Here is a 72,089-nt window from a genome sequence, read left to right as displayed (position 1 = left end):
TAATTGCCCATCCCTTATTGCCTTTGAGAAGGTGGTGACCTGCTCTTTTGAATTACTGCAGTCCTTCCAAGGAAAGCGCTCCCACATAATCCAGCCCAGAGGGCGGCACAGTGGCACTGTGGTAGAGTTGCTGCCTTACATAGAAACATAGAAAATAGGTGCAGGAGTAGGCCATTCGGCCCTTCAAGCCTGCACCGCCATTCAATATGTTCATGGCTGATCATCCAGCTCAGTAACCTGTACCTGCCTTCTCTCCATACCCCCTGATCCCTTTAGCTACAAGGGCCACATCTAACTCCCTCTTAAATATAGCCAATGAACTGGCCTCAACTCCCTTCTGTGGCAGAGAATTCCACAGACTCACCACTCTCTGTGTGAAGAAATGTTTTCTCATCTCGGTCCTAAAAGACTTCCCCCTTATCCTTAAGCTGTGACCCCTGGTTCTGGACTTCCCCAACATCGGGAACAATCTTCCCGCATCTAGCCTCTCCAACCCCTTAAGAGTTTTATATGTTTCAATAAGATCCCCCCTCAGTCTTCTAAATTCCAGCGAGTATAAGCCTAGTCTATCCAGTCTTTCTTCATATGAAAGTCCTGCCATCCCAGGGATCAATCTGGTGAACCTTCTCTGTACTCCCTCTAAGGCTAGAACAGTGCCAAAAACACGGTTCGATCCTGACTCTGGGTGCTGTCTACGGGGTTTATACTTTCTCCCTGAGACCGTGTGGGTTTTCTGTGGGTGCTCCGATTTCCTCCCACCCTCCAAAGACATGCAGGTTTGTAGATTAATTGGCTTTTGTTAGTTGGCCCTAGTGTGTAAGATAGAACTAGTGTACGGGTCATCGTTGGTCTGTGCGAACTAGATGGGCCGAAGGGTCTGTTTCCATGCTGTATCTCTAAACTAAACTAAACTAAACTAAACTAAACTAAACTAAAGCATCATTGATATATTTCCAAGTCAAAGTGGTGTGTAGCTTTCACGGAAACCCCAAGGCCGTGGACTTGCCTTGTACCTGCTGTCCTTGCCTCTTGGTGGAAGAGGCCATGGATTTCATATTTACTTGGGAGGCAAGAAACTGCACTGCATTTTGCAGATGGCACACACTGTGTGTGATGTGGGAGGCATGTGAATGTTTAGGATACTCCTGACTCCTGCCTGTGGCCTTGTGGAAAGGCTTTGGAGTGTCAGGAGTTGAGTCACTTCTGCATGTTACTCAGTCTTTTATTGTGCCTGGAACACTTGAGTTTCTGGTCAATGTTGACAGTGGGAAGTTGTCAATGGCAAGACCATCAAATGACAACCCCTTCTAATTACTCAGCCCCTCGAACATCTTTGTAAATCTTGGTAACGTCTTTGCAAATCTTTTCTGCATTCTTTCCAGCTCAATGACATCTTTCCTATAGTAGGGTGACCAAAACAGAACCTAATACTCCAAGTGTGGCCTCAGAAAATGCTGGAGAAAGTCTTCAGGTCAGGCAGTATTAGTGCAGGGAATGAACTGTAGGCTTTTGGGGTCAGAACCCTTCTTTAGACTGATCATGACACTTCATGACACTGACTGATGTAAAAGCCAAGAGAAGCAAATAAGTCAGTGCGGCTTGGTGGTGCAGCTGGTAGAGTTGCTGCCTTACTGCCTTACAGTGCTTACAGCCCCAGAGACCCGGGTTTGATCCTGACTATGGGTGCCGTCTGTACGGAGTTTATACGTTCTCCCCTTGACCACGTGGGTTTTCTCCGAGATCTTTGGTTTCCTCCCACACTCCAAAGGCGTACACGTTTGTAGGTTAATTGGCTTGATATAAATGTAAATTGTCCCTAGTGTGTGTAAGATAGTGCCGGGTTGCTGGTCGGTGCAGACTCAGTGGGCCGAAGGACCTGTTTCCGCGCTGTATCTCTAATCACTAAGATGCCCATAAGTAAAGTGAAGTGCGACATTCGGTAACTGCTGCAGGCTTGAGGAAACAAAAATGACTTTGGACCTATCATTCCCAAAGCTTTCCAAACTGGGCTTTCCTCAGCCATGTTAGGTCTGGTGTAAGTTATTTAAATTAGTCAACAACATTTTCATTACAACACGTGATGGATAGAATGTTACAATGACAGTTCAAAATCACATTTTTTTTTGCATATCAAATCCAAACCTGATACTTTACCTGGAATACACAACGTAGAAACCAATAATTCATCCTATCAGTCCGCTGAGATTTATGCTCCATTCATCAGCTTTTATGCTCAGCATGAGCTTTTATTTGCTTCATTCCCTCACCAATGAATCATTCCCATTTGCCTCAAACTTTCTGTGCGTTTCAAGTTCCATGGTCTTCCCACTGTATGTGTGGTGAAGTTTCTTTGGATGTCCTATTTCTCTTCTTAGCGATTGTTTGGTTGATTTAATGGTAGTCAGCCTTGGGTTTTGTGGTTCCCTGTTTGCCATCAACATTCTCAGAATTTGAAAGACAAACATTGGAACATTTCTCAGATTTCTTATTTCAGAGCCACTAAGAACCAATCTATTCATCCATTCTGGGTTGTTACAACATTGCATTTCTGGTACATTTCCTCTTTCTCATTTTTGCATCCTCCCTTTTGCGGTTGCAGCTCCGAGACTGTGGAACAGCATCCCTCTCCCCATCACAACTGCCCCCTCCATCGGCTCCTTTGTCCAGGCTCAAAACCTATTTCTACTCCCTAGCGTTTGAAGCCCTCTGAGGGGGCGCTGTGAATTGTTTATGTATGTGCTGTTATGTTTGTGTGCCATTGTATGTTCGTTTCTTAGTACCTGAACTGATGTACAGCACTTTGGTCAACGTGGGTTGTTTTTAAATGTGCTATACAAATAAAATTGACTTGACTTGACTTCATATAAAATGGTGACCAGAACCATAAACACTGCTCCAAATGTGGTCTAATAAATTTGATGTAGATTTAACATAATTTTTTTTACCTTGATATTCTGTCTCTCTCGAAATAAACCCAGCTCTTGGTTTGCTTTCTTCTGGTGACATTTTGGTGATTTGTGAACCATCATAGACTCCTTGCTCTCTGGTGACTCCTTGCTCCTTTACTCCATTTAAACTACTATTTTCCAAATGAGACGAGACCCAATAAAAAGTAATACCTCAGACTCACCTGTGCTAAGTCATTGTAGGAAAATAACTGCAGATGCTGGTACAAATCGAAGGTATTTATTCACAAAATGCTGGAGTAACTCAGCAGGTCAGGCAGCATCTCAGGAGAGAAGGAATGGGTGACGTTTCGGGTCTAGACCCTTCTTCAGATTGATGTCAGTGGGCGGGACAATGGAAGCATATAGGTGGAGACAGGAAGATAGAGGGAGAACTGGGAAGGGGAGGGGAAGAGAGGGACAGAGGAACTATCTAAAGTTGGAGAAGTCGATGTTCATACCACTGGGCTGTAAGTTGCCCAGGCGAAATATGAGGTGCTGTTCCTCCAATTTCCGGTGGGCCTCACTATGGCACTGGAGGAGGCCCATGACAGAAAGTCAGACTGGGAGTGGGAGGGGGAGTTGAAGTGCTCAGCCACCGGGAGATCAGGTTGGTTAAGGCGGGCAGAGCGAAGGTGTTGAGCGAAACGATCGCAGAGTCTACATTTGGTTTCGCCGATGTAAAGAAGTTGACATCTAGAGCAGCGGATACAATAGATGAGGTTGGAGGAGGTGCAGGTGAACCTCTGTCTCACCTGGAAAGACTGTTTGGGTCCTTGGATGGATTTGAGGGGGGAGGTAAAGGGACAGGTGTTGCATCTCCTGTGGTTACAGGGGAAAGTGCCCGGGGATGGGGTGGTTTGGGTAGGAAGGGACGAGTGGACCAGGGAGTTCGAAGGGAACGCAGAAAGGGGAGGGGATGGGAAGATGTGGCCAGTAGTGGAGTCCCGTTGGAGGTGACGGAAATGTTGGAGGATGATTTGCTGGCTGATGGGGTGGAAGGTGAGAACGAGGGGGATTCTGTCCTTGTTACGAATGGGGGGAGGGGGAGCAAGAGCGGAGCTGCGGGATGTAGAAGAGGCCCTAGTGAGAGTCTCATCTATAATGGAAGAGGGGAAGCCCCGTTTCCTGAAGAATGAGGACATCTCTGATGCCCTAGTGTGAAACACCTCATCCCGGGCGCAGATGCGGCGTAGACGGAGGAATTGGGAGTAGGGGATAGACTTTTTGCAGGAGACAGGGTGGGAAGAAGTGTGGTCCAAATAGCTATGCGAGTCAGTGGGTTTATAGTGGATGTCAGTCACTAGTCTGTCTCCTGTGATGGAGGTGGTGAGGTCCAGAAATGGTAGGGAGATGTCGGAGATAGTCCAAGTATATTTAAGAGCAGGATGGAAATTGGTAGTGAAGTGTATGAAGTCAGTGAGTTCTGCATGGGTACAAGAGGTAGCACCAATGCAGTCGTCGATGTAGCGGAGGTAGAGTTCGGGGATGGGGCCAGTGTACGTCCGGAACAGGGATTGTTCGACGTACCCGACAAAGAGGCAGGCATAGCTAGGGCCCATGCGAGTGTCCATAGCTACGCCTCTGGTTTGGAGGAAGTGGGAGGAGTCAAAGGAGAAGTTGTTAAGGGTAAGAACCAGCTCTGCTAGGCGGAGGAGAGTGTTAGTAGATGGGGATTGGCTGGTTCTACGGTCGAGGAAGTGTAGAGTGACTGGACATCCATGGTAAAGATGAGGGAGTGGGGGCCTGGAAACCGGAAGTTGTCGAGGAGACGGAGAGCATGTGAGGTGTCTTGGACGTAGGTGGGGAGGGATTTGACCAGGGGGAATTGGATGGAGTCGAGATAGGTGGAAATAAGTTCGGTGGGACATGAACAGGCAGAAACAATGGGTCTGCCGGGACAGTTCTGTTTATGGATTTTAGGTAGGAGGTAAAATCGGGCCGTGTGGGGCTGGGGAACGATAAGTTTGGAGGCATTAGAGGGCAGAGCCCCGGAATTGGTGAGGGCAGTGATGGTGTTGATGATTAAGGTCTGTGCTAAGTCATTAGCCAGTTCTTTATCTCTGCTTGGAGCTCTTTAGTATCTTCATGTAATTTGTTGTTGTCCTTCTCACTGCTGGCCCTGCACTTGGTGTAAACTCCAAACAATTTGGTGCCATCGTAAATTAAAAAATTATGCTTAGTCATATTTACTCAACTCCATGTTGAGTCATGTTGAATCATAAGTCATTAAAACTGATTGTTAACAATAGAACAACAGCTCTGATCCTCAAGAGACACCATTTTACATCTCCTATCTACAAAATAGTTATTCTTTATCCCTGCCCTCTGTCACTTGAAGGCAGCTGACCATCCACTCTGTTACTTGATTCCACACACATTGATCTTAATGATCTTTATCGGAGCGCCTTCAGGATGACACGTGATCAACATTTTTTAAATTCATTTTTAGGATCTTTGCACTTATTCCCCACACTTCATTGCTCTCAAAAATAGGAAGGCAGATTATTATTTGAATGGTGTCAAGTTAGGAAATGGGGAAGTACAAAGAGATCTGGGTGTCCTTGTTCATCAGTCACTTAAAGTTAGCATGCAGGTACAGCAGGCAGTGAAGAAAGCTAATGGCATGTTGGCCTTTATGACAAGAGAAGTCGAGTATAGGAGCAAAGAAGTCCTTCTGCAGTTATACAGGGCCCTAGTGAGACCGCACCTGGAGTACTGTGTGCAGTTTTGGTCTCCAAATTTGAGGAAAGACATTCTTGCGATTGAGGGCGTGCAGCGTAGGTTTACTAGGTTAATTCCCGGAATGGCGGGACTGTCGTATGTTGAAAGACTGGAGCGACTAGGCTTGTATGCACTGGAATTTAGAAGGATGAGAGGGGATCTTATTGAAACATGTAAGATTATTAAGGGATTGGACATGTTAGAGGCAGGAAACATGTTCCCAATGTTGGGGAGTCCAGAACCACGGGCCACAGTTTAAGAATAAGGGGTAGGCCATTTAGAATGGAGATGAGCATAACTTTCAGTCAGAGAGTTGTGAATCTGTGGAATTCTCTGCCTCAGAAGGCAGTGGAGGCCAATTCTCTGGATGCTTTCAAGAGATAGCTAGATAGAGCTCTTAATGATAGCGGAGTCAGGGGGTATGGGGAGAAGGCAGGAACGGGGTACTGATTGTGAATGATCAGCCATTGAATGGCGGTGCTGGCTCAAAGGGCCGAATGGCCTACTCCTGCACCTATTGTCTATTGTCTATTGAATGAATGTTTAGTGTGGTTGATGAGGTGTCAATGAAATGGGCTGTTTGGTCCTGGATGGTGTTGAGCTTCTTGAGAATTGTTGGTGCTGTGGTCATCCAAACAAATAGAAAAACCTCCATCAAACTCTTACCTTATAATAATAATAATAATAATAATGCATTTTATTTATATAGCGCTTTTCATATACTCAAAGACGCTTTACAGAGATTTTGAGAACATAGGCAAATGAATAAATAGATAAATAAGTAAATAAATAAATGATCAGAGAAAGGAGACAGAAGGTGAGGTGACCTTCAGTGGTTGAAGGCAGTACTGAACAGGTGAGACTTCAGCGATGTTTTGAATGTGGTGAGTGTGGGGGAGTCTCTAACGGTTTGGGGTAGTGAGTTCCATAGGGTGGGAGCAGCGATGGAGAAAGCCCTGTCCCCCCAGGATCTGAGTTTAGTCCGGATGTGGGGGGATAGGAGATTGGCAGCGGCAGAGCGGAGGGTGCAGGTGGGAGTGTGCCTGTGGAGGAGGTCGGTCAGGTAGGATGGGGCCAGGTTATGGAGGGCTTTGTAGGTTATGAGGAGGATTTTGTACTGGATTCTCTGGGGGATGGGGAGCCAGTGGAGTTTATAAAGGACGGGGGTGATATGGTCACGGATCGAGGTGTGTGTGAGTAGACGGGCAGCGGAGTTTTGAATGTATTGAAGTTTATTGATGATTTTTGAGGGTGCGCCATAGAGGAGGCTGTTGCAGTAGTCCAGACGGGAGGTGATGAAGGCGTGGATGAGGGTTTCTGCAGCTGTGGAGGAGAGGGATGGACCTTGTGCCTCTCTAGCTCCAGGCAAGGCCCAGGAGGACAAGGGAGTAGCCAATCTCGTGCCTTTGTTTAACAAGGGAGGCAGAGATAATCCAAGAGATTTAAGCCAACAAGCCTTATATCAGTTGTTGTGAAGATATTGAAGAGGATATTCGGGGATAGGATTTACTTTGCATTTGGAAGGGAATGGGCTATTTAGGGTCTGTCAACCTGCCTTTCTCCGTGGATTACCCACATACTGCTGGTATTTATAGTGGCCAATTATCCTAGCAATCCTTCTATATTGTAAGAAACAAAAGTGGCAAGACAAACGGCTTCTGCCATTTAAGGTTCAGGCAAATGAGAATATATTATGAAGATTACCACTAAATGTCTTCATTCTCCGTAATCCTCCATAGTCCCCACATCCCATTTAACTCAATCTTGATGGCCTCCTCCCCAAACAACAACCCCCAGCCGAGCCTCCAACCAGTACCAAACCTTTACTAAATTCAGAGCTTTTGAGTGTGCCAGACACATAAATTAGAATTGAACTACTGCTGCATTAAACTCCGTGGATATGAAGCAAGAAAACCCATTTGTCGGAGATGTCTTTCTGTGATTACCACTGCAAAATATCCTTGTTAGTCCAGTGATAATAACTTCCCTATGACCCATGCATGAGTGGTTTATATAATAACAAGCTTTATTACTTTGACTACTAAAAGTGCTCCATTTATAATAAATTACCAAATGACATCCGAATCATGCAACCTAGTTTTCACATTGTTTAGCAGCCTCTATTCCAAGAGATGCTGAAATACTTATTTATATGATCCAACTCTGCCTCCCTCCCCCCCCCCCCCCCCCAAAATCTGTCAGTGAGTGAGGGAGGGAGGCTGTTGTACCGCTTTTCACGCCTACTACCTTCAGACCGCTGACAGGTAGCGGCATTGCCTACACAGCTATCGGAGCCTATTTAACCTCCGGACCTCACAGTTTCCTTGGGATGCGGGCAGTGGGAGGATGTAGGGTGGAGCCGTGATTCCAGTTTAGAGACACGGCTCAAAAACAGGCCCTTCGGCCCACTGAGACCGCACCTGACCAGCGATCCCCTTACACTAACACTATCCTACACACTGGAGACAATTTACAATTTACAGAAGCCAAATTGATCTACAAACCTGCACGTCTTTGGAGAGTGGGAGGAAACCGGAGCACCCAGGGAAAACCCACGTGGTCACGGGAGAACATACAAACTTCATATAGACAGCACCTGTGGTCAGGATCAAACCCGGGTCTCTGGCGTTGTAAGGCAGCAACTTTACCTCTGCGCCACCGTGCATGTTGTTGGGACTGTAGGCAGTGGAGCACCTTCAGGAAAATGGAAAACACTTTCTGCCTCTGTCTGTACACAACCTTGTTGCCCCTAGAACTTGCTCCAGATCTGAAACTCAAATACCATAGAGAGAGACGGTCGGACAATGAAATACATTTAGACTGCAATGCTAACATCCAGTTAAAAACATCCTCTATTCCGTCATACAGTGGATCCGATCATCATATCTGGACAAGGGTGACATTCATTTAGTTATCACTGCCTTGTCCACTCCCATAGAACTCCTTGAGGAAGGGGCAGAGTTGCTGCTTAACTGACCGACATACAACCTGTTCCATTACACTTCCAGTGAACGGAGTTGTTGTTGTATTGCCATGGCAACTTCAATTTTCACAGCTGAGAGAATGATCTGTCAAAGAAAATAGGAAAGACACCAAAGATACGAGGAAGTAAGTTAGGAAGAGGTTGCAAAAACTCCCTGTAGGTTGGAGGGGAGAGAGGGGAGGATTTGGCAGATGGGATGTTATGGTGGAGGTTATCCTCCTTGGTCAGAAGAGTGGAAAAGCAGAGTGGTATTACAAAGATGTGGGATGTTGGGACACAGAGAGATTATGGGTGGCCTCATGCAAGAACCCCAGAAAAGTAACATGTGGGCACAGCAGGTGATCAGGTTGGCTTTTATAATAAGAGAGATGGAGTGCAAAATTAGAGAAACATTTGATGGATCCTGGTGTCCCAAGTCCAGAGCTCCTTGAAAGTGGCAACACAAGTAGACAGAGTGGTAAAGAAGGTGTATGATATTCTTCCCTTCACCAGTCAGGCATTGAGTGTAAGAATCAGAAAGTTGTGTTGAGGCTTTTTAGGAGTTTAGACCTTTTTAGATTTAGGCCACATATTCTAGTACTATGTACAGTTCTAGTCACTCCATTACAGAAAGGATGTGGAGGATTTGGAAAGGGTGCAGAAGAGGTTTATCACAATGATGCCTGGATTAGAGGGTGTCAGCTAGACGGTATATGTACAGGTTGGACAAAATTAGTTTGCTTTCTCCAGAGATTGAGGGGAGACCTGATAGAAGTGTGTACAATTATGAGAGGCACGATAGGGTAGATAGAATCTTTTTTCCAGGGTGCATATATCAAAGACCAGAGGGCATAGCTTGAAGGTGAGAGGAGCATAGTTTAAAGGAGATGTACACTACTGGGTGCCTGGAAGGCATCGCCATGGGTAGTGGTGGAGGCATATATGATATTGGCATTTCAAAGGCTGTTAGATAGGCACATGGATATGCAGGTAACGGAGGGATATGGATCACGTGCAGGCAGAGAAATGAGTGTAACTTGGCATTATATTTGGCACGGACATTGAGGTCTGAAGGACCTGTTCCTGTGCTGTTCTATGTTCTATGTTCATTTCAATAACCCTACTGGGCGCTTTCCTGACTATAGTAACTCTGGTGGACTGTAGACCCTGTCCTAACTGCAGTCATTCTGACTGACTGAGGACCATGTCCAAACTGCAGTACCTCTGACTGACTTTAGTCCATGTCCTTACTATAAAGCAACCCTCTGACTGACTGTAGTAAGCCCACTGCCACAACTGACAGAAACTGTCCTTCCTCTCCCTGGTGAACCTGAGCAACAGTGTTTCAGCTCACTTTTGTCTAATATCTGTGTCAGCGTGAAAAGTTACTAGGAGAGCATGTTTAAAGTGAGCAGACGAAAGCTTTAAAACTTCCCAACCCCTGCCTTCTGGAAAAAAATACAAAGTGCTGGAGGAACTCAGCAAGTGGAAGGAAAGGACCATCGGTGGGACCGTGACCCGCTGAGTCCCTCCAGCTAGACACAAATTGCTGGGGTAACTCAGCAGGACAGGCAGAATCATCGGAGAGAAGGAATGGGGGATGTTTTGGGTCGAGACCCTTCTTCAGACTTGCTAGAATAGCTCAACGGGACAGACAGCATCTCTGGAGAGAAGGAATGGGTGATATTTTGGACCCTTCGTGTTCCTCCAGCTGTTTGTTTTTTGCTCAAGATTCCAGCTTCTGCAGTCTGTTGTGTTTCCTGCCTTCTTCCTGCCTCCAAAGACGTACAGGTATGTAGGTTAATTGGCTGGGTAAATGTAAAAATTGTCCCTAGTGGGTGTAGGATAGTGTTAATGTACAGGGATCGCTGGGCGGCACGGACTTGGAGGGCCGAAAAGGCCTGTTTCCGGCTGTATATGATATGATATGATGATAGTATGTTGAACTAAGACACGCCCATGCTTAGAAAAACAAACAACTTCTGCATGTCAGTGATTTTATAATTTTCTCAGGGGAAATTCAGACAAAAGAAGACTATTTTGCCACAGTATTCTGAAGAACAGCTCTTTGGTCAGGTGAATTTACAGAACAGGAACAGGCCCTTCAGCCCACTGCCTCTTTGCTGACCATCATGTCTATCCATACTGACACCATTTACCTGCATTAATTCCCTATCCTTCCATGTATTGCTTATTTAAGCACCTGTCCAGATGCCTCTTAAATGTTGTTACTGTTCCTGCCTCTACTATCTCCTCTGGCAGCTCATTCCAGATTATTTTATTTTCTTTTACAGGAAAAAATTTACCTCTCACATCTCCTTTAAACTTCCTCCCTTTCACATTAAGCGTATACCCTCTAGTTTTAGACACTTCTACTATGGGAAACAGACACTGGCTAATTACCTCTAATAACTTTACATGCCTCCATCATGTCATCTCTCCAGTCTCTCCTTCACTCCAGAGTGAAGAGACCAGGTCTATCCAATTCCCCTGGTGGGAAGATTGTCAACTCGCCACTGCCACAGAGCTGTCTAATTGCCACTGCACATCACCTCCATTCACAGCCTTCTGAAAGCTCGTCTCAGTCAAAGCATAATGTACCGGGGGACTACAATCTCTCAGCCAAGCTCTGGAATATGTTGGAAACTCATCACTAACGCCTTGGCCTTCCAGCCCATTAACGTGGGCACAACCGCCTTTCCTACGAGTATTGCTGCAGGAATCCAATCCAACCCAATCATGCCTTGACTGCTCAAGATCTCAGCGCAGTTTAATTGAGCCACAAGGGACCGCAGTTGCTGGGGTCTGAAGTAATGATCCAAAATCCTCACCTATCCGTGTTCTCCAGAGATGCTGCCTGACCCACCAAGTCACTCCGGCACTTTGTGTCTTTTTTTTTGTAAACCAGCATCTGCAATTCCTTGCTTCTACACCTTATCCTCAAACTCTGCTACATGTGCTTTAATCTCTGTTTGCCTCCACATTCACCTGTGCATAGAAATATATCTCCAGTGACCTGGGTTCAGTCCTGACCCCTGGCACTGGAGTTTGCACTTTCTCCCTGTCACCACGTGCATCACCCTTGGGTGCTCTGGTTTCTCCCCACGTCCCGACGATGTGCTGATTGGTAGGTTAACTGGCTGCTTGAAATTACCCATTTTGGTCAGAGCTCTTTAAGTCTGGCATTGCCAAAACCAATATTTATTCACAAAGTGCTGGAGTAACTCAGCAGGTCGGGCAGCATCTCGGGAGAGAAGGAATGGGTGACGTTTCGGGTCGAAACCCTTCTTCAGAAGAAACGTCACCCATTCCTTCTCTCCCGAGATGCTGCCTGACCTGCTGAGTTACTCCAGCACTTTGTGAATAAATACCTTCGATTTGTACCAGCATTTGCAGTTATTTTCTTATATTGCCAAAACCACAATCTGCATGAACTACCTGCAAACTTGACAACAGGTGCCCCAGATCTAAATAAACTGAATGAGTTTCTGATTCCTCAGGGAAGTAGGACAGAAAATCACATCTTAGAAATATTAGTCTCCTTACACACCCAGAAACTCAGCACGTCTTAGAGGTGGCTAATGAATGGTAGCTTTTGTAGTTGCAGCAGCAGGAGCCAGTGGCTTGATCAGACGAAGGGTCAGCTCAATGTAATATTTCCAGCGTGAACTTACAAAAATTCATAAAGTCAGACAGGTTTTGACGTATGCTGCCAAGTGCATCTTTTCTCTGACAAGGTTGTCATTTAATCCTCTACGTCTGGGCTGCCAGTTTGTCCATGGACCCGTTCAGTCCTGTTCAGTATGAAGCAGCAGGGCCACCTGTCAGGTGCTGGCTGGTTCTGTCAGCTCTCTCCATGTCCTTGAAATGCTGCATGTACTCCGTGCCTGGACTACCACCTGGTGGCCAGGAGGAGAAGTGCCAAAGTTGATGCTAGATGTCTCACTATTGTCCCACTCAATGTGTCTGTCGAGCTGATCAGTGCATGCTTCAGACTGTTTGTTGCAGGTGGATTTGAAGGTCAGGCTTGTCAAACTGCAATAAAAGTTAAGACTGTGCAGTTTGTTTTGTGGCATTTTGTTACGTATGTCACTGCAATCCCCAGCAACATGGCAATAAACCACCTAGCAATGGCACCTTCTTATTACTGCGGGTATTGTTTGTATTTGCTGTATCATTATTTGGACCATAAGATGCCAAGTACAAAGAGACCAAGAAGCTTAGGCCAGCAATGTACCACAAACTCTCAAATTACTATTGCAGATTTCTATAAATGGGTTAATTTAAAGATAAACAGACCATTTCTAGCAGTTATGTAGAAAAAAGGCGCATAATATTTTTAAAGATTCAAGGAGAATCTTAAAGGGAGGGAGAGAGGTAGCGAGTAAGTAAGAGAGGTAACTTGAGAGTGATCGGCTGAAGGCATGGTATTTAGTGATGGAACAGCGGTAAAAAGTAATGCACAAGAGGTCAAAATAAAGGAATGCAGAGTTCTTTGTGTAGGAAGGAACTGCAGATGCTGATTTAAACCGAAGATAGACACAAAATGCTGGAGTAACTCAGCGGGTCAGGCAGCATCTCTGGAGAGAAGGAATGGGTGACGACCCATCTCGACCCGAAACATCACCCATTCCTTTTCTCCAGAGACGCTGCCTGTCCCGCTGAGTTACTCCAGCATTTTGTGTCTAATGCAGAGTTCTTTGTTGCATGGCAGTTACAAAGACAAGCAGAGCCACATCAACTCTCACCCACGGCAATGAGAAAAAAACTAAGAGCTTCTCTTTTTAAACAACTGGTAGATTGGCTTTGAAGTTGCAAGGTCATTGGTCACAGAAATCATGAACGAGCTGAATTCTTTCAACCTAATTGATTTGGATTGCCCAGTTCTACATCAGCAAGCACCATGCACAACCACATGATGCAAACATTGGTGTACATAAAGGGAAAGTTAACAGATAAAAACTGGAAGTACACAGAGGGAATCATTGTCATCTGGCAAGGACCCTCCTGGAATTACTGCTGGGCTCGAGCTGCAGGAAGAGAAGGAACATATATTTCCACTGCATTGGGAAGAAGAAAATGAAGCCCACATCAAGCAAGCACGTTTTGAGTGAGCTAAGAATTACCTCAACGAAAGGCAGCACAGACTTGAAGATCAAAATAGCCTGTTATCATGCAGCTTGCTCTTACCCTGTCTCACAATGAATGCAATACACTGACCCATTGGGTGGATGTGGAATGTGTGAATAAATGGCTGTAGTTCTTTGCAATGCAAAGTGATGGATTTGGTGCTAGTAGTAAATGCTGGGGTTTTATAGGGTTATTTTTTCCCAACCAGTTGACACACACTGAGAATGACTTACAGCCATGTAAGTGGCTTGTTTGGATCTAGATTCTGCCACCTCCTCTTCAATCTCTTCACCTCTGTCCTTAAGGTTAGGTCCTGAGCCTCTTAAAGCCTCACCGCCTGCAACTCTCTCACCACTCTGCACCAAATCACAGTCTGATTCCACCCCACTTTGTCAGAACCATGCCTGAACACATCCACTGCAATTCCCATTCCGCTCTTCTCTATTTGAAGTTCTGCCAGACCGAGGAAAAGCTCCATTTGCTCAAGCACATCTCCCTGCATTTGACTGGGTAAACTGAATCAGCAGCTACCATGAGATCTTTCATCCAAAAAGGATATCAATTCATTTTAATATTTAGCAGAACTGCTACTCAGACTGCTCTATGTATTAATAAGTTGCAGAAAATCTTGTCTTGCTTGAATAACATTTTAGATCCAAGTTAAAAACAAATTGTAAGAGGCCTTTTGGCTTTTGGTTTATTGTTGTCAGGTGTATTGAGATACAGTGAAAAACCCTGTTTGCACGCATTCCACTCAAATCCTAATACACATGAGTACAATCAAGCCATGCTCGTACAATAGGCAGTGCAAAGAGACAAATATCAGAGTCTTCTTCTTCTTGCATATGGCGTGCACAGCCTAAAGTTGTAGGTCAAGGGTAGACATCCAGGCCAGGGCAGCATCAGTTGCTGGGTGGATGGCCTTGATGCCACCAGGGCAAAGCCTCAGTGAGCAGTCTTTCATAATGTGTGGGATGGTCTGGTCCGGATATCCGCAGTCACCAGCAGGGGTGGGAGATTGCAACCTTCAGGTGGTCCACCCTGGTTTGGCTAATGCAATCAACCCGACATGCACAATCTTATACCGGAGTGCAGAATACAGTATCACAGTATTGTATTGTTACAGTTACAGAGAAAGTGCAGATTAATAATTTTTCAAGAACTATGAGGTTGGGAGGTTGGAACCAGCTTTAGCTTATTTGAGGACTTTCAGGAATGGTTTGATCACAGTGGGGAACAAGCTGTTCCTGAATCTGGTCGTAGGTGCTTCCAAGACTTTATATCTTCTGCCCAACAGGAGAAGGCAATAACTGGGGTATAAACCGGGTGAATATGTTGGTTACGTTCCTGAGACAGCGTGAAGTGTAGATGGAATCAGTGGGTGGAGGCTGGTTTGTGTGATGGACTGGGTTATATAGATAACTCTCACCAATTTCTTGCGGACTTGGGCAGAGCTGTTGCTAAAACCATGCTATGATGCATCCCAATAGGATGCTTTCTCTGCCACATAAGTTGATAAGAGTCGTTGGAGACATACTAAACATCTTTAGTCTTCTGAGGAAGTTTTCTCAGTTGGTGTGTTTTCTTGGCCGTCACTCCAATCTGGTTAGTCTAGGAGAGATTGTTGGTGATGTTTATGCACAGGAATTTGGACCTCTCGACACTTTCCCCTTTGGCACCATTGATGCTGATTGGGGTGTATACACCATCTTGCTTCCTGAAATCAACAACCAACTCCTCAGCTTCCTGACATTGAGGAAAAGGTTGTTGTCTTGACACCATGTTAGTAAAGGGCCTGTCCCACTTAGGCGATTTTTAAGCGTCTGCCGGTGACTAGGCTGTCGCCGACAGTTCGCCGGGGTGTCACGTGCATGATCGTGAGGAGTCTTCCAAAAATCGTAGTGGATCTAAGCGCGTCGCTCAGAAATCATCCGGTTTGAAATTTCTCGGCAACAGCTGGCTTGTCACCAGGTATCGTTGCTTATTGCGGGCGCTGTCGCATGCTGTTCCCAGGTTTGCTAGGTTCTCTTAGATGCAGGTAGAAGCACATAATATTAAAATTAGTAAAGTCATTTCCAAATATCATAAAATGCTTGTGTTTAACCAATTTATTTACCATCAGGACATTTGACAGGTAGATTGGAGGCGACAGTTTGACGGTCAGGTAAGCGTGGGAATTTTCGCGATGTTTATGGCCATCAGTCATTACATTTAAAGTGGGCTCCCAACCCAGATATGCAACCCAGAAACCAGATATGCATCTCCCGTACATTTTCAAAGAATGCCCACACACTTTTCACAAAAATCCACTTAACTACTTTAACATATTTTTTTTACTACTGCTATTAGTAAACTGGAAGTAAATCCAGTTTACGCCTTGTTACAGTGAAGCTTGGTTTTTAAGTACCCCATTCAAGATGTTATAGTTCAAAACTCTCAAGTACTTACCGACTTGTCAGTGATTTCAGTGAAAATTAGGACGCCGGAGAAGCATTGACAGCGTGGGAATTTCACGATGTTTCCGAAGGCGCTGTAATCTCGGCATTGTCGTGGTCATTGTCGTCGGGAAAAGAAAATGTTGGCGATCTGCTACAACTTTGACAGTCGCCGGCAGTCGCCAAAAAAATCGCCTAAGTGGGACAGGCCCTTGAGATTTCTATCTCCTTCCTGTACCGCGTCTTGCCATTGTTTGAGATCCTGCCCACTACCATGGTGCGATCCGCAAACTTGTAACTGGTGTTGCAGCAGACTTTGGCCACACAGTCGTGAGTGTAAAGGGAAGGGAGTATTGTAAGGAGCTGAGAACACATCCTTGCAGGACACTGGCGTTGAGAATTATCATGGAGGATGGTTTATGGCCTATCCTCACTGATCGTGGTCTGTGAGTCAGAAAGCCTCGGATCCTGTGGTTGAGGGAGTGCTGACTCCTAGGTACATGAGTTTGGTTGGGATTATTTTTTGAGGCAGAACTATAGTCAATAAAAAGGAGGCTGACACAGGTGTCTTTGTTGACTTGGTGTTTCAGCGATGAGTGTAGGGCCAGAGAGAGATGCTGCCTGCCATGGACCTGTTGCACTGGTAGGCGAGTTGCAGTGGATCAAGGCTGTCTGGGAGGCTGGAGTTAATGTATGCCATGACGAGCCTTTCAAAGCATTTCATGATGGTGGGTGTCAGATCCACTGGACTGGAATCATTAAGCCACACTACCTTGGTTTTCTTTGGCTCTGGGACGATGGCAGTTTTCTCAAAGTAGGTGGGAACCTCAGAATGAAATTGGGAGATGTTAAAGATGTCCATGAATACCTCTGGCAGCTGATCCATACAGGTTCTGAGGACATGGCAGGGGACTCTATCGGACTGATTGCTTTCCATGAGTTCACTCTCAGGAAGACCAAGCTGACATCTGAGACAGTGACTGTAGGTACAGGTGGCTTCATTAACATCTCTGGTCCCACTTATCAAACTCTCATGGATTATGTCCAAGCATTTAAACATGCCTCCATTTAATCCAAAAGTGATCATGCCAAAGTAGAATTACATTCATAACTCATCTAATCTTGGGGTCATGAATGCTGCTTTAAGATCTGAAGTTGAACAAGGTGGAACTAAGCCACCACCATTTGCACAGTGAGATCAATTAAGTTTGTGCTCATTGAGCATGCAAATCCCAGACATGCTATCTGTTCTTCGCATTAAAGCTTCTTTGGTGGTGCTTTTCGAAGATTTCCTTTTCTAACCCATGTTGGCAGAATTTGCCTGTAAAGGTGAAAAGGGTTTGATCCATAAGCCAAGTGTCCTGTTGCTGTTTTGTGCACCAGAGCAGGAGAGGTTCCTCTCACCACTAGCTCATCTACTCTGCTGAAAGCCCACTCCAGGAAATACTCGGGTTAATATCTTACAAGGCTTTTTTGAGAGACACAAGGAACTGCAGATGCTGGAATATGGAGCAAAAGACTAAATACTGGAGGAACTCAGTGGTCATGCAGCATCTGTGGAGAGAACGGACAGGTGATGTTTTTCATCTTGTTCGGACTGGATTATTTGAACCCAACAAAACCTAATCACAAATATCATACAATGCCTATATATTTTCCAGACTGCAACATTGTTCCAATTTCCATCCTAACTTCAATTTGATGATAGCTGTGCTTAGCTTAGGTATCTTCTTAAAATAACATGACACTATTTTCTCATCTCTCTAAGACTCCTGGCACAGACATTGCTGAGTTTCTGAGCTTGGTGGAGTTGCTCATCCGGCTTCTTCTCCTCCACCTCTGTGTTGATGCACTGTCCTCTCAGCAAAGTTGCGTTTTGTTTGATGCATGGTGGAATTGCTTTGGCTGCAGAAAATAAATGAATTCTGTCTCCTCTATGAAAAATTCAAGAGGAAAAAGCTTAATTAATCAATTGGATATTTTGCTTTAAGATAATAAGTGACTGATTTAATCCAAATTATTTCTCCTAAAACATTTTTTGGCCTTGTTACTCTGTCCTGTTGCTGATATTAATGGATCAATTAAAGTTAAGCAATCATATTAGGGGGCGGCTCAATGGCACAGAAACTAGAGTCGCTGCTTCAGAGTCTGAGTTCAAACCTGGCGTTAGGTGCTGTTAGTGCGGAGTTTGTACATTCTTCCTGTGGGTATCCTGTTCTCAAAGAATGTGCAGGTTGCTAGGTTAATTGGCCATCATTTTTATGTGATGTTGAAAATATGGAGAGAATAAAAAATGGGATTAGTGTGCACGTAGTATAAAAGGGTAGTTCATCATCGTCATGGAATCAGCAGGCTGAAGGGCAGTTTCCATCCATCTTAGACCCATTTGCCCGCGTTTGTCCCACATCCCTCTAAACCTTTCCTATCCTTGTACCTGTCCAAGTGTTTTTTTAAATGGCGTTACAGTATCTGCCTCAACTACCTCCCCAAGCAGCTCGTTCCATTTCCTCAACACCCTCTTGAGTGAAAAAGTTGCCCCTCGGGTTCATATTAAGTCCTGCCCCTCTACACTGGGTAGGAGCATGAGTATGCTGGTTGATGGCGAATCTAGTAAGTCACTCTCCATGATGGACATGCAAATACTCCAAGTACATTCTGTGCCCTTGCACTTATGATTCCCCTCCCAATTGTTGTTCAACATGGGTACAAATGTTGAACTACTTCAGAAAAAAAGTTTTTAAAATATATTTCAAGTCTTGAAAATATATTTCAAGTCACTGTGACTCTGGGCACAATCTGGAATCTTTTGAATGCTTTACCAAAGACAATTCCTACCCTGAGAAGCATTTTGTTTATTAAAAGGGATTGCTTATGATTAGGCAACATTTTTAATAAAGGGAGAGATAATTAGGTGATAACGTTAATGAGACTTATCATTGTTTAAATAAGTAGGAACAAATAAATAAAATGAAATGTTTCCATCAAAACAGTTCAGAACATTTTCACGTTTCTTTTATTTGGTGTGATTTTGAAATATAACAAACAAAAGCACAGAGCATACAAAATACATAATCATACAGCAAGAGTTACTGCATTGTCAATGTAAGCCAAGTTGATTTCAGGAAGCTCCCAGCTGCTACTGTTTCCTGTGGCAGAACGTTTGAATGTAGCAGCTGGGATGGAAAATGCTCATGAAGAGAAACTTAAAGAACAGCACTGTAGCAATAATGAAGCCACAGGATTATTAACAATGGGCAAGAACCCATTATTGCAGTGATTTAACAAACCATATATCAAAGCAGGATCTGTATTCGGAACATCTTTTTCAGCTGCAGTTCTGGTGTTCATTCTCCGCAGCAGGAGCTGTCTCTGCCCTATTGCCTTTCCCTGTAACTCTGCAAAACTGAGCTTGATTTTAATGCTGCAAGATACTTCTGGCTGATCAGTTACCTCAACGTAAAGCAGAGGACACGCATACAGTATCCCTTGAATCAATCCAATTGATGAGTTATACAATGAAACTGAATCAAAGTTCAAGTCGATCACTGTCAAAGCCTCGGTTTACCACTTGGATACATGTGGATTTTTTCCCCTGTCACAGGATCTTTCAAGCTTTACACAATTTAGTTGCACCACGAGCGACCCATGCTACTGCTTTCTCCTCACTGCTTCTATTATTCAAAAATTCTAATTTTCAAGCAACAATCCGATTCTGGGCTACATAACTGAGCTGCCATCTGCCTTACCAGTGCCAACTGCAGCACCAGTATGGGATTGCCAGCATTGTACTTCATGCAGAAGGGAAGAAGTGTGGGCAAGGCTTGCAGTCTTGTTTGGAAGTTTCAATTGATCCCCCACTCATCTTCTCGTTAACATTTATGAACAAGCAAGGGACATTTGCACAATGGACGGCAATCTAAATAAAGAAATAGATCCTAGTTTGTGTTTCTGATATTAAGGAAGTGATGCGATAAAAAGTTAGTACAGGCAAATAACAACTGGGTAAAATATCAGTCTTGATCTTGTTGAATGGTGTGGCAAGCAGGAGGGACTTAATGGCTTACTCCTGCTTCTAGTTCTTACGTTCTTCTCCTCTCTGCTGGCCTAACTGGTGGCAATTAACTGAGCAAATCATAGATCTCATCTTGAATCCACACCCTCAGTCACAAAGCATTAATAGTATATTTACATTCATGTATGAACATGACTGTTAGTTACTGTGGCTTACATTTGCCCACATATAATAACAGCAACTGTATTTGGAAAGTTAGCATTGGTTACAACAACTTTAAAATCATCAGTTTTAAAACATTCTGAGGCTGAAGTGTTAAAGAAATGCAAGTCACTTCTTACTCCATGCAGTAAATGAAACATCTCAAGTCCTGCAACTCAAACAATCTGAAAAGGATTACAGTCCTGATGGAGCAATCAAAAACACGAGCTAAACTCAGTGACTATCATTGTTAACTCATTTGGTCAAATACTTGACAATTTTTCTTCTGCTGCCCACAATCAAGGCCTCATCTCCATTCTCCACGCTACTTTCCCACAAATGCCATTTGTGAGGGGCAAAAGCACACAAACTGTGTCTTGTGGACACAAGCAGCACCAAAATTAGTCTTGCTAATTGCCATGACAGAGAGTAGGGTTACTGTCACTGTTTCTACTGTTGTGATATTGCTGGGACTACTTTGTGTATCCAAGGACTACTTTGTATGCCTGTGTATATAAGTGATTGGTGTGATTAGGCGGTCACTCTGGATCCAGGCGGCCTTGGAATAAACAGCCTGGAGTTAAGCTCCACCATGATAACATCATAAACATGTGCACTCATGGTCTTTCCAGAGTCACAACAAAGGTACAACAAGTACCGGACCACGAAGAACAACATGGTGGCAGCGGTTTGGGTGTTTAGCCTAGAAAAGGAAAACAACAAAAGACCCCAAGAAAAAAAGTTAACAAGTGCATAAAAAAAAAGAAGGTTAACAAAAAGGAACCCAGCAAAAAGGTTAACAGGAAGATAAGATAGAGCCCTGAAGAACGAAAAAAGTTTCCCGCTCGGTAAGAGGCCAATATATGTAGGTATACATACCTGCTCAGTAGTCAGCAGCGAGCTGCCGACGTGACGCTGCAAGTTGCAAAGGGCGGTGTGTGAAGGCCCACATCGTGCCCCAGCACCTGTGCAGGCCCGAGATTGGGAGCCTGCGACTGCTTCGCAGGGGAGAGACCGGAGGCGACCGGGAGACCCGACACCCACGGAGGTGTGCGGTGACCGGGGAAGACCGACACCCGCGGAGGTGTGCGGCGACCGGGAGACCCGACACCCATGGAGGTGTGCGGTGACCGGGGAAGACCGACACTCACGGAGGTGTGCGGCGACTGGGAGAGCCCCGGAGGAGACCGGCACCCACGGAGGTGTGCGGCGACCGGGAGAGCCCCGGAGGAGACCGACACCCACGGAGGTGTGCGGCGACCGGAGGGACCGACCACCCGCGGAGGTGCGGCGGCCGGTAAGGCCGAGGCACTACATACTCACCCAGGCGCGTCGACCGTAGAGTCGGGACGGGCCCGAGGCAGCGCCAGCGCATTTGAATTGCGCGGCAGCTGCCGGGAGCACCTGTGGGCGGGGCCGGGAGCACCTGTGGGCGGGGCCAGCGCGCAGCGGCAGCGCGTTCGAAAAGTTGAGCGGCAGCTGCCGTGGAGCACCTGTGGGCGGGGCCAGCGCGCACTGCAGTGGAGGCGCGATCTCACCGCGATTACAGCAGTGGGAGCCCAGCAGTGCCAGCCCAGCAGTGGGAGCCCAGCAGTGCCAACCCAGCAGTGGGAGCCCAGCAGTGCCAGCCCAGCGGTGGGAGCCCAGCAGTGCCAGCCCAGCAGTGGGAGCCCAGCAGTGGGAGCCCAGCAGTGCCAGCCCAGCAGTGGGAGGCCAGCAGTGGCAGGCAAATCATGGTGGTGGGGCATCTAGAGCCTACACTACGTTTGATCTACACAGCACGTCTTCTTGAGCGGAAGATATGGAACAAAATGAATATTTTGTGTTTAATGACCTGTGTACTGATCTGTGTACTGAAAGCTTAATGTATTATATTTGATGCTTTTGTATATATGTATATATCTGTGGAGTGACCACACGGAGTGAGTGACCACCCGGCGATGAGTGACCACACGGAGTGAGTGACCACACGGAGTGAGTGACCACACGGAGTGAGTGACCACACGGAGATGAGTGACCACACAGAGTGAGTGACCACATGGAGATGAGTGACCACCCGGCGATGAGTGAAATTCCGCAGAGGAGTGACCACCATGATGGCGAAAAAAGCAATTGTGTTTAGTTGTGTTATTGGTTTTGTTTGCAAAAAGCATTGGTGTTTTGGTTTTGTTTGTTAAATATATTTTAGCCCTCGAATGGTAAAGAAAAGGGGGATGTTGTAATATATAAGACAAGGGGGATGTTGTGATATTGCTGGGACTACTTTGTGTATCCAAGGACTACTTTGTATGCCTGTGTATATAAGTGATTGGTGTGATTAGGCGGTCACTCTGGATCCAGGCAGCCTTGGAATAAACAGCCTGGAGTTAAGCTCCACCATGATAACATCATAAACATGTGTACTCGTGGTCCTTCCAGAGTCACAACAAAGGTACAACAAGTACCGGACCACGAAGTACAACATCTACCACATTCACACTTAGGCTGCTCTACTTCTGACCCAGCGTGCAAAGTCACATTAATAACTGTGTTCTTAGTGCTCACGTTTTGTTGTGTGTCTGGATAATCAGAAGTGAAGAAAGAGAATGACAAGGTACAAGAGTTGCCAGTGTGCTCCACTGGATATTATTTCACTTTCTTTCATGGCTACTCTATCACTATCTTGGATATAGACACACTAATCAGTAAATATCACAATGACTAACAAGGAATCCATACCCACGAGAAAAGGTATTTAACACATGCACAAAAGTAGTGCTCTAGTCCATCAGATAAATACTTAACCCTCTAATTTAGTATGATTACCACTCAATTGCTTTATATCAAGGCAGCATTAGATTTGTCTATGGAACACATATTATTTCACAGTTTATCAATAACCAAATGCCCAACCAGTTAGTCCTGAAACATCATTTGTTTCTCAAAATACCTGGATATCTTCAATCCTATATCCTGTGATAACTCACACAACCTGATCATTTCTCTTCTTACTCCAGGAGTTCTAGAACACAAGTAGAGTTGCTACCTTACAGTGCCAGAGACCCGGGTTTGATCCTGACTACAGTGGCTGTCTACGGATATTGTATGTTCTCCCTGTGACTGCATGGGTTTTTTCCAGGTGCTCTGGTTTTCTCCCACATCCAAAGACATGCAGGTTAATTGGCTTCTGTAAATTGTCCCTAGTGTTTATGGGTGATCATTGGTCGGTGCAGACTTGGTGTGCTGAAGGGTCTATTTACATGCTGTATCTCTTACTAAACTAAACTACAAAATCAAAATACGGCCCGCAATCCAGGTACATTGAGCATCTCTTCAAGCCAACAGATTATCCTTTGTCATTTTTGTCATCTTTAATGAGAGATCCTATCACCAGACACATCTTCCCTCTCCTATCATCATCCCAAAGGGATTTAAAAGCTGTGAAATGAGCAATTGGAGAAGAGGAAAGCAATGTCCTTTTGTGATTCATTGATCCATTCATGAGCACACAAGGAAATAGGAGCAGGAGTAGGCCACAAGGCCCATCAAGCCTGCCTTGCCATCCAATATGATCATGGCCTGATCCATGCTGACCCCAAATTCTTTCCTGTACCAGTTCCCCAAGACCTACAGCATTCCAGGAGCCGCCTCGCCATCATCCTGTATAACTGTGAGAAAACCTTCCTATTCATAAACACTACTCCTTTCCCTTCTGTTGCCTTATTAACTACTTAGGCCTGTCTGCTAACTTTCTGTGATTCATGCACTAGAGCATCTAAGTCCCTCTGAACTTTATTCATGGGCTGTCTCTCGCCAATGAGATAGTCATCCACCTTACCAGGTTTACCAGGTTTTCGCCCAGTCACTCAATCTACCTATGTTCCATCACAACATGCCTTTCCATCTATTTTCCTATCGTCAGCAAACTTTAAAACCTTACAGCAAATGGGTCAAAAACAGATGTCAAACTAACCCGGTAGTTCCCTGCATCTGCCTACTTCTCATTTTTAACATGGAAGTTACATTCACCGTTTTCCAATCTCTAGAATTTTAATGAATTTTGAAAAATTTCAAACATTGTATCCACCATCTCGAATGCTGGAGTAACTCAGCGGGACAGGCAGCATCTCTGGAGAGAAGGAATGGGTGATGTTTCAGGTCGAGACCCTCCTTCAGATATCCACCAGCTCTGCAGCTTCATTTAAACCTCTTAGGTGCAGATCATTGGGTACCAGATTTATTGGCCTCTAGCCCACTGCATTTCTCTTATCCTTTATCTCTTGTCATTTGGAATTTTCCAAGTCACATTACACCAGTTGTTGTGGTGTTTACTGGATCTAGTCACTCTGTCTCAGTGGGCTGGAGCAGTGAGTATAGCAGGTACACAACCCGATCTTCAAAATAATGGGAACTCTTTCACTCTTTTACCTTAGTTACAGGTCATTAAAACGTCATAATGGGCTGAGATCAGTTTGGTGATTATCTCCATCCATAGCCATTGGTGCATCTTTCAGGTGAATGAGCTAAAAGCAATATTAATCTGTTTGAGTACAATACTAGCCATTTTTAACTGACACTCCCATGCTATTAATTCTCCCAGCTTTGGTGGTTCTGGTAGGTTTCATGTCATCTTGCTGTTTGATGCTTGCGATTGGTTTTATGATGCAGCACTGGAGGGAAAGGTCTCACTCAACCAATGGCAAAAATCAAAACACTCATCAAGTCAGGTAGCATCTGGAGGAAAAGTAGCATGGTTCACGCTTTCGTTAGAAGATTCTTATCTTCTCCTCCCTCTGAAACACTAACTGCTTCTCTCTCTAAAGCTGCTGCCTGAATCAGAGAGTTTCTAGCACTTTCTTTTTTTTTAGTTCAGATTTCCAACATTTGATGTTTTTGATTTTCAACAATGGCAGATGCTTGCTGCAAAATGAGCTTCCAAAAACTCAGGAATATAGTAGCAGGAAGCTGAGATTCACCCACTGAAACCAGTCCTGTCTTTCACGTAGACTGCAGTCAGTCTGTGTTGTACCCCAGAGAGACACAAAATGCTGGAGTAACTCAGGCAGCATTCGTACCCCATCTACTCTTTAATAATCTTGGCCTTGTCAGCAAAGCAATCCATCCCAGTTTTGAAATGTTGAATTGATTGAGCTTTATGTGGAAGAGAGTTCCAGATTTCCTGAATCACTCCACCATTTTCTTTCTCCCAGGGTTCGAGCTAACTTCATTCAGACAGAAATGAAACAAGTGTGTCAAGGGTTATGCCTTTTACCCATCCCCTTCTGAAAGCTCATATGGGCTTCCCTCAATAGCACAAGCCTTGCTGGGGAGGCAAATTGTTACTTTTCATAAGTTGGGAATTAAATCTGTGACAGATGGTAATTAAAATATATAAAGTGCACATTATATGGGAATTTTGGTTTGGTAGTTCTGTGTTATTTACACATTTATAGATTTACATATATTCAGCGTGCCCCCTTCCCAACAACTAGGGCCGGGCACTTGTCGTGAGACTGTTCATAGGGTGCATATCACACTCGCATCTTCCCTGTGGTCGCAGTTGTGGACATCCCAGCCGATGTGTGAGCACTGGGTGAGCAAACTCTCGTCCCCACTGCATTTTAAATTGTCGAGGTGAATGATGCCAGTGCCCTGCCCGAAATACGCCTCCACCTTAGCGGCCAGAGGATTGCCGCAGCCTAGCTGCCTACAGACCACTCTGGCAGCCCTTATGTCCCAGGCGTCATCGCAGACTGTCCCCCACTGCGATGTCAGGAAGATCTCCACTCGGCCTTCACAGCGGTGCCGTCCGTCCGCAAGTCGGATCTGCGACTCTGAAGGGCAACGGAAAAAAGAATCAGGCCTGATGATACCAAGAGATAATCCTGGACCTTAACTGGAGGCAGGCCAAAGATATGCCGGGATATTTATAGCTAGTTAAATCTGCACACCATTTGATGATAGGAGTTTCTAAGTCTTTAATTGTAATTGGCACAAAATGCAGAACCGTTTGTGCTAGCTTTGCAGAAGCCAGCGCCTGCAATCAATAATCTCCATAAAAGTCAAAGTTGGTGTATTTGTGTAGTAAATATAACTTCAATTTTGAGATGAAGGGTTTGGTGGAAATCATGCTGCTGCAGCAAATCCAGGCCTCATTAATATATTGATATTTTGCTACATCCAGAAGAAAATTGGATAATGCACTCATCATTCTCATTTAACATTCAACAGATCGCTGTTCCCCAAGAGCAAAGAGATGCCATACATCAGCAGTCAGGAGTATTCCAGGACAGAGAGATGATGCTTGCCAGCAACGCACTCCTCTGCAAAAAACGGGGACTTGACATTCAGAATCGTGTCGTGCTCCCTTGGAAGCAGAAATACGCTGCTCAGGATCTCACACTTCTCGCCCAGGAGCTCTGTGATCTGCCCTGATTTTGGACATGTCCCCGTCGCGAGCAGACACTGCTCAGGCTGAGCTGATAGCTGAGTTAAAGGAGAATGAAGGAAGTAAGAGCTAGTCAGCTCATGGCCGTTTTTACAGCATTATGGGCCCCCGGGCAAAGCAGTGTACTGGGGCCCCTACCGTTACTCTCCCCCACCCCCCTTTCCCTACCAGCCCTCCCCTGTCGTGCCGGCGAAAAGCACTTACCGAAAAGCACTTAGCGATGGACTTAGGGTGCTACATTGTTGCAAAAAGCACTTACAGATCGCTGTGAGAAGCACTTAGTGACCGAAAATGTTGCGAAAAAAGCACTTATTGAACCTACATTTTTAAAGTAGTATTTATTTATTGCAAGTCACTTAACATACACAGATCAGCTTGGGGCCCCTATGCTCGTGGGCCCCCGGGCAAGTGCCCATCAGGCCCATGCGTTAAGACGGCCCTGAGTCAGCTACCTCTGCAAGTGGTCAGGAGGTTGACACACTGGCACTGTGGGTTGTGTAGGGCACTAACAGATACATTGGTCGAATCATTGTGTCTCATGTCAGTCCATTGAAGCCCACCTATAAGGTAACCACCAGGCCAGTTAACAAAATAGATTCTGTGTTAATTTTTTGTTAACCTTTTAGTATTAATTGCTTTCATTTACATACTGTTTTTTGAACATTGTGCCAATGAAATGTTTACTTTGCAGCCCGAGATGATCTTCAGTAATTCACAGTTTCCTTGCCATTTTAATCACATAATGAAAGGATGCGTTCAAAGCAAAAACCATGGGTAATGCACAGACAGGTACTTTAAAGAAATGACATGGAATGAATTCTGCTCCCTTCCTTGAATTGACGCAAGTCATTTATTAGCGGGACTTTGTTCCAAAGTAAACCTTGGCATTAGACTGTTCTGAACCCATGCAGAGGCAGATGTCAGCATTGCATGATTTGGTGACTAGGATCCACATTAACAAACGTTCCTTTCCTTTGAAATGGCAATGAAGCCATTGATTTTTCAGGGCGGTTATATCATCTGAAGAGGTGGCGTTGTTTAAGGGCACAAGAGAGTTTAATGGGTTTTCATGTCTCACTGATAAAGGTGGCAAATTCAGTGCAATGACACATGTAAGCCAGTAAAGATTTAGGCTGTCCTTTCAGAGATGCTTTGAAGGGATAAGGAGTGTGCTTCACTGCTCCACTGCACTCTGATGTGTCACACTATTCCCACATAACTTCTGCGTGTCTGTGTTGAGTGCATGAGGGGGACTTCTGTTCTCCTGTGGATTTTCCCAAAAATATTTACCCCTGCAAGTTGTACTCCTTGGAGCCCCTGCAAGGCAGTGTCCAAAAGCGGACTCCAATGGGAAGATGAAGCCTGTAAACAAGGCTTCAACAGCAGTCAGCAGTTGTTGTATTTATTCCACTGATCTAGGTCTGTGTAGTCTTCACAGTTCAATGTGCAAATCAGCTTGTGAGAATGCTTGCTCTGGGAATGCTTGCCCTGGGAATGCTTGCTGAGTGAGTAATAACATTAGGAGAGAGTAAAAATTGACGATCCTACTCTGGAGGATGGATTATTAGTTGACCATTGGGCTTCTTACAGGCTTCAATTAGATCAGTGAGCACTGTTTAATTTTGTGACTCATTGAGTTCATCAAGTGTTCTTTCATTGCTGATTGAGCAAGGACATTATTGATGTAGAATGCTAACTCCTCATTCCAGAGCCTCATCCAGTGAATCACTAGAGAGTTGTGAATTTGTGGGATTCTCTGCCACAGAAGGCAGTGGAGGCCAATTCACAGAATGAATTTAAAAGAGAGCTAGATAGAGCTCTTTGGGCTAGCGGAATCAAGGGGTATGGGGAGAAGGCAGGCACGGGTTACTGTTTGTGGATGATCAGCCATGATCACAATGAATGGCGGTGCTGGCTCGAAGGGCCGAATGGCCTCCTCCTGCACATATTTTCTAAATGACCTGGAATGTTCAGTTGCTGTGGCCTGCCTTTAAAATGTTTTATGATGTGCAATGTTGTGATCTGAAACATTTGGGGGGATGTCTTATGGGCTTTTTGGTGTAGTATATTCCAGTGGCACGTTTATGTGGTAGCAATGATTTGTAAATCAAAAAGTCTACGGTATTACAATACAAATTTGCAATTCTGTACATTGTGGAATACTAACAGTTGGAATGAATAACCTGCAGATGAGTTAATGGACCAGAATGAATTCCATGAGAACACTTGCAGGCTCATAACAGCATGAGAGAGATGCTCTTGCATAAGGCAACCATGCGACAGTCATGCAAGAACAGTGCAACATGGACTGTGGAGAGGGTGAAGTATTGTGAAGGGCAATCGTGATTATGCTGGGTCTTACTGAGAACCTTTTAGCTTTTAAAGAATCCTGAGTTACATGACCTTGCTGTGTTATTTCATCCTGTGCTGTTGCCTTTGCCTTGGATTTATCTTCCTGCGTCTCTTGCTGTGTTATGCAAACCCTGGCAGCTTGTCTCCTGCCTGAAATGCTGCTGAAAAGAGCTGTGCTCTTTTGTTGACACGGTCGTGGGACATAAATGACAAGATTACTGTTATCACCCTATCTGTTGGGTGCATACCGAAGACTGATGTGAAAGGGGAATCTCAACTTAATAAGACTCCAGGACAGCTCAGTTAGTACTGTGGGACTAAAACATCTCTTGCAAAGATGGTCACAAAACATTCATAAAGGATTCCACACACATCCTCTGTCTCCACTCACAGATGACTTTTATGATCTTAGTGGGCCCTATTCTTTCCTTAGTTATCCTCCTGCTCTTCTTGAACTTATGAAAGAATTTGGGATTTATTCTGATTTATTTTGCCAATATTATTTCATACCTTCACTTTGTTTTCCTGATCTCCCTTTTTAATTGCACTCCTGATGTCTTGCCTTATCCTAAGATCTAAGCATCTTATCACCCAGGGCATCTGGATTTGGCAGCCCTATTATTTTTTGTTTTGGGAACATGTTAAACATGCAAAACCCTTAAATCTCCTTAAATGCCTCACAATACCCTGGGACTGACAACCCATCTGACCTTCAGCAGTCCCATATTCCTGTGAACTGATCCCAGTGTCCAGGTAGCTAACACTTTTCCTCCCTCATCATCACTTCATCCATCCACTCACCACCCTATTTTTACATTCAAGGGCAAGTGGACGTCTGGAGCTTAGTTTCTTTGGGGTCTTGCTTCTTCTTTTGCAACTCCTTAAAATGCCTGGAGGTTCTCAACTATTTTTCATCGGTATAGTTCCCAACCTTCAGTTAGTTATCCCTACTATCCAAAGATTTCTGTAGCTGCTCAATGATCTCTTTATCTGGAGCAAACATACTATCCCGGAATCATGTTTGCAACTACAGAAACACCAGTCTGCCCCAAAGCCAACTCTCAAATCTTCTCTGACTTTTGTTCCCTCCCCACCCCCCAACCTCTTTGTGCAGCTGTGGTGCTGTGGCTTTGGTCTGGCTCAGAGAACAGCCAAAGTCCCCTTCACCAAAGGTATTCAGAACCAAATGCTGGTTACAGTCCATGATTCTCCAGGGAGTTCCTGACCTACCTGTCTGCTCTCTTTTTCCTTGACTATCACCCAGTCTCTCTCTGACTGCAATTCTTTGTGCAGTCACCGCCTGAAATGTTCTATCTATGAAGTGTCCATCCTCATGGAATGGACTGCACTGACTTCAAATCTCAAGCTCAAAAAAACCTCGTGCTCAATTGCTCCCCCAACTGACGACATTTCCTCCTCTTGTGGCTCATTTACCCTGTAAAATTTCAAACAATGGACTAAAATTCATGAATAACACATCTTTCCATTAAGTCTGTGCATAAACGTTAAAGTTTTAAATAAAAGGCATGTGAATCAAAGTAGTGGCTTAACTACCCAAGATATGTGCAGTCTGCAAATGTGTAAAAAATGCATCTAAAAATATGCTTACGGTTTTCAAGCTACGATATGGATTTTCAGTAAGAATGCAATGCACACTGGAGGTAGAGTTAAAGCATGATCAATAGAGGCACACAGCGGAGGAATTGTTGTCATCAATAATACAGTGAAAATAAACAACTTAGCACAAAATTCAAGTCAATGCTGAAATGTTTATCGCCTTATTCCAACCATGGCCAAATTGCATCAACATCCCCATGGTTTCAAAAGCCCATTCACATACTTCAGAGCACCTACCTTCAGGCACACTTAATGCTTCCGTTGTTGTCATCGTGGTCATTACTGGTGCTTGTTTACCAGAACCACTTGCCTCATGAGGTTTATATTCTAAAATAAGAATGCAAGTGCAGGCAATCTTAGAAGCAGACAATGTTGGCTTTCTTAATTGCTGTTAAAATAGTTACGCGTATTCATCAGGAATATTGAAATGGAAATAAATCTTATGGTTTTGAGTGCACATTTATTTTCATTGGAAAGCCTAGGACAACAGAAAAATTGAGCACTTTCTAAACATTAAAAATATATGCCTGCTTCTTTGTAGGGTACGTTGAACAATCCCTGTTCCAGGCATACACTGGTCCTCTTCCCGAACTCTATCTTCGTAACATTGATGACTGCAGACACAAAATGCTGGAGTAACTCAGCGGGACAGGCAGCATCTCTAGAGAGAAGGAATGGGTGGCGTTTCGGGTCGAGACCCTTCTTCAGACTGATGTCAAGGGGTGGGCGGGACAGAGATAGAATGTAGTTGGAGACAGTAAGACTGGTGGGAGAACTGGGAAGGGGGAGGGGATGGAGAGAGAGGGAAAGCAAGGGCTATTTGAAGTTAGAGAAGTTAATGTTCATACCGCTGGGGTGTAAACTACCCAAGTGAAATATGAGGTGCTGTTCCTCCAATTTGAGCTGGGCCCCACTCTGACAATGGAGGAGGCCCAGGACAGAAAGGTTAGATTGGGAATGGGAGGGGGAGTTAAAGTGCTGAGCAACCGGGAGATCAGGTAGGTTAAGGTGGACTGAGCGGAGGTTTTCAGCGAAACGATCACCGAGCCTACGCTTGGTCTCGCCAATGTACAGAGGTTAATGCCTGGAACAGCGGATACAGTAGATGAGGTTGGAGGAGGTGCAAGTGAACCTCTGCCCCACCTGAAAAGACTGTCGGGATCCTTGGATGGCGTTGACGGGGGAGGTAAAGGGACATGTGTTGCATCTCCTGCGGTTGCAGGGCAAAGTACCTGGGGAGGGGGTGGTTTGGGTGGAAGGGACGAGTTGACCAGGGAGTTGCGGAGGGAATGGTCTCTGCGGAAAGCAGAAAGGGGTGGAGATGGGAAGATGTGGCCAGTAGTGGGATTCCCTTGGAGGTGGCGAAAGTATTGGAGGATTATATGCTGTATGCGACGGCTGATGGGGTGGAAGGTGAGGACAAGGGGGACTCTGTCCTTGTTGCGAACGGGGGAAGGGGGAGGAAGAGCGGAGCTATGGGATATTGAGGAGACCCTAGAGAGAGCCTCATCTACAATGGAAGAGGGGAACCCCTGTTTCCTAAAGAATGAGGACATATCCAATGATCGTATGGAAAACCTCATCCTGGGGGCAGATGCAGCGTAGACGGAGGAATTGGGAGTAGAGGATAGAGTCTTTACAGGAAGCAGAGTGGGAAGAAGTCTAGTCTAGATAGCTATGGTGGTCAGTAGGTTTGTAGTAGATGTTGGTCAATAGTCTGTCTCCTGTGATGGAGGTGAGATCCAGAAATGGTAGGGAGATGTTGGAGATGGTCCAAGTGAATTTGAGTGCAGGATGGAAATTAGTCGTGATGTTGATGAAGTCAGTGAGTTCTGCATGGGTACAGGAGGAACCCCCGATGCAGTTGGCATTGTAGCGGTGGTGGAGTTCGGGGATAGGGCCAGTGTACACAGTGGTTGTTCTTTCATACACATTGATAACTGCATCGGTGCTACCTCCTGCACCTGTGCAGAACGCATGGACTTCATCAACTTCACCACCAATTTTCATCCTGCACTCAAATTTACTTGGACCATCTCCAACACCTCCCTCCCCTTTCTTGATCTCACAGTCCCCATCAGAAGAAATGGACTATTGACTGACGTCTTTTACAAACCCACTGACTCCCACAACTATCTCAACTCCACTTCTTCCCACCCTGCTTCCTGCAAAGACTCTATCTCTTACTCCCAATTCTTCCGACTACGCCACATCTGCGTCCAAGATGAGGCGTTCCATACTAGAACATCCGAGATGTCCTCATTCTTTAGGGAACAGGGGTTACCCTCTCCCATCATAGATGAGGCCATCACTCGTGTCTCCTCGGTACCCCGCAACTCCGCCCTTGCTCCCTCTCCCCTTAGTCCAACAGAGACAGAGTCCCCCTAGTCCTTATCTTCCACCCCATCAGCCGTTGCATACAACACATAATCCTCCAAAATCTCTGCCACTTCCAACGGGATCCCACCACTAGCCACATTTTCCCATCTCCACCCTTTTCCACCTTCCGCAGAGACCGTTCTCTCTGCAACTCCCTGGTTAACTCATCCCTTCCCACCAAAACCACCCCCTCCCCAGGTACCTTCCCCTGCAACTGCAGAACATGCAACACCTGTCGCTGTACCTCCTCCCTTGACTCTGTCCAGGGACCCCGACAGTCCTTTCAGGTTAGGCAGAGGTTCACTTGCACCTCCTCCAAGCTCATCTACTGTATCCGTTGCTCAAGATGTGGACTCGTACATCGGTGAGACCAAACGCAGACTGGGTGATCGTTTTGCTGAACACCTTCCCTCAGCCCACGTAAACCAACCTGATCTCCCGGTTGCTGGACACTTTAATTCTCCTTCCCATTCCAACACAGACCTTTCTGACCTCGGTCTCCTCCATTGTCAGAGTGAGGCTAAATGCAAATTGGAGGAACAGCATCTTATATTTCGCTTGGGCAGCTTACAGCCCAGTGGTATGAATATTGATTTCTCTCACTTCAGGTAGCCCCGGCATTCCCTCTCTCTCCATCCCTCCCCCACCCAAGTTGCACTAGCTTCTCATTTTCACCCTACAAACAGCTTACATTGGCCCGTTTCCTTTATCATCGTTACTTTTTTGCATGTTTCATTCATTGTTCTTTGTCTCTCTACATCACCGTCTATATCTCTCGTTTCCCTTATCCCTAACCAGTCTGAAGAAGTGGTCTCAACCCGAAACGTCACCCATTACTTCTCTCTAGAGATGCTGCCTGTCCCGCTGAGTTACTCCAGCTTCTTGTGTTTATCTAAAGTAAAATATATTATTGACTACCATCAGACTCACTTTAGTAGTGCTACAATTTGTTGGGATGGTGTGAAACATAGAAATAAATTGCAATTGATGGCATTGCTCTACACCTGCTGCTAGCTGACCTTGCCCTTCACAGTGATAGACCTCAGGTTTGGAAGGTGCAGTCTTGGCATATTACTGCAGCGTTTTTTTGGATACATTACATGCTGTAGCCACAATGCAGTCAGGGTGGAGGGAATTAATATTTAGAATACCAATCAAGCTGACTTCTTTCTCATGGAGAGTGTCAAGAATCTTTGGTTCTGTTGGAGCTGCACTCATCAAAGGCAAATTCTATCACGCATTAGACCACGCTTTGTGTATGGTAGAAGGACTCTGTGGAATCAGGTGAAAGAGTCAGTGCAGGATTTTAAGTCTCTCATCTTTTCTTGTGCTTAAAATATTTATGTTGCTACACCAGACAAGTTTCTGGTGAGCAGGAACTCCCAGGATGTTGAAGACAGAAATTCTCTTTAGTTCCAGGTTAGCTTTGTGTTTTCAAAGTAATTTTCTTCCATGCCACAGGTGCAAGTTCCCCGGCTTTATATATCTCTGCCTTTCTGCACAACTATATCTCAGCCTTGTTAACTACCCTTACCACTCTGCTCTTCCTCTGGCTTTCTCTTTATATCTCTCTTTATATCTCATTTCAACTGCATCAAAAGTAGCTCGCTCACTTTCCATCTTTACAAATCTTCACCGTCAAGTTGGCTGAAGAAGGGTCTTGACATGAAATGCCACCTAGCCATGTTCTCCAGAGACACTGCCTGATGTGCTGTGTTACTCCAGCACTATGTGTCCTTTTGTCTATTCTGTTTCCTAACCAGTCTGGTTCAGATTTCTTCCCAAATGTTATGTGTGAAGCATATTTGGCATTTTTGACTCAGTTAAACCAATCTCTTGCCTGAGTTGGAAGTTTTAAGTCCCAATTAAGAGAGTTAACAACATAATATCATCAATGGAATGCAGCACTGTTGGAAAAGTCTCCTTTGAAGGTGAGAAAGTAAAATGAAGCTCATCCAAGTGAATATGCAAAAATATCCATGGCAGTTTTTGATTGATTGATTGATTGATTTAAAGATGGAGCATGGAGACAAGCCCTTCCACCCATCGAGTCCATGCTGACCATCGATCACCCATTCATACCAGTTCCATGTTATCTCACTTTTGTATCCACTCCATACTCTCTAGGGGCAAATTATATAGAGGCCAATTAACCTACAAACCTGTATGTCAGGGATGTGGGAGGAAACCGGAGCACCCGGAGGGAACCCATGCGGTCACATGCAGAATGTGCAAACTCCACGCAGTCAGCACCCGAGGTCAGGATAAACCCGGTTGTCTGGCGTTGTGAGGCAGTAGGTCGACCAACTGTGCCTCCCTGCTACTTCAGATACTCTGTTGCCCCAGTTTTGTAGAGTGGCCACATGGTATTCTGTTCAAACACATTCTCAAACACCAACATAGCAGATTATCCGTCCATTCAGAGCGACGCTGCCTGGTTGCCGAATATATACTGACATTACATGGTACAAATGAAATTGCGGTTGATTTTGATCTTACCTACACAAATAGCGCCTGCATCCTCATGGTGTCTACAGTTGTGCTTTCCCCATCCAAGGTTAGAGCATTCAGACAGGGCGGATTCTGTGCCTTTGCAGTTCACATTATCCAACAATATAGGTCCACTGCCATATCCAAAGTAACTTAGCTCTTTCGCAGTGATGGCAACACCGCATCCCAGCTGTCTGCAAACTACTGCCACGTTTATAATATTCCAGTCATCGTCACACACTGTTCCCCAATTATTGCCATAATATATCTCCACTCTGCCTTGACAGCTGTTGTTACCATTCACCAGACGGATGGATCTGGCTGGAAAAATATTAACACAGTTATTACATTTTCAGCCTTAATTTACACATGGTACTTTTAACTTGTTTAACAAGCAATCTATGCCACTTTACTGCAGGCAAGGAGAAGGTGAGACCCTCACTGCCAACTCAAAATGGCATACAAGCAGAAAACAGGGTAGAAATGGGCACAGGTTAGGGAAGCATAATAGTATAAGAAAATAACTGCAGATGCTGGTACAAATCGATTTATTCACAGAATGCTGGAGTAACTCAGCAGGTCAGGCAGCATCTCGGGAGAGAAGGAATGGGTGACGTTTCGGGTCGAGACCCTTCTTCAGTCTCTCCCGGTTTCCTCCCACACTCCAAAGACATACAGGTTCGTAGGCTAATTGGCTTGATAAAATTATAAATTGTCCCTAGTGTGTGTAGGATAATGTTAGCGTGCGAGGATCGCTGGTCGGCGAGCACTCAGTGGGCCAAAGGGCCTGTTTCCACGTTGTATCTCTCAACTAAACTGAACGCTGAAGATGATGGAACTTTCATAATATTGCTCAACTTCTTTCTAGGGTTAGGAAGCAATTATGTTATCCTTTTCATGGGAAATGAAACGTGGAACAGAGTTTGAATAGAGTTAGGCAGGGCATACATGGTATTTTGAAACTGCACAATATTTTCTTGTATTTTTAAATATATATATATATATAATACCTTGGATTGAATTCATAATTGATTATTTACCAAACACCAATAAAGCTTAATTGAATTAAAAATGATTAAGCTTACCCCTTTGAGATGTTGTTAGCTTTGTTGTTGTAATCTGTTCATAAGGTTGATTCATATCATCTGTAACCAAATATAAGGGATGATTGTCAATTGTGGACCTTGCAAAGACCTCTTTGGCATTATCGTGTTCTTTTAACATAAATTTCTAGATTTCTCCTCAGATGCTCACAAGATTCACTGGTCTGAACGGTTTCATCATGTACTTTACCCAGATGGTCAGTTTCCCAGTATCTGGGATAACTGTAATCCGCAAAATAAGATGGGCTGGGGTTGGGTTCGAAATTAAATTGTTGAGAAAAAATCTAATCCAAACCCAAGCCAACTGGCAATCATATATGAAGAAAGGTTTGGACTATTTTGATCTTCATAAAAGCCTTTGATAAGGTGTCCCATAGTACACCGATGAATAAGGATAGGAAATTTAGAGTCAGGGGACAATAGCAGTATTGTTTGTTGGCTTGAGGATAGGAGCAAAGGGTGGCTATACCAGATAGAAGAAGGTGGTAGAATCACTGAGTTTACGCTGGTGGGGCAGTCATGAAAAGAGACATAGTTGTAAAATAGGTGGACAGTCATATAAAACTGAGGTGCATGGAAATGTATTCTCTCTGATGCTAGTGAATCTTTGGAATTCTCATTTCCTGAGGAAGGCAGAGGCCAGACCATTGAATTTATTTAAGGTGGAGATAGATAAATATTTGAAATATCTAATATTGGAATTGAGGGTGACGAGAAGAAGGCACAGAAGAGGAGATTAGACCTGCACAGATCAACCATGATTATATTGAATTGTGGGGCAGACAAGGAGGCTGGGAGCCCACTCCTGCTCTTGTGTTCTTCCCATCCTCAACGATTAGTGCAGGGATAACCACTGTTTATAATTTATACTAATGAGTAGATTCAGCGATCAAACGTATGCTTTCTAACTTCATAGATGGAACATACTTGGGTGAGGCCTAGCAGTAGAGTAGTGGGGAGATAGTGAAGTGATAGTCAGAATTGAGAAAAAAAAACAACAAATTATAGGAAAGCATTAATAAACATGGACGCATGAATAGCAAATGAAGTTCAACACAAATAATTGTGAGGTAATACGTTTTAGTAGAAAGACTAGATATATCATTTGTTTGAAGATGCAAAATGAGATGGAATTGAGAAAGGAAGGAGTCCTGAACTAAAATACACTAAAATGCCTAAAGATAAGGCAGAGGTAAGAAAATCCATGTAAGATCCAAACCATACACTAAAGTTTAATTCAACCGGGATGGAATTAAAAAGTAGGAAAATTATATTAAACCTGTATTTAATCTTCCCATGGACAATTCTGGCCACAATGTTACAAAAGAGATATACAGGCTTAGAGAGGGTACTGGCAAGAGTAGCAAGGATGATTCCAGAAATGACGGGTACACATACCACGAGAAGTTGAACAAACTGGGTGTCTTTTCTTAAGACTCAAGAGCCAAGTGTTAGGGGTCAAGGGTCAAGAACGTTTAATTGTCAATTGCCACATGTATCGCCCACGGAACAATGAAATTCTAACAGATGATCTAGTTTTGATAGAATGGATGTTGAAAAGATCCTACTGTTTCTGCCTAGAAGCCATCAGTATAAAACCTGCTTCTGTGTTGACTGTTCTCTGCAGTTCTATGACTGAGACAGATGCAATGAGGCGAGATAGAAGGGTACGAATGGTGGTGGGAGGAATTTACCGATGGAGTTCATGAGACAGATTAGGTTACATTATTCTACAGAGGATGCATGGTTTGATGTTTACCTGCTACATTTTCCATTGGAACTACAGGAACTGTTTTTGGGTCAAGGACACTATCTGTATAACTCCTTTCACAAACCAACACTACTTCTACAATGTGTATGAAGGAACTGCAGATGTTGCTTTAAACCGAAGATAGACACAAAATGCTGGAGTAACTCAGCGGGACGAGCAGGATCTCTGGAGAGAAGGAATCAGGTCGAGATCTTTCTTCAGACTTCACTTCCACAAACTTCCACAATCTCCACCCCGCATCATTACCACTCAATCCTCTGATCTCCCAAACCTCTTCCTGATAACCTCAACACAGAGCACAGTCCTTCCCCCAAATGCAGAGCATCCCAGTTTCCCTCAGCTCTGCAATGTTGCTGCTCCCCTTTTTTCACTCTACCCTTCACTCCCCCAATTCTAAATGTACTGTTACCTTTTTGTGTCTCTCAGGGAGATAGCTATCTGCCGGGAAACCTGGAAAAATAAAATTCCAAATGTCTTCAGCTAAAAACCAGAGTGTTCGGGGAAGCCCATTCTATACAGTTTGTGTACATCCAACATCCAGGTTCTTGACAAGAGTACAACTCTATAAATATCAGCTGCCTGTTCAAACGCAGTTCCTTCATTTGTTATGAAAATTACTACTGATATTTCCTCCATCACCTTTCAGAAACCGTAAACTATAATGGTCCAGAATGGTTCTGACATGTTCAGGCAGTGGGAGTGATTTTCCAGTTTCACTCTTTGCTTGGTAAACTGGTGGGTGGCACTGCTTGGATGTCACAGGCAACTTAACTTTGTCCGATTTAAATTCAGTATCTACAGTGGGTAAGTTTACACAAACTTTCCTTACTGTGGTTGGTAGTTGGAGTAGAATCCGTGCCCATGTGTGATGTAGAAATTCCAGTGGTTGAAACATCTGGAGCTGATGTGGGAGTCCATGAATCTTGAAGGAAATAAAGAAGAAACCTTATATAATGTTAAAATGGTGAGCAACAGAGAACGTTGTTGCATTATTACCGGACAGCAGTGATTAAACTTGCATTGAAATATTATTTTTAAATTATAAGACATGCTCAGATACTTTACATGTGGAAAGGCAGATTTAGATCTCTGGAATGAGGTGGAGTAATTAACAGCCTAGTCGAGGAGATAATGGTTCGGACACTGGTTTACAGACTGGGGGTGAAGGCAGACTAAGAATTGAAACAAGATGCTTATGAAAGTCAAAGAGATAGAATGATGGGGACAGCATTGAAGATGAGGACAGTGATTTTTAATTTAATCGTGAGGAATAGGGATCCAATTTAGGTCAGTGAAGAAGGGGAAATAATGAGAAAAGGTTAATGAAAAATTGAGCCTGGATGTTCGAGTTCTGGGGAGAGGATGAGAGTCGCCCATTTAGAGAACACTGGACAATTTGAACTGCGAAGCTGTAAAAACATGACTGATGGTTTCAATGTTGGAAATTGGACAGAGGCAGGTATGCCACGGAGGTGGAGATCCACCTTAATGACATTCTGTAGGGGATGGAGCTCAGCTGTATTTCAACATAGAGGCCATGGCCACAAATGGCTGGCTTAGATTAGCCTAGCTTCCTATGCTGGAGATGAGTCAGTAGCTGAGTGTTGGACTTTATGACATGGGTCTGAAACAGTGAACCTGGTCTTCATAAAGTCGAGGTGGAGGAAATTGTATTTTGTTAATTTTATTTAAAGTGGAACATAAAATGTAGCAGCAGTGAGGTGATTGTGAGGACGATAGGCAGCGGAAGGGGAGAGCCAGCTGAACATTGATGTGGAAATGAAGGAACTTGATTTTGATCCATCATTTTACATTTAGTTTTACAAGGTTTCATTACACCAATCCTAATTTCTATTATTTTTAACAATTTTTAACAGTTTTATCTTCTTGGCAACAAGACTGTGAAATCAGTTTAGTAGTTGGTGCTGATATTAAGAGAAGGTTTGTGATAAGTTTGGTAAAACGTTAGGAAGCTTCAGAAATTACTAAATTATTGGCCGGGTTGCAAGGAGTCATGTTGTAACTAGAGCCAACGCTGTAATATTATATTTGTTACTGGAACTAGGATATGAAAATTCTGGTCATGAATAGTGTTACGGAACAAGGAGTCAGATGATATTAGGGTATTTAAACCTATAAATTATATTAGAAAAAAAACGTTATGCATAAATCATGCACAATGGGCCCTTGGTGAATATTTTAAAGTGTTTGGCCCATTTTCAGCAGCAATCTCACCCACGGAGAAAGTGGTACCTCTGCTAGCACTTCTGTTAACACTTCCTTTCACAATTCACCCACATGTGGTATTATTCCTCTGCAGTTTTCATGCAAGAGGTGGCACCATAAATATATATTTCATAGAAACATAGAAACATAGAAACTAGAGTAGGCCATTCGGCCCTTCGAGCCTGCACCGCCATTCAATATGATCATGGCTGATCATCCAACTCAGTATCCCGTACCTGCCTTCTCTCCATACCCTTCGATCCCTTTAGCCACAAGGGCCACATCTAACTCCCTCTTAAATATAGCCAATGAACTGGCCTCAACTACCTTCTGTTTCAGACAAATTGCATCAAAAGACTACAGCAGACCGTCCAGCAGGATGTTGGGAACGAAACGTGGAATAAAGGTCTTAGCTGGGACATTGATTGTACCTTCACTGACTCTTGCAGGTTGATATCCATGTGCTGCTGTATGTATGGAATTTGTACGTTTTCGCCGTGGCTGCGTCGGTTTTATCTAGGTGCTCCGGTTTCCTCCCACACTCCAAAGACGTACAAGTTTGTAGGTTAATTGGCTTTGTTAAAAATTGTAAATTGTCCCCAGGATAGTGCTAGTGCATGGGGTGATCGCTGGTCGGTGCAAACTCGGTGGGCGGAAGGGGGCGGAAGCATCCCGTAGGCAGGATTGAACCCGGGTCTCTGGCGCTGTAAGACAGTAACTCTACCGCTGCGCCATTGTTTCTCTTATAAACAGGATTGAATGTGCAGAGTTTGAAACAGGAAGAGCTGGAAATCATCAAATCTTAGATTACAATATACAGTATTTAGTCCGTGGAACCTGACACTGAACTTAGCGTATTTAGTGCTCCAGTGATACATACAGCTACATAGTGTTAGTGCAACTGAACAGTGTTGGAAATGGAGGACGACGGGTGAATTGACATTTGTGATATAAATGACCAAGACTTGGATTATTTTGGTGAAAACATTACCTGCACAGATGACCCCTGCATCTTCGTGATGCCCACAGTTGTGGATACCCCAGCCCAGACTGTGACAGCTCAACAGTGACAACTCACTCCCTTCACAGTTGACGTTGTCCATTAGAATCAGCCCTTTTCCATATCCAAAGTAGGAATTGGTGGTGGAGGAGATCGCTGTGCCACAGCCGATCTGCCGGCACACAACTTTGGCATCGTCCAAGCCCCAGTCATCATCACAAATCGTTCCCCAATGTCCTCTGTGCTTAATCTCCACCCTGCCTTGACATGAGTTGTGGCCATTGATTAATCGAATGTTGCCCTCTCCTGTAAGAAGACAAACCAGTAATATCTTTAAAAATATATCTTTTTGTAGTAAATATTTTTATCAACTTCCACTCTAATCTTCACATGATGGGCTTAATTGGCTTATTTTAACTGGATAATACTGTAAATGTAGTACTCTGCGGATTAACAACATTATACAGAGGAATAAAAGGATCTCTGATGCTACAAATCCACGCCTTTATTCCTATCCATTCTGTACTCGTTGATGCCTGATGAGGGTACCGTGACTATCATGGCAAAAACCCTTTATCAGCATTACTTATTTCCCATTGGGCAGTAAGTGAATGAGCATCTTACATTCCATCATGCACTTCAGCTTCCAACATTTGCAAATGGGAGAAACCTACGGTACTATGTTGTGTGAAGGGCCTCCACCACATTAGAGGGACATCGTCGCTACCTAAACCTAACATACACAATATGTTTACTTTGTCATCAACTAGAAAGGGGAATACTGGAATTTGGCTAATGTGGGGTTTACCCCCCCCCCCCCCTAATACCTCAGCTAACCCTGTACAGACCAGGTACTGAAACTCGCGGTGTAATTCATAAATAAGACATTGTGGAGTTGTTGATTAGTTAGGTTCCATGCAGCAGATCTCAGGAATTTCTTCCGCAGTGCAATTCTCTGTCATTGGAAGATTAACACCCATGCAAAATGTAATAAGTCTTAATCCAGTTGGTTTACTACAAAAATAAGGAAGGACAATAGCAACTGTGAAGACATTCCCAGCCGACAGCTTCTGGTCCAGAGACTGATTCCTCAGAAGGTCATGGAGAATTAACCTTGTTCAGACCAGATAACTAAAGAATATTAAGACTCTTATAAAACACATTCGATTCACAATCTAAGAGGAAAACCCCACTGCAACTGATTTGTTTATCCTTCCTTTCTTATGCAACCCTTTGCCTGTTTCCTCCCACGTGTTAATTCCGCTGTTTATGTTTATGGAATTTAATACTTCTAGCGAAGCCAGATAGCTTTAATGCCCAATATTCAGTGGTTAATCACATTCTTACAGATTTTCATGATCAATAATTGGGATTCAGTGATAAATATGCAGATCTTGCTTTAATGCAAGAGGGGCAATCATTTTAATTTGCATTTGGTCTTCCCTAAAACCTGGCCACTGAGTTAATTGACCATATGGCACCAAATCTCGATGGCCCAATGTCAGAAACCTGGCTCATTGTCGTAGTGCATATTTGAAGTGAGCTGACAGGACCTTTACAGAGCAAATCACAGGAACTTTAATCAATGCTACAGTTGCTTGAAGAGATTGAACATTCTAGACTATAGCCCACAAACCTTTCTTGGAGTATCCCACTCTAACGTTTCATAACACAAAATTATCTAACCATGGAAGAAGAGAAGCAAAGCAGGTGACGAGTGCTAGCCAAATTTATCTCGAGCACCAAGGAATGACAATTTACTGTAGGTTATCATGGCTGCCCATGCCGACCCTGCTCCCGCTCTATGGCTCAATGTGTCCCATTCATTCCCTTACATGGATCATACATGCACTTTCTCTTCATAAAGGCTATGGGTTCTCATCCACCTTCTCACTATAGCGACCACTTTGCACACTCATTCTGCAATTGTGTAACTACTCATGGTATTCAGCATAATGGTAACTTGGATGCCATTGTAAATTTATAATAATTACCTTGATTGTAATCCCACATAGATAGTTTGGTTTCATTTATCCTGTTTTTAGGAGTTGAACTGAAATCTAAAAAGGGAAAAAGATAATTTAAGTTTATATTATTGATCATTCATTGAAAAGGAGGTAAATATAATTTATCATAATGATCCTTGTGTGCTTTGTGGAGATGTGACAGAGAATAATGAAATAAGAATCACAATTCTCCCATGATTTGCATTCCTGACTGAGGGGAAATAGTGTGCTACTTAAATAGTTAGGGTGGGTTCTTATCTCTCAAATGCTTGTTGGGAAGGAGCAAAAATGTGGGGTAGGAAGAGAGGAGGGGAGAACCACATGGACACTTGGAGGTATACTAAGGAGCCATCCTGGCTTCACCAAAGAGTTCCAATGGCCTATAGGGCATGTTTCAAACTATTCTACAAATAACTGGATCACCAGAATTGGACGGAGAAACTGCTTTTCACTCTACTTGCACTCATTACTTTACAGTTAATACTATGATCCCGGTGTTGAATTTGCCCACACCCAGGCTGATAAAAGCAAAAGCAGGCAGTGGAAATACTGATAGTTGATGACCCTGCCTCCCTCCTGACATTGGAACACAATTGTGGGAGAGGGGTGGAACCAGAACTGGAACACACTTCTATGCCCCTCTTGCAGAAACATGTCAGCTGTGGCATTTCCCAGCCCCAAGCCATCTCCAGGCCCTGCAAGTCACCTCATCCAAATCTCCATTCAGGGATAGATGCAAAATGCTGGAGTTACTCAGCGGGACAGGCAGCATCTCTGGAGGGAAAGAATGGGTGACGTTTCGGGTCGAGTCGCTTCTTCAGAATGATACCAGGGGAGTGGGCGGTACAGAGATAAAATGTAGTCGGAGACAGTAAGACTGGTAGGAGAACTGGGAAGGGGGAGGGGATGGAGACAGAAGGAAAGCAAGGGTTATTTGAAGTTAGAGAAATCAATGTTCATACCACTGGAGTGTAAGCTACCCAAGCAAAATATGACTTGCTGTTCCTCCAATTTGCGCTGGGCCTCATTCTGACAATGGAGGAGGCCCAGGACGGAAAGATTAGTGTGGGAATGGGAGGGGGAGTTAAAGTGTGCATTCAGGGAAATGTTTTGAGTATTCAGCCTACCATTCTGCAGGAGTTCCATTAGTGTCATGCTATATCTCCAAATAAACATCTGAATGATGATGTTCATTTGGATGTACTGAACAGTGCTTAACTTGTTTCCTGGGAAAGGAAAGCATCATTTCAAAGCTCTGGATTATGCCACTAAAAGCCCTTACTTTGGCTGTCATGGAGACAATGAACTGAATGACTTTATGCACTGATATAAACATCCATGGTCACACTCTGAGTGGGATTTATTGTACATCCAGGAAATAAGATTTTAAATATTGTCCTGCAGTATTGTCAGTTAAATATAAGAAAATAACTGCAGATGCTGGTACAAATCGAAGGTATTTATTCACAAAATGCTGGAGTAACTCAGCAGGTCAGGCAGCATCTCAGGAGAGAAGGAATGGGTGACGTTTCGGATCGAGACCCTTCTTCTGTCAGTTAAATGTTCAATGCAGCTCATTTGTACATTGTGGAGTTGTTGGTGGGTTAATTTCCATTCAGCAAAAGGTCATGTCCGCTTGGCCATATGAATCAAAAATAACAATGTGCAATTCTCAGGTCTAAGATGAAAATCAAATTTTGTACCAATGCAGATGACGGCCACATCTTCGTAATGGTTGCAGTTGTGGATAGCCCATCCCAGGTTACCACACTCGATCAGTGATGACTCCGTCCCTCTGCAGTCCACATTGTCTAGCAGAATAGACCCCGTTCCCCTGCCAAAGGGCAGATTTCTTGCCATGGGGAGAGCTCGGCCACATCCGAGCTGGTGGCACACCACTATGGCATCAACGATGTCCCAGTCATCGTCACACACTGTCCCCCAGGTACCATTGTAAAGGACTTCCAAAAGCCCTTGGCATGGATTTCTCCCATTCACCAAGCGGACATCTGGGATTGAAATAAAGACATCAAAAAGGGTGAGAACTGCTGATTTTCTGTTAATACAAACAGAATCTCTTTTTTTTCTCCTTGAACTTTCAGGCTTTCCTTCCCCATCAGTGTGCATTAAATTAATGTATAAAGGAATGACGTGGAAAGAGGAGCAAAGGAGAGGAGAGTAGGAAATAAAAATTAGAAAGGTGAGATAGAGGTTAGAGTGTACTTTACTCTCTTCGAGCATCCCAAAGTGAATGAAGTATATTTTAAGCATAGTCATTGAAACACGGCAGCTGAAATACATACTGCAAACTCCACAAACCGTAAGGTGATATTGACCATATAATCTGAAGATGTGTAATGTTGAATGAGGGATACATATTGACCATATTATAAACTCAGGTTGACTGAAAGTTTGCACGTGGCATTTGGACTTTTCAGTGGCTGAGCAGTGGCCATCTCCAATAAGACCTAACTTACCACTCCCTAGCACTTATCCATCAGATCATTAACTGCACTAGCTACAGACGTAATGACTCATCTTCTGACTTCTAAACGCTATCCAACACTTCAAATGCTAAAGGGTTATGTATCATTCGCAACATGCTCCAGCACTTGAGAAGCAATGCCTGGAACAAAGGGCTTTAAACATTAACTCCCTTCACCATTAGCACCCAGTGGCTGCATCCTGAACCGCATGCAAGATGCGATACACTTACTTCCCATGGGTTCTCAAACAGCACCTCCCTAAGACCATGGCGCGTGGAATTTGGGAACTCCACCACAGTTCCAACTCATTCAACAAACTGACGTAGAAGTGTATTGCTTTCTTTCATTATTGAATCGAAATAACAGAATTCCCTACCAGTTGTACCTTTTATGAAGGTTTTAACCACCCACTAACTGCAGCATTCAAGAAGGCGGCTCACCACCGGCTTCTGAAGGGCAATTAGAGATGGGCTGGCCAGCCATTAACACCCACAACCTGGGAATGAAGTTTAGAAATACAGAGAGGTGTTTATCCAATGCATTTCTCTTACCTATGGAAGATGGTGTTGGTGTAGGCTCACCTAAAGTAGAAAAGCACCAGGTGAGTTTTGTGATACCTATAAACAGTGTCTTAAAGTGTCTACAAATTATGACGTTGATTGAACTACCTGTCAACATCATCATTGCAGTTTGGCTCTCAATATAAAAATTCCATATTTAAAAGATCAGACAAACAATAAAAATAATCAAAATGCATATGGAAATACAGAAATGTTTGACAAGAATTTCAGCTACCATTTTGTTGGGATGTGGAGTAGTGGAGTAAAAATAAAAGTGCTACAATACTCTAGACCTATGAAAACGTGTTTAGAACCGTATCCTAAAGAAATGTGGGTGGGAAGGTTAATAGCAGTGTGTAGGTGAATGGTAGAATCTGGAGAAAATTTTTAGGAAAGTGGTGAGAATAAAAAAAGGTGATTAATGTAGGATTGGTGTAAATGAGTGATTGATAGCGTAGATTTTATGGGCTGAAGGGCCTGTTTCTATGCAATAAACTCTCTATGACTGTTGACCCTAGTCTGTTCTGAGATTGGGTCTACAGTGGAGCTCTTGGTGAGGATCATAGTGTCCCAACAGGCATTGGGTATCTCATGCCATGGTAGAACATGACATTTACATCCTGCATCAGTCACCGTGTGCACATCTCAGAAAAGCATCTCCCCAAGTAAGCTCTATGTTCAATTTCAGTCAAAACCAATGAACAGGTCGAGCTTAAAAGCAATATCAGAAGGGCACTCACAGTCAACGCCTCTCTGAAGACATTTGGGATTCAAACTGAAAGTTGGGAGGTTTAGACAATGAAGAAGCTATTTGGGTAGCTGTGACTGTATGAGTGTTCCTACTGCTTGGGACAACTTGCCTCTCACATAGAGCAGAAATAAAAATAACAAAAGAGAATGGCAACAGAGAAGAAATGACAATGAACAGTCAAGTCTTCCCATAGGTCTTCCTATGACCAACACATGCAGCATCTGGCAATGGGTTAAGTGTTGGTCTTGGAACAATGACCAGGGTTTTAAGCTGCTGTGGGGCCTTTAATCTACCATACTTCAGATATCATTGTACTTTGAAAGTAAACTTCCTAGTTTACCAAGGCTTTTGCCTGTTGTTGGGGGAGGGATGTCCTGTGGTAGGAAAGGGGACATTTTCTATTGCCTGATTTTCCCTATAGCTTACAAGCAAGGGATAGGCAGAAGGCCTCTCAGCTTCCTAGTCCTGCAGTTGAAATGAACATCATCACTCCAGGACTTTGATAATACAAATATATTCTCATTTGAACCTCATCGGATTGGTTGCCTGTTTGGAAACGTCTGTTCAAGGCAGAAACAAAAGATGTGGAGAGGAGAGAATGTGGAATCCTCCCACATTCCAAAGACATACAGGTTTGTAGGTTAATTGGCTTCTGTATATTGTAAATTGTCTCTAGGATAGTGCTAATGTATGGGGTGAATGCTGGTCGGCGCAGAGTTGGTGGGCCAAAGGGCCTGTTTCCAAGCTGTGTCTCTAAGGTAAAATAAAATAAACTGCAGTTCTTTCTGGAGACTGGGACTCCTCGTTTTCCTTATGTCAGAGCATGAAAGAGGTGGTGTGAATGCTGAATATTAAAAACTACTCACCCAGACCGTTCACTTAATTTACATCTTATATCAACCCAATTCTAGTAAATGTTGATCCTTAATCATCTGTGAGCTTGGTTTTGGTGATTATGTTTACATAGGTATGCATATTCATCGTGGAGATTTGTATTTGAATGTCAATGCGCCTGGATGTGTATGAGTGAGTTTGCATAGTAATGTTTGTGCCGATATTAATTAAAAGATTCAACGTTTGGTTCCAAGACAACCTACTTACTTCTGACTTCACGCTTTGAAACATATTCAGTTTCTGAAAGAAAGGAAAGCCGAGATGTAAATCTGTGAAGAGAACAATTTGACAACAGCGCTCCATAAAATGCTGATGTTGAATGTCAATGAGCTCTCCCTAATCTAATTATCATGACATCTTCATCATAGGATGCAGAACACAAAAACACACAAAAACACAGACACAGACACATAGACACACACACACACACACACACAGATGCTAACAAACACACACACACACACACACACACAGAGAGAAACACACAGATGCGCACAGATGCACACACAGAAACACAGATGCACATAGACACACTTACACAGAAAAACAGAAACACACAGATGCACAGACGGAGACACACACACACACACCAACACACACAGATATACATACACACACCAGGCCAACTTTGTGTTGCTCTCCTTAATTCTGGTTTACCGATCTTATGCTAACATTATTTGTCCCTCATGCCTTTTGCAAGGTTGATTCAATAACCTGGAATGGCCACCCAGAACACATAGAAAAAAATGGAGAGATTACAAGACACACGAGTATGAATGTGTTTTCTATATATGATTGGATAGTTATTTCAAAGGTCCAACACAGGTACAATTGGTTAAATAACATCATAATAAGTTGGAGGATTCTAAAACCCTGTATCGAATCACTATTTTTCTGACATTTCCTAAGAGTTATGGGCTTTTATCTTTCCAAGTCATCTTTTAGACATTTCACTGCCTCCATCAAACTAGCTGTGGGACTGCTGTTTCAGTTGGAGACAGCAGAGGACACTGCAGGCCTTAAAACGCAGAGCTAATCTTGGCCTCTGAATGATTGGAAATTCCATTTTGGCACCCATTCCTCAGAAACTACTGTCTGCACAGTCCAAGCACTTCACTGTTCCCCTTCCCCTTATGAAGATTGAATGAGGTAAATTTGTCTGCAGGTGGACACAAAATGCTGGAGTAACCCAACGGAGTGAAATACATATTATATTTGTATTTCACTCCTCCTGTCCTCTCCATATTTGTCATCTTTTTTCTCCTGTTCTCCTCTAACCTTTGTCATTCATTGATCCACCCATCTGCTAATCTTTGTCCCAACCCAACTTCTCTTTCCCAGCTTTCTTTTCCCTACTCCTATCAGTTCAATGGTCTCGACCCAAAATGCCACCTACCCATCTCCCTTCACAGATGCTGCTCGACCCTCTGAGTTCCTCTTATTTTGATCAACATTTTAGTATCTGCAGTTTCTTGTGTCTCCATTATACTCCATCTGCCGGCTTTTGACCTACTCGCTCAAATCAGCTTTAACACTTTGCAGCATTCTTATATTCTCCTCAAGGCCTACTTTGGCACCATGCTTTGTATTAACAGACTTGAATATAACAAATGTCATGCCCTTGGCTAAATTATTAACGTAGATTGAAAAAAAGTCAAGGTCCATGCACTAATCCTTCTGGCATTCAATGAGTCATTCAATGCCTGCCATCCTGAAAATGATCCATTTATTTCTGGCTGTCAGCCAGTCTTTAACCCAAGTTAATACATTATCCATGGTTGCATGAGCACTAAACTGGTGCAGCAACTTTTGTGGCACTTTACTGAATGTTCACTGAAATCCAAATTTACAATAGCCACCTTTATGTAACCTGCTTGTTACACTACCAAAAAGCTCAGTAGCTCTTTCAATCAGTGAATCTGTGGAATTCTCTGCCACGGAAGGCAGTGAAGGCCAATTAACTGGATGTTTTCAAGAGAGAGTTAGATATAGCTCTTAGGGCTAATAGAATCAAGGGATATGGGGAGAAAGCAGGAACGGGGAACTGATTTTGGATGATCAGCCATGAACATATTGAATGGCGGTGCTGGCTCGAAGGGCCGAATGGTCTACTCCTGCACCTATTTTCTATGTTTCAATCATAATATGTCTCACATAAAATCATATTTCCCTGCCTAATTGAGTTGCGTTTTTTTCACATGCCTTGCATCTATGTCCTCAATATCTACATTTTCCCACCACTGACATCAAGCTTTTGGTTCGATGGTCTACGATTCCCTGTTTTCCCTCTTCTTCCTTTCCTGAACAAAGCAGTTATATTTGCTACCTTTTACATCAACAATTTGTTGCCCTGATGGTCCCAAGGGAAATTTTCTTGGGGAGGTTTTGAAACAAAATTTGAGGTAGTATTTGGGCAGATTATTGAAATTTTGATTAATAACATAGGGGTAACTTAAATGAGAAATGAACGATAGACAGGAAGAGGAGTTTGGAGGGGAGTTCCAGAACTCAATGCTTTGGTAGCTGAAGACATGGCTGCTTCATTGAAATGATTAAATAAGGACACGATCAAGAGCATATGACATAGGAGTGCCGAGATCTCTGATGTTTGTAAAATTGGAGGAGATTACACAGAAAGGAACACAAAGCTGCAGAGGGATAAGAACACTGGAGCTTGTACGTCATGAAATATATGCCGATGGATATCAAAAATGGGGCAAATGGGAAACAGCACAAGGTATGGAGGTGTATGACGGCCAAAGATTTTTTTAAATAGTTTACCAGGAAATGGAAAAGACTTTAGCAAAGAATGAACATTTAACTCACCACTCAAATCTCATTATTGGTAGTCATTGTAACCCGAGTATGGTCATGAAGTCCAGTCTTAGGGCTAATAATCCAGGGGGGTGAGAGTTCAAATCTCACATTATCAACAAGTGAATTTATACTCAATAAAACTCTGTAATTTGTAAAAGTGCCTATGCATGTGGGACTGGTTGTAAAATCTCAACTGGTTTAATTCAGATTGTTTACCATTCTTGTCCTGACTAGTCCATTTGTAATTTGAACGTCCTACCAATATCATTGAATCTTAATGTTCTAATGAACTGGCACAGCAAACTGTGCAGGTGTTAGGGAGGCAATAACTGTTACCATTTCCTATGATTCTTACACCCTGAAAATGAAAAACTATCTAGCTCTCAATGGGTGAGAAAGAATTGTGGAATTATTATAGCATAGAAGCAGAAGGTAGGCACAAAATGCTGGAGTAACTCAGCAGGTCAGGTAGCATCTCAGGAGAGAAAGAATGGGTGACGTTTCGGGTCGAGACCCTTCTTCAGTTTGATGTCGGGGAGGGGGCGGGACAAAGATAGGATGTAGTAGGAGACAGGAAGACAGTGGGAGAACTGGGAAGGGGGAGGGGAAAGAGAGGGACAGAGGAACTATCGGAAGGTAGAAAAGTCAATGTTCATACCGCTGGGGTGTAAACTGCTCAAGCGAAATATGAGATGCTGTTCCTCCAATTTGTGCTGAGCCTCACTATGACAATGGAGGAGGCTCAATGCAGAAAGATCAGACTCACTATGACAATGGAGGAGGCTCATGACAGAAAGGTCAGGCTCACTATGACAATGGAGGAGGCTCTCACTATGACAATAGAGGAGCATAGAAGCACATCATTCAGTCACGCTTTGCTAACTCCTTGTAGAACAATCGATTCGGTCCCTGTTCTTTCTTCATGGCAAAGTTATTTTCTCCCAAGTACCTATCCAATTCTCTTTAGAAAGCCCTGATTGATTCTGTTTTTACCCATCCCTTCAATTAGTATTCCAGGACACAATGACCCTCTGCGTTAAAGAAAAGATATATCAAAATATTGCATCTTATGACCAAAATATTATATCTGTGTCCCTTGCAGCTCGGGCCACCCATTAATGGCAATGGTTTCTCACTGTTTATCCAGTCTGAATACATGATGATCTGGTGTATTCTGACTAAATCGGACCCCGACAGACCTTTCAGGTTAGGTAGAGGTTCATTTGCACCTCCTCCAACCTTATCTACTGTATCTGTTGTTCAAGATGTGGACTCTTATACGTCAGCGAGACTAAACGTAGCCTGGGAGATCGTTTAGCTGAACACCTTTGCTCAGTCCGCCTTAAACTACCTGATCTCCCTGTTGCTAAACACTTTAATTCTCCTTCCCATTCCCACACTGATCTTTCTGTCCCAGGTCTCCTCCATTGTCAGAGTGAGGCTAAATGCAAATTGGAGGAACAGCATCTCATATTTCGCTTACAGCCCGGAATGAATATTGATTTCTCTAACTTCAAGTAACCCCGGCATTCCCTCTCTCTCTATCCCTCCCCCACCCATGTCGCACCAGCTTCTCATTTTCACCCAACAAACAGCTAACAATGGCCTGCTTCCTTTATCATCATTACTTTTTTGCATATTTTTCATTCATTGTTCTATATCTCTCTACATCATCGTCTATATCTCTCGTTTCCCTTATCCCTAACTGGTCTGAAGAAGGGTCTCGACCCGAAACGTCACCCATTCCTTCTCTCCAAAGATGTTGCCTATCCTGCTGAGTTACTCCAGCTTTTTGTGTCTATCTTTGGTTTAAACCAGCATCTGCAGTTCCTTCCTACACACTTCTCACAACCTTCTCTGATCCAAGTAGAACTATCATATCTTCTCCAGTCTAATCCCCGAGTTGTAATCTCTTATCTCTCTCATAAAACTTTTCTGCTCCTTGTCCAACTCTTTCCCATCCTTTCTATAGTGTGATGATCATAATTGGGCACAATATCCCAATTTTATATAGTTCAATATAATCTTCTTGATTCTGTACTCTACACTTCTATTTATGAAGCCCATGGTCAGAACCGTATGTGCTCCACTAACTGCTCCCTCAACATAACATGCCACTTTTCAAAGATTTATGCATACCTACACCCAGGCTTTACTGTTTCTGCATATGCTTTAAAACTGCGTCATTTAGCCTGTAGTTCTGAATAAATCGATTGCACAAGTCAGTTGACTTGTCAGAGTGAACTGTGTATCCTCTCATGGGTGAGCAAGCTATTTACCAAAATTCTGATGCCATCATTCCTGACCACAACTACCCCACATTCATAATATTTCTTTTTGAACTTTAGGGAAACCAGGTTTTTGTGGTAGGCAAGATGGATGGCCTGGTGGTGTTCAGTGGGCGGAGGCACAATGCAGATGAGGTTGTGGCAACAGCTTTAGCAGTGGAGTCCATTTAAAACTGCGTCATTTAGCCTGCAGTTCCTAATAAATCAATTGCACAAGTATGTTGCTTCTCATCCTCAAAGTGTGAAATGTGACATTTCCAGGTCATTTCACCACATTCTGGGTCTTTAACCAGACACTCCCCACGCCTTGTCACTCACACGCCGTGACAAGAAACAGCTTTATCCCTAGAGCTATAGCTGCTCTGAATCAGTCCTGCTGAGAGCCCGCCATGATCTGTCTCTGCCCCCAGGGTCATCTGGCACAACTGACCCCTGCATGAACCGTTTTTTTGCACTTTACCTTGTTCCCCCTTTTTTTTTTTTCCCCCTTTGTTGTTTTCATTTTCGCCATGATTTATTTATATATTTGATAGCATCGATATGGATGGAAGTGACATTCTCAATCTCGTTGTACTTGTACAATGACATTAAAAGATATTGTATAAGAAGATAACTGCAGATGCTGGTACAAATCGAAGGTATTTATTCACAAAATGCTGGTGTAACTCAGCAGGTCAGGCAGCATCTCGGGAGAGGAATGGGTGACGTTTCGGGTCGAGACCCTTCTTCAGACTGATGTCAGGGCGGGCGGGACAAAGGAAGGATATAGGTGGAGACAGGAAGATAGAGGGAGATCTGGGAAGGAGGAGGGGAAGGGAGGGACAGAGGAACTATCTAAAGTTGGAGAAGTCGATGTTCATACCACTGGGCTGCAAACTGCCCAGGCGAAATATGAGGTGCGATTTGTATATTGTATGTATTCACAAAATGCTGGAGTAACTCAGCAGGTCAGGCAGCATCTCAGGAGAGAAGGAATGGGTATGGTATTGTTTATGATATTTGCATTAGTGCACATGGAATAATGTTACTCCACGTATGTGACTCCATCTGGACCAGTGCTGAGGAACTTGGTCACTTCGAGGAGAACACAACTTTGCCACCACAATACAGGGCGAGGATATCAGTCAAATTAGCATTGCTTCATTTTTTGACCCTCTGAATGCTTCACTGTCTCTCACCCACCTTCTGCAACACAACCCCCTCCCCATTAAAAATCATCAATTACCCCAAACTCAACCTCCCTCGCAGCACAGCTGACTACATGCTGGTCGTGACCTCCATATTTCTGTGCCTCCATCTATCTGGCTTCATGATGGTGCAGAATCCTGCACTCACACCTCTCCCCACCAAACTAACTGCCCATGCACACCCCCATCCTCAGTTTCAACCCCCCTTCAAACAAACAATGTCAGTCCTGTCCTTCCCCATTCTCCTGCATCAACAACCAGAGAGCTCCTGCTTTAGCTTCCCTCCCCTTTACTGACACTACACAGCCTATACTTGGGAAAGTTTTCAATTGGCTAGTTGCTGCTTCACCTGCCAATTTTTTGGTCCAGCTTTACTCGGCCAAATCATTTTTCAGCCTCCCTCATGCTGACATTTTGTTTTAGGTTGGTCTTTTCACATCCATTAACAATCTAAACTTTCTGACACAATGACGCATGGTCACATGGCCCACCTCATTCCCTTCAGCCAGATCCAACAATGCCACCTTCTCCCGAAGGATAAAAACAAACACAATTCAGTTCTTCTGAATACATTTCTGAAATATCGGCATTTTTTGCTCTAGATCTACGCTATTCCAATCAATATTGTGACATTTGATGTCTCTTCATTTCATCAAGCTGCAGGTCTATACATTCCTGCAATTTTCTTGCAGATTTTCTCTTCTACATCCCTTTCAATATTTGAACGTGTAGCAGTAAAATTACCTACTTATGACTCAACTCTAACCAAATTGATTCTGTCCTTGTGCCATCAAGGAGATCCTCTATGACACTATAGCATCTTCCCTTTCCAGTGCACCGCCCTGCCCCCTTTTTCAGAACACCTTCATCCAACAATATTAAATTTCCAGTCCTCCCCTAATGTTTGAACCATGTTTCAGTTCCAGTCGTTTCATGAATAGTTAAGCCCTCTTTCATCACACTTTATACTTTCTGATGCATACATTCTAAAACAGGCAATGGTCTTCAAGTAGACTCACCATGTGCTCTCGTCTGATAGTGTGCTTCCTGTTCTTATGCTACCTGCAACTCACATTTCTTCATGTTCTCTTCTGCTGCCCAATCACTTTCAACTTAATCCTCCACTAGCATAGTAATGAACTGCATTGTGGTTCACTCGCACTTTGTTCTCAATGCAAAAAAAAAGGACATAACTTGAGGATGTAACTAGGAAAATGGACAGGGGAGAGTCAGTGGATGTGGTGTACCTTGACTTTCAGAAAGCCTTCGACAAGGTCCCACAAAGGAGATTAGTGGGCAAACTTAGAGCACATGGTATTGGGGGTAGAGTACCGACATGGATAGAAAATTGGTTGGCAGACAGAAAGCAAAGAGTGGGGATAAATGGGTCCCTTTCCGAATGGCAGGCAGTGACTAGTGGGGTACCGCAAGGTTCGGTGCTGGGACCGCAGCTATTACAATATACATTAATGACTTGGATGAAGGGATTAAAAGTAACATTAGCAAATTTGCAGATGACACAAAGCTGGGTGGCAGTGTGAACTGTGAGGAAGATGCTATGAGGTTGCAGGGTCAAGTCAAGTCAAGTCAATTTTATTTGTATAGCACATTTAAAAACAACCCACGTTGACCAAAGTGCTGTACATCTGATTAGGTACTAAGGAAAAAAATGAAACATACAGTAGCACGCAAACAGTTCACAGCGCCTCCTCAATGAGCCTCAAACGCTAGGGAGTAGAAATAGGTTTTGAGCCTGGACTTAAAGGAGTCGATGGAGGGGGCAGTTCTGATGGGGAGAGGGATGCTGTTCCACAGTCTAGGAGCTGCAACAGCAAAAGCGCGGTCACCCCTGAGCTTAAGCCTAGACCGCGGGATAGTGAGTAGCCCCAAGTCGGCCGACCTGAGGGACCTAGAGTTAGAGAGGGGGGTTAGAAGATTTTTGATGTAGGGGGGGGAATGTCCATTTAGGGCTTTATACGTAAATAGGAGGAGCTTGAAGTTGATTCTGTACCGTACAGGGAGCCAGTGGAGAGAGGCCAGAATCGGGGTGATGTGGTCCCTTTTACGAGTACCCGTCAGGAGTCTCGCTGCGGCGTTTTGGACCAGTTGCAGGCGGGACAGGGAAGATTGGCTGATCCCAGTGTATAGGGAGTTGCAGTAGTCTAGGCGGGAGGAAATGAAAGCGTGAATGATTTTTTCTGTGTCGTCGAATTGGAGGAAAGGTTTGATTTTAGCTATGGTTCGAAGTTGGAAGAAGCTGGCTTTTACCACAGCGTTGACTTGCTTATCAAATTTTAATGCAGAGTCAAATATCATGCCGAGGTTTTTGACATGCGGTTTGACTAGGCAGGATAGACTTCCAAGACTGCCTGTTATCGATTTGATGGAGTCGGGGGGGCCGAATAGGATGACCTCAGACTTGCTCTCATTTAATTGGAGGAAGTTCTGTGCCATCCAACATTTTATGTCTTCAAGGCAGTGTAAGAGGCTGTTTAAATTTGACTGGTTGTTGGGTTTCAGGGGGAGGTAAAGCTGAGTGTCATCGGCATAGCAGTGGAAAGAAATGCCGTGCCTTTGAATGATTTGGCCAAGGGGGAGCATGTATAGAGAGAAGAGAATGGGGCCTAGGATGGAGCCTTGTGGAACTCCGCAGGAGAGGCTAGCTGGAGCAGAGGAATAACTGCCTATGTTGATGACGAAACTCCTATCTTTGAGGTACGAAGCGAACCAGCTCAGGGCAGTGCCATCAATGCCAACCGCGTACCGGAGACGGTCAATAAGGATGGTGTGGTCCACTGTATCGAACGCTGCGCTGAGGTCGAGAAGGAGCAGGATTGCACAGTCGCCGGTGTCGATGGCGAGAAGCAGGTCGTTGTGTACCTTCAACAAGGCAGACTCTGTGCTGTGGTGGGCTCTGAAACCTGACTGGAAACTTTCCAGGATGGTGTATTGGTGCAGGTAGGGCACTAATTGGTTTAGAATCGCCTTTTCAAGGACTTTTGACAGGAATGGCAGTTTGGAAATGGGTCTGTAGTTGCTAGGCAAGGTGGGGTCTAGGTTAGGTGTTTTCAGTAGGGGCTGGACCACCGCGTGCTTGAAACTGGTTGGAACAGTGCCAGTGGCCAGAGAACTGTTGATAATAGAGAGGATGCTGGGACCAGCTATTGCAATGACATCCTTCAGAAGGGCAGTGGGGGCAGGATCAAGGGGGCAGGTTGCAGGTTTCATAGCGGAGACAAACTTTGCAAGGGAGGATAGAGTGACGGGTTGGAAGCAGTCCAATTTAGATGAACAGACTAGTGAGACAGCTAGGTCACGGGTGGGAGGGGAAATGTTCATTCTAATGTTCTCAACTTTGTTGGTGAAAAATTTAGCGAATTCTTCGCACTTAGCAGGGGACCCAACTAAGCTGGTACTGGGAGCGGGACATATGACAGAGGTAATTGTTCTAAATAGGACCTTGGAGTTATGAGAGTTTTTGGAAATAAGGTCGGAGAAGTATTGTGCTCTAGCAGACTTTACTGCTTCCTGGTATTTGAGAAGATTGTTTCTCAGAATTTCGAAGGAAATTTGAAGCTTGTCACATTTCCACCTCCTTTCTGATTTTCTGCACTCCCTTCTTAGGGCTTTGGTGGTGTCATTGAGCCACGGCCGACCTTTGGGCTTAGGCTTTTTCATTTTAAGGGGAGCGATAGAATCCAGGATGGAAGAGCAAGTGATATGAGTGGGCGGATGCATGGCAGATGCAGTTTAATGTGGATAAGTGTGAGGTTATCCACTTTGGTGGTAAGAATAGGAAGGCAGATTATTATCTGAATGGTGTCAAGTTAGGAAAAGGAAACGTACAACGAGATCTGGGTGTTCTAGTGCATCAGTCACTGAAAGGAAGCATGCAGGTACAGCAGGCAGTGAAGAAAGCCAATGGAATGTTGGCCTTCATAACAAGAGGAGTTGAGTATAGGAGCAAAGAGGTCCTTCTTCAGATGTACAGGGCCCTAGTGAGACCGCACCTGGAGTACTGTGTGCAGTTTTGGTCTCCAAATTTGAGGAAGGATATTCTTGCTATTGAGGGCAGCATAGGGTTACTAGGTTAATTCCCAGAATGGTGGGACTGTCGTATGGTGAAAGGCTGGAGCGACTAGGCTTGTACACACTGGAATTTAGAAGGATGAGAGGGGATCTTATTGAAACATATAAGATTATTAAGGGGTTGGACACGTTAGAGGCAGGAAATATGTTCCCAATATTGGGGGAGTCCAGAACCAGGAGCAACAGTTTAAGAATAAGGGGTAGGCCATTTAGAACGGAGATGAGGAAAACCTTTTTCTGTCAGAGAGTTGTAAATATGTGGAATTCACTGCCTCAGAAGGCAGTGGAGGCCAATTCTCTGAATGCTTTCAAGAGAGAGCTAGATAGAGCTCTTAAGGATAGCGGAGTCAGGGGGTATGGGGAGAAGGCAGGAACAGGGTACTGATTGAGAATGATCAGCCATGATCACATTGAATGGTCGTGCTGGCTCGAAGGGCCGAATGGCCTACTCCTGCACCTATTGTCTTATGTCTATTGACATGAATGCTGTCAAGATCCTGTTTTTATTTGACTCCTTTCTGTTATCCTAGCTCCATATGAACTTCCCCTTTCACCAATATCTCCCCTCCCGTCTTTACATTTCACTCCTCTTTTCTCCTTATCAACGCCCTTGTGTCCTGTTTTTGTTTGCTTTAGTCTCCCTTTGTCATCCTTTTCCTCTCTAGCCCTTGTCCACGTATCTGCCATTCAAAATAAAAAACATTCACCTATTGTATATCCACCTATCACTTTGTCCTGTCCCCAGCTTTTTTACAGTTTTCTCTCCGCCACCACACGGCGTGGCTGTGTTCTGCAGCTGCGGCTCACCGGCAGTCTCTCTGTCTTTTTTTTGTTTTTTTGTCTATTGTCATCGTTTAATGTACGTTTTGTTCTATTTTTAACTCTGTGTATGTGGGGGGGTGGTGGGGGAAACCTTTTTTTTCTAATCTCCTCCTCAACGGAGATGCGACCTTTACCGTGTCGTATCTCCGTTCGCGCTACGGCCTAACATCGTGGAGTCGGCGGCCTCCAGCTGGGATCGACCTTGAAGACTCCGGTCGCAGGGCCTGGACTTACCATCTTGGAGGCTTCGGCCGTGGGCCCTGCAGACCGCAACATCGGGAGCTCGCAGGTCCCTGGCTGGCGACCGGTTTTTGGGAGCTCCAGCCGTAGCAGCTTCGACCGCCCTGAAGCGCGAGGTACGATCGACCCACTCGCAGGCCCCTCATAGCCCTGCGTGGCTCGGCCGCGGCACTTTCCATCGCCCGGTGGAGGCTCAGGACCTTCATCGGCCTGCTCGGCTCGGCCCTGGGGACTTTCCATCGCCCGGTGGGGGCTCAGGACTTTCATCGGCCTGCTCGGCTCGGCCCTGGGACTTTCCATCGCCCGGTGGGGGCTTCAAAAAGTTGGGAGCCTCGATCACCTCGTGGCACCACGGGAGAAGAATGAGGAGATAAGACTTTTCTTTGCCTTCCATCACAGTGAGGGTGTGCCTAGAGCAATCACTGTGATGGCTGTTTGTGTTAAAATTATATCTGTGTGTCCTGTGCTTTTTGTTGTCTACTGCCGGACCCTGACGTGAGAGGACGCTGGCGCTGTTTATTCGCCGCTTCTCCGTTAGGATAGTTTGTCTGTTTGTTTTTATGTTATGATTGTTTTTGTAAAGCGCTTTGAGCTTCTGGTAAGGCGCTATATAAAATAAATGCTTATTATTATTATTATTATAAAAAGTCTGAAGAAGGGTCCCGACCCAAAATATCCTATCCACGTCCTCCAGAGATGCTGCCTAGCTGAGTTACGCTAGCAATTTGTGTTCCACGCAGGATTCCAGCATCTGCTGTTCCTTGTGTCCGCATGAACTATGGCCTGCTTGACCCTTTTAAGAGAAAGATTGGAAAGGCAACTGGAGCAAGCCATGAGATATTGATCTATTGCACAGCTGCCCATTTCTTATCTAGAAATTCCAATTAAAGGTTCAAAGTAAATTGTTTCTTACCGCCCCCTAATGCTGAACCGCAAACTCACCGGGGATGCCAACAAGAATCATCAGAAGAGTTAGAGTGGTGATTAGGGCACTTAGTAGCAAGAGAGAAAGTATCCATCTTCTTTGTTGAGCAAATACACAGTGTCTTGGAGTCATTTTGTTCAGTTGAATTAGAAGTAGTTCTCCTCTTGATTATACACTGCAGTCAACTTCTCACGGGGCAACTTCGCCTGCACTGAAAACAAACACAAACTGCTAATTTTTGAAGTGTGGTGGGGGAATACTCTTTAATATACCCTTGTCACCATGTATTCTTAAATGGCAGCATCCTAGTACAGGTTATCACACAGGGGAAGTCACTTGAGCTCCTCATCGGTGGAGAATTAACCTCATGTTAGGTACATGTCCTCTTAACAATGGGCTTCACTGTGAATGGCCAGCTTCTGGCCTGCTGCCTCCCCTCGGGGAATATTGTGTAGCATGAATGGTTCATGGATGGGAGAAAATGAATGACAACGGAGTGGGGATGGGGAGGACTGCTTGCTTAGCCCTGACATTGTACATATGAAGAACATGCACTTGCAAAGGTCTCTGCCATAAATCTGTTACGCCTAGTACAGAAATCCAATTTACAAGTCTGAGAAACTGAGCGGGCGTGAGTTTGAATGAGGGGGTCCACATAAGCAATCCAGCCAGTTCTTTAGCTTATGGAGCCAAAACTGGCATCCATCGACCCATTTTGTTTCCACAACCATTAATTGGCTTATAACAATATCATTACTGGGTACTGTATTGAGATATGTGCCTTTCTTAAGCTTAAAATATTGGCCGCATCTCAAGGGATCTGAAACTTGTTTTCCATTATCAGACTATGGCCCATTGATATACATGTAAGGGGTTTAGATGAAATACACTGGCAGGTTTGTGAAAGGAGCATATTTCTTAACATTTGTTACTTTTTCTCAGAAGCTTTCAGTTTTTATCACATACAGTTGTCAGCTAGAAATTCGGAGTTTGTATTACTTGTGTTTTTGGTGTTTCCTTGCGTGGTTTATTCAGGAAGCATTCTAGCAACTGAACACAAAGCCTTTTATAACCAATAGGGACTTTGTTATTATGAAAGCCACCCACATTTAGTCTGCTGAAACACTGTGCTGTGGCCTTCCTAACAGTTCTTCCAATTAAATGTGATTCATTGGCAATGCATTGAAAAAGCTCCTTCTTCAGAAGCCTCTGAACAAGACAATTAAAAGGTGTGTGGTGTCTGAAGTGAAAACTGTGCTTTTACGTTGAATGAAACCTTCTGAATAGAGATTGTTCCCAGCTCAGAAATAAGTGATAAGGCTAGTCTGTGACACAAATGTCTGATTTTAAATGGAATTGTAAAGTTGATGAGGCCAAAAAAAGGTAGCTGGAGGCTGGAACAAAACTGCAAAGGGCGCAAGGATTCACATTTACTGTACTTGACCCATTGTCATTTCAGACACGATACATGTTATCTTGCACTCAGCAGCTCATTTTATGTTGGATTTGAGTTTTATTTTAATTTGAAATGCAATGATGAAATTTCACACGTTGAGGTGGGAGTATTTAAACCTCAGTAACCCGACTGATATCAGAAACTCTCAGCTGCTTTAGCCTGGGTACGTTGCGATGTGGTGATAATTTGCTGGGAAGGCGTGGGCATGCCCTCAGGCCATTTCATATAGAAACATAAGAAGTAGAAACAGGTGTAGGCCATTTGGCTCTGCCATTCAATAACATCATGACTGGTTTCATACCCCATCTCCACTTTCCCCAACTAGTGCTCAATCATTTCATTCATTTCATATCTAAAAATCTAAACATCTGATCAATGTCTGTCTTGAACAGACCCAGTAATTGACTCCACTGATTTCCTGCTTAGAGAATTCCAAAAGGTTCACCACCCTCTGAGTTAAGAAATGTCTTCTTGTCTCTATCCTGACCCTTTATTTTGAGACTTTGACTTGTGAATAGCCAAACCAGCGAAAACATCAAACTGCCCCAGAGGAGCTTTATACCTTTCAATAAAATCACCTCCCTTTCTTCTAAACACAATGCAGTATAGGTCAAGTGTAATTCATCTCTCCTCATCTGACAAGCTTACCATCCCTGGAATCAATTTAGTGAACCTTTGCATGATTTGTATTATTTGTATTATGAGTAGAGAGACCAGTTCTGTTGGCAGTATTCCAAGTGGTGTCCAAGATAGTTAAAGCAGGACATTCCTACTCTTGTATTCAAACCATTTCAATAAAGACCGACATACCTTCCTAACCAATTTATTCACAAAATGCTGGAGTAACTCAGCAGGTCAGGCAGCATCTCGGGAGAGAAGGAATGGGTGACGTTTCGGGTCGAGACCCTTCTTCAGAATGATGTCAGGGGGGCGGGACAAAGGAAGGATATAGGTGGAGACAGGAAGATAGAGGGAGATCTGGGAAGGAGGAGGGGAAGGGAGGGACAGAGGAACTATCTAAAGTTGGAGAAGTCGATGTTCATGCCACTGGGCTGCAAACTGCCCAGGCGAAATACCTTCCTAACCACACTGGTTGCTAAAGATGCATGTTAGCTTTCAGTGATTCATGTAGTAGGATATCCTAAACACTCTAAATAGTTTTAATCTAACTTTTAAAAAATGCTCTGCATTCCTACTTCAATGCCAAAATTAGTAAACTCACAATTTTCAATCCTGCATTTTATCCATCATAACTTCACTGATTCATTTAGCTCATCTATATTAAGTCTCTCAGAATCCTCCTCACAGCTGTGACTGCCACCCAGCATTGTCTCATGAACAAACATGGACATGTCACACATGATTTCCTCTTCCAAATCATGGGCATAGAATGGGGTTAGGGAAATGATCTCTTTGGTAGAAGCATCCCAACGGGGAAAGGACCAGAGCATTCCCACTCCCAGCATTCTATCTCTTAGCCAACTCCCAATCCCTAAAAGCCTATTACTCCCAGTACTGAATGGTCAAATTCCATTAAGTCACTCCTCTTGTGGCATTCTGAAAGTCCAAAAACCTATCACTTCAACTGCTTTGACCCTATCTATTTTGCTAAGGACAGCCTCTAACATCTAATTAATATAACCTAACTATGGAGTTAGACAAGAAAAATATGAACTCAGAAAAATTATCTGGCCAAGCAGCATGTCAAATGTGACTTGCGTATCATTCAATCCATGCTGACTCATGCTTACATTATTTTCCTCAATGGAGGCATATATTAAGATATTATTTTCTAAATGCCCCATTACTACTTCCTTAGCCAAAAAGAAAGAGGGGTGATTTTCTTGGTGGGAATAAGTGATTGGGGCAGGAGGGGAGTGGGGTGTGGGGTTAGGTGCCACAGCTCAAGTATTTACATGCTATATTGGTTATAGCATATTTACATGCTATATTGGTTATGCTATATTGGTTATATTGGTCTCCTCCACAGCTGCAGAAACCCTCATCCACGCCTTCATCACCTCCCGTCTGGACTACTGCAACAGCCTCCTCTATGGCGCACCCTCAAAAATCATCAGTAAACTTCAATACATTCAAAACTCCGCTGACTCACCCACACCCCGATCCGTGACCATATCACCCCCGTCCTTTACAAACTCCACTGGCTCCCCATCCCCCAGAGAATCCAGTACAAAATCCTCCTCATAACCTACAAAGCCCTCCATAACCTGGCCCCATCCTACCTGACCGACCTCCTCCACAGGCACACTCCCACCTGCACCCTCCGCTCTGCTGCTGCCAATCTCCTATCCCCCCACATCCGGACCAAACTCAGATCCTGGGGGGACAGGGCTTTCTCCATCGCTGCTCCCACCCTATGGAACTCACTACCCCAAACCGTTAGAGACTCCTCCACACTCACCACATTCAAAACATCGCTGAAGTCTCACCTGTTCAGTACTGCCTTCAACCACTGAAGGTCACCTCACCTTCTGTTTCCTTTCTCTGTTCGTTTACTTATTTACTTATTTATCTATTTATTCATTTCCCTATGTTCTCTAAATCTCTGTAAAGCGTCTTTGAGTATATGAAAAGCGCTATATAAATGTAATGCATTATTATTATTATTATTATTATTATTATAACAATATCATTACTGGCTACTGTATTGAGATACATGTCTTTCGATAATGGTCAGATGTCTGGCTTCTAGTTTGTCAACCTATGTTCCTATGTCCCTAACTCCAACTCAGCACATACACATTCACTGTCCTGTCATGGGTTCAACTTGCCACAAATATCATTAATTCTCCCTGCTAATTGAAACGGACCAACTCACCAGCAACTTCATCTCATGTTTGTGCTTCATCTCACCGCAATACGGTTTGAATGACAGAGCTATATTCCGCTTAGATCCTTTATAATATCAGCTTTCCTTGAACCTCATTTAATGTCAGCTTGCAAACTCACCGGAAAATCAAGCTAATGTCACTTCCCTCGATCACTGTAATTTCCCTTCCAATAACAATATTCTAACTCTCCAAATCTCAACGTTCTAACTTACCACAGCCTTTCTCTAATGACATGGTTCTGGTTCACCATGAAACGTTCTAATTATTGTTTTCTATGAACTTGTAAATTCCCTCCTAATGATAGTACGCTTAATCATCATAAATTTGCTCTAAGGAAAGTTCGATTTCAACAAAAATCCCTTACGATGAGAGTGGTCTAACTCACTACCAACCAAAGATACCAGAGGAACAAGATGAACCACTCTGTTGAAATCGCCTATACTGAAGTGTAGTACGCAATGGAGCGTAACGTCCGCCATTTTAGTAGGCAAAACCCGCCGTTCGCTATGCCTCTCGCAGTGTAATCAGTGTTTTGGGGAACAGTATATGTGATGATACCATTAAAATGCAGAATATATCTCATCTATCAATTCACAGATTTTTGTTATTTTTCTTTTAAAATGTTTCTGCAAGTTTCTGCCTACTAAAATGGCGCCATGACATACTACGGTTTTTAGGGGCGAGTGGTCTATCTTGTTCTCCTAGTATCTTTGCTACAAACCCTTTCTAATATCACCGTTCTAACTCATCAGGAAGAACTTCTAATTTCAGTTTAAAAAATCCTGACAATCTACTTCTGGTGATGGTTCAACCACACATCACACTGCACTTCTAATGACAGTATTCTATCTGATCACAAAGCTTTTTTTAAAGTCAGTGCTCTCTCTCTCTCTCTCTCTCTCTATGCTCCCTTCTGACCGAGTTTGATCATACCACGAAGTTCAATTTCTTTTCTCTGCCCTTTGGCCCACCGAGTCCAGCCGACCAATGATCACCCACACACTCATTCTATCTTAAAGCTCAGCTAACAAATCTTCAAATGATCGCTGTACATCTCCTTTCAATGACAACCATCTATCTCATCACAAATGGTCTGAACACAGTGCAACCGTGTGCTCTCTATCCACCAGAAACGACTGCTCATGAAATCAATGAAATTTGCAGAAAGTTCCCTTCCAGCAACCTACCATGCCACAACCCCCTTCAAATAATGCTGCTCCAACTCCCCACACATGCTGTCTTGCAAAATGATTAGAAATCCAGCACCTCCAACTCACGACAATCCACTTTTAAGTACAACTAGACCAAGAGGACCCGTTGGGCCCAAACCTCTCCTGCATTGGTGCAGCACCCTCTCCTACCCCCACCCCTCCCCACTTCCCTTTCACCTTCAACCCCCCCCTTGTCCACCCTCCTCCCCCCTCCCTCCCTAGGAGATAGATTTAAACTTTAAAATGTGAATAACTTAAAAAATATAATACCGATTTCAATAAAACTACTTGCATTATCACTAAAGTGACAATGGTGAGTAAGGTGGGCCTAAAATTGTCATGCTATTGTGTGCCGTTTTGGCTGAAGTTCAGTCACAAACAAGATAACAAACGAGAGTTTTAGTATATAGATGCTGCGATTCCTCACAATTCTGGCCGAGCTCTGTTTAACCAAAATGTCTCCTGATGATAATAGTCCACTTTAACCCGAGTCTTCTAATGACTGTGTCCAAACTCCCTATAATCCCTCTGAAATGTCAATGTACCAAAACAACCCAGACAGTGAAATTTCTTGAGATCACGGTAAACTCCCTTCTGATGACATCAAGCTTACTACTCATAATCCTTCCAATCATAAGTTACCAAAAACAATCCTGAGGTTGCTCTCAAATTCACAAAAAATCTCCTCCTCATGACAGAAATATTAAACATTGTAAACTTTAGTTCACAACAAAGCCTGGCAAAAGACCGCTCTCTCATCACAAATAGCTTCAATTTTCACCTCTAAATTACTAGGGGATTTAAATTTAATGGCTGCTCCCAAGTGGAATGTAAATTTCATTTTTAATGTTCATTGCAGAGTATGTCTAGTAACAGTGTTGTAACTCAACACAAACTCTTTCTAAAGACAATGTGCTTACTCTCCACAAATATTTTCTAATATCACTCCTCTAACTCACCAAAACCAGCTCTGATTTTTAGCAAAATTGTGCCAATTTTCTTCTCATTACAGTGCTCCAAATCCCCTTTCAATGTCAGCTCACTACATCACCAGACAGCCTCTTGCAACAGCTCTCTCAATCATGCGGCAGCGGCGGCTTCGCCCGCCCCGGATCGCGGGGCTAGGGTCGGCCCGCTGCGGACCTTTCACCGTCCGGCGCGGCCTGGAACGTGGTAACTACAACAGCCTGACCACGGGAGAAGACGGCAGGGGAAGGGAAAAGACATTCTGGCCTTCCATCACAGTGAGGAGGTGACTGGAGGAGACTCACTGTGATGGATGTTTCTTTCTGTTTGATTTTGTGTGTTATTGCTTATTTTTATTGCTCTTTTATTGCTTTTATTGTTCTTCTTGTTGGACTGTGGGTAATCTTTCATTTCACTGCACATTTATGTGTGTGTGACAAATAAACTTGACTTGACTGTAAATTCCCATCTGATGGAAAAACACTATGTGCCAAAAAACATCTGTTAATGACAATGATCCAATTTGCCTCAAAACCAGTCTAATTAAGGTGCTCCAACTGCACAAAACACATCTGATGACATTTATCTAACTGACCATTGCACCCTTTCAATAAGTCACTATGAATCCTCTCTAATGATTATTTCAATTCACGCCAAACAACATTTTTAACGTTAGCTGTAGAAACACGGAACTGTATTTGCTGATTTTTTTCAAAATAATTCACAAAGTGCTGGAGTGACTTAATGATTGAGGTGCAGCATCTCTGGAAAACATGGATAGGTGATGTTTTGGGTTGGGACTCTTCTTTAGACTCATCACAATATCCATTCAATTGACAGTATTCAAACACTACAAAACTCCTTCTGATATCAGTGCCCCAGTTCACCGCAAAGCAGTTATAATCTCACTTCTCTTTCACACCACAAACCCCAGCAATTAAAATCATTATTGTTCTCGATTCCCTTATAATGACCGCTTCAATTTAACGCAAGGCTTTCCTATTGACAGTGTGCTACCTCCATGCAAAATCTTCTAAAGCCTGTGCTCTCACTTATCATAAACAGCTCTGAACTTTGAGCCTCAGATTCACAATTGTCCTCTAATGACAATATTTCATTCACTGCAAGCCCATTACTGTACTCGTCGAATGACACTAACCCTTTCTAGGATTCGTTTGACCAAAAATAATTTTAAATGGAAGGATCATGATTTATGCTGAATTCCCCTTTTAATTATAGTAATTCTCCAAAAATTGCTCTACTTGTATATATTGACTATAAACACTTTCTACTAACTGTGGTCTAACTCACCACAAACCATGCCCAATGGAAGAACTTTCTTTCTACAGAAGACTAAACTTCAGCGCTCTAAATTCCTTGTCATGCCAATACACTAATTCACAACAAATCCCTTCTAATAACAGAGCTCCAGCTCACCATTAATATTTCTGAATGATGGTGTTCCAACTCACTAATTACTTCCCCTTCGAATGATAATGCCTCATTTCACCAGAAATCCATTCTAATGATAACTCTCTAGCTCACTATAACTTCCTTCTAATGATGATGTTTTAAATCACCACAAATGACTTTGAATAAGATGTTCTAACATAAACATCCTTACATATTCCTCTTCATGATGTGGAGTTAATTCACCACAGACTCTGGTTTAATCACAAGGCTCCAACTCAGTATGAATCTCTTCTAATGCCTGCCATCTTTCATCAGGGACCTCTGTTTATGACTCAAATGAAAGGGCTCTAATACACTGCAAACATTATCCAAATCCTCTAATTTAGTGTAAACCCCTTTCAATAAGCACCAAGCGCATCAGTCAGAGTACACAGTATAGAAGTTGGGAGGTCATGTTGCAGTTGTATAAGGTGTTGGTGAGACCGCATTTAGAATATTGTGTTCAGTTCTGGGCACCATGTGATAGGAAAGATATTGTCAAGCTTGAAAGGGTTCAGATAAGATTTACACGGATGTTGCCAGGATTAGAGGGTGTGAGCAAAAGGGAGAGGTTAAGGCTGGGTCTCTCTTTCTTGGAGCGCAGGAGGATGAGGGATGATCTTATAGATGTGTCCAAATTCATGAGAGGAATAGATCGGGTAGATGCACAGAATCTAAAGCTTAGAACTTCATCAGTAGTTTTTTAATATCGATAAATGTCACAGTTGGCTCGCAGTATAGTTGTTGCCGGGGGGAGGGGGAGGGGGGGGGGGGGGGTGGGTTGACATGGTCCAATTAACGGAAACCTGTTGTCTGTTCATTTGGCCATTTCGTACATGAATGGCACAAGTCATGCCATTAGTATTTTATAGATATCTTCACACAAGGACTTGTTGAGAAGTCAAACATTGTCCAGTCAGATTCCAAAGAATGTCTCTAAAGTTGCATCCTGCCTTGTGCTAGTAATTTGCTCCCTTCACAGACAGTGATGTTTGTTTAAAAATATGTTCTTGGAAAGCCAGTTACTGCTTGTTAGTTACATTTGGAAGCAGTTTGAAGGCTAGTTCTTGCTTGTATTAGTAAAATCTGAAGTAACGATACTATATCCCTCTGGCTATGGCTCACTGCTCTCTCATTGGGAGGGAAGGTGATGTTTTAGACACAGGGTGTTGGTGAGGCCATATCTGGAGTACTCTGTACAGTATTATTCTCTATATTTAAGGAAGGGATGTTAATTCATTGGAAGTAGTTAAGAGATGGGTAGAGTGTCATATGGAGAAGTTGGACAGATGAGGCTTGTATTCATTGGATTTGAAAGAGAAAGAGGGAATGTATGGGGACATCCTTTGTGCTCTTGAGAGAAATGGGAATGATTGTTTAAAAATAAGGCTTGCGTAATTAAGACAGACAAGATGACATTTATTGAACTGGTCCAGTATGGTGGTGTCATCTGCAAACTTGTAGATGGAGTTAGAACAGAATAATGGTTGTCGAGCAGTGAGTGTACAGGGAGTACAGTTAGGGGCTGAGATTGCATCCACATGGGGGCACCACTGTTGAGAATTATCGTGGAGGATGTTTTGTTACCCATCCTCACTGATTGTGCTCTATCAGTCAGGAAATCAAGGATTCAGTGAGAAGGGCTTTGCTGAATGCATTCAAGAGCGCTAGATAGAGCTCTTAAAGATAGCAGAGTGAGGGGGTATGGGGAGAAGGCAGGAATGGGGTACTGATTGAGAATGATCAGCCATGATCACATTGATTGGTGGTGCTGGCTCGAAGGGCCGAATGGCCTACTCCTGCACCTATTGTCTATTGACGCTTGTCCAGACGTTTAGAGATGAGTTTGGTTGTCATTGTGATGTGGAAATAATGCATCTGAGGCTTTAGAGAAAGCTGCAGATGACAAAAGTTTGCTCTGAATGTACAAAGAAGGGGAAAATATAGTATTGGGAGATACATTGAGGAGAACATACCTACCAGAGGTGGTTACTTGTGATTGTATACCTGCTGAAAAACATTGAACATCATGAAACCCAATAGATTGGAAGCGCAATTTGGTAACAATCACATCAATCATAATGCCAGACTTGAGGAACTAGGTTTCTGGTCCTCCTGATACCAATGAATCCTCAACTTTATCATCGACAAACCTCAAAGAGTATGGATTGGCAACAACACCTACTCCTCACTGACTATCAGCATTGGGGCAACTCAAGTCTGTGTGCTCAGTCCCCAGCTCTACTCTCTCTATACCCATGACTTGTGTAGCCAGACACAGCTCCAAAGCCATCTTTAGATTTGTTGATAATACCACAGTCATTGAACAAATAACAGGTAATGATGTATTAGAGAGCAGGAGAGAATTCGACAGTCTGGTTGAGTGGTGCCAGAGCAACAATCTTGCTTTCATTGTTAGACCTAATTGCAACCTCACTCTGCATTCCATCTCCCTCTGATAACATTTCGCTGCCTTACTTATCAAGAAACGATCCACCTCTGCTTTCAATATATTCAAACCTTGGCCTTTGAGAAAGAGAATCCCAAAGGGTCATGAGCCTGAGAGAAAAAAACTTGCTTTATCTCTATAAAATGAGTTATGTGATCCCTAGTTATGATTCTCCTACATGGTGAAATATTCCCTTCACATTCCCACTGTCAAGACTCCACAGGAACTTAAATGTTTAAATTATATCACCCTGTTCTGTGGAGATGAGGAACGCAGAGCCAGATCTGTCCTTTTTGTTTGCTTTGGCCACTGGACTCCGCATGGGCTTTGCAGCATTGTGTGCTAGGTTAAAGCACATGCTTGAGGCTCTCTCTCTCTCTCTCTCTCTCACCCGCTTGAGGCTACGTAATCACAAAAATGCTGAATTTGCTAAAGCTAGTAGTAATCAGTAGCCCAAACCGCAGAATGTTCCAGCTCGTCTTCAGAGGAGAAAAACACAATGTATAAAGAACACAAACAGTAAACAGATCCGACTAAACCTTGAACAATAGCCTGTTAGGACCTTATAAGGGAAAACTGACTTTGTTCCAACACTCGGCCGTATAAGGGAAAACTGACTTAATTCCAATATTGATTGGTTGTAATACTTGTAAATAACTGTGAATTCTGCGGTTTTGGGGAATAAAGGGGGCTTAATTCTAGGGGCTGGTGTGACACGTTTCCACTGGCCCCGGAGTCCGCAACTCTGTGTGTGCTTTTAGAAACCTGTCTACGAGATCTCTAATAAACTAACAGGTAAAGTCTGTGCCGTCTCTGATTTTTGTCAACCAACTGACAGCGAACGCGAACTCGACAGTTCTAAGT

General features: G+C 43.7%; 1 protein-coding gene across 1 annotated transcript; it reads right to left on the bottom strand.

The window, feature by feature from the left end:
• Positions 1-25,905: 25,905 nt before the first annotated feature.
• LOC144606390 (scavenger receptor cysteine-rich domain-containing group B protein) lies at positions 25,906-60,971 on the bottom strand. Its single transcript, XM_078422431.1, has 11 exons — positions 60,857-60,971; positions 48,679-48,711; positions 46,818-46,847; positions 45,484-45,789; positions 43,769-43,834; positions 41,766-42,080; positions 39,378-39,470; positions 36,760-36,819; positions 35,684-35,995; positions 31,043-31,132; positions 25,906-26,222 (listed from the first exon to the last, which is right to left on the bottom strand). Exons 1-11 carry the CDS (start codon positions 60,969-60,971, stop codon positions 25,906-25,908), a joined length of 1,737 nt encoding a protein of 578 aa, XP_078278557.1.
• Positions 60,972-72,089: the final 11,118 nt, after the last annotated feature.

The sequence above is a fragment of the Rhinoraja longicauda genome, chromosome 26 (assembly GCF_053455715.1).
Source record: "Rhinoraja longicauda isolate Sanriku21f chromosome 26, sRhiLon1.1, whole genome shotgun sequence".
In the NCBI taxonomy this organism is placed as follows: domain Eukaryota; kingdom Metazoa; phylum Chordata; class Chondrichthyes; order Rajiformes; family Arhynchobatidae; genus Rhinoraja; species Rhinoraja longicauda.
The sequence above is the reverse complement of the archived record's forward strand: the minus strand, read 5'-3'. Positions and strand labels throughout refer to the sequence as shown.

Excerpts from the sequence above, each read along its gene's own strand:
- LOC144606390 (XM_078422431.1), bottom strand. The coding sequence starts at position 60,971 with ATGACTCCAAGACACTGTGTATTTGCTCAACAAAGAAGATGGATACTT. Across the intron at positions 48,712-60,856 it reads GATTCTTGTTGGCATCCCCG|AAACTGAATATGTTTCAAAG; the intron begins GTGAGTTTGCGG and ends CCTTTCTTTCAG. Across the intron at positions 45,790-46,817 it reads ACCAACACCATCTTCCATAG|ATGTCCGCTTGGTGAATGGG; the intron begins GTAAGAGAAATG and ends TTTCAATCCCAG.